Here is a 62,328-nt window from a genome sequence, read left to right as displayed (position 1 = left end):
CCCTCACAGAACTGCACTACCTATGTGGTGACGGACATCTGCTAAGCCTTCTTTACAGATAGTATAGTACTATATAAAGAATTTGGGTGAGGCCTTCTGGCTTCAATCCAACTTTTATTTCAACTTGTGGCATACCTTTCGCTCGGACTTATTTCTCCATTATAACCTGAGAAGGAATTCCTTTGTCAACACAACATCTTTTCTGGATGCCCTGATAACCTTCGGGGAGGGTAAAAGTCTTGGTGATGAGCCTCTCGAGAGATTTGAATCGACTCCTAACCTTTTCGTAGATTCCAGGGGCTCAGTGACCCAATGAACCACCGCCTGACAAGGGTCCCCGTTCTGGGTTACGAACAACATTTATTCTGTCTTTGTCTTTTTCTGTTGAGTCCATTAACTAGGACAGTATTTTAAAATTCATCTCCGAATGAGTTTCTTGAAGATTTGATTTTTTTTCTCGCTCCCTTTCCCTCACAGAACTGCACTACCTATGTGGTGATGGACATCTGCTAAGCTTTCTTTACAGATAGTATTTAATCCACTATATAAAAAATTTGGGTGAGGCCTTCTGGCTTCAATCCAACTTCTATTTCAACTTTTGGCACACCTTTCGCTTGGAATTGTTTCTCCATTATAACCTGAGAAGGAATTCCTTTGTCAACACAACATCTTTTCTGGATGCCCTGATACCCTTCGGGGAAGGGGAAAGAATTTGGGTGCGGCTTTCTGGCTTCAATCCAACTTTTATTTCAACTTGTGGCATACCTTTGGCTCGGAATTGATTCTCAAGTATAGCCAGAGAAAGAATTCCTTTGTGAACACAACATCTTTTCTGGATGCCCTGATACCCTTCGGCATTTCTGTTTGGCAAGATGGCGATGATTAGTGTCATAACTTCTTCCTGAATTGTGTGGGCATTTTCTTTTTTCATAATGCTCTGGAATTTTATTTTGTGTTCCTAGGTTTTCATATTACTTGTGATATTCTTCCCCGCATGATTATTTTGAATGATAGTAATGATGAGAGGGTCGAATAGAGAAAAAATGGGAGTAAGATTGTAATACCCTCATGTCTATTGTTATTTCTTTCATTTATAGTTTGATGTTAAACTGTTAGTGGAACACGAAATCCTTCATTCTATCTTGAAGGGTTCAAGAGGATTCCAGTCAACCCGCAGTATGCAGAAGGGATTAACCCTAGCTGGTGGAATAACCTTCTTATTGACTGTAGCGAGTGCTGACGCGTTGATAGCATACGATTGTGGGAACAAAGACAGCGAAATAACCGCGGTTTCTATACGTGATGTCGCGGAGTGTCCTAGCCTAGAGACCACTATAAAAGAGAATCGATCAAGGTGAAGGTGTTGCAAAAGGACGAAATAAAACTGAGACACGTGTGGACATGTTGCGTCGAAATAAACCGAATTATCATGCATTGTGAAATGCATAGTCGCATATACTAAAAAGTTAGACCAATAACATACGGACACCATACATAGACGATGTCTGGTGCAACTAAGAAATCGACTACTTTGGTACCCAATACCTTGAGCAAATTGGTAAAAGATAACGGAGGATATGTGGGACGTGTACTGGGAGAAGTATATAATGCGATGTGTACCCCTCATAGTGAAGGTACGGCTAACTGAGAAATGTTACAATGAACTACCCATTTCAGTCAACAACAAATCGAAATGTATGGCTCCAGTTACTAGAGTTATTCAGAACTATGCAGAAGAGGTAGACTGTAACGATCTTATGCCCCCACTTTATAAAGTAGAGGAACAATGGATGGAATTAAGTCCGTACCCCTTCCTAAAGAAAGCACCCAAAGAGCTTAAACCTGATTCCAACTCAATATTAGAATTCGCACCCATTCAGCCTATTGGCACATTGGGAATATATACACAAGAAGAGATCGACAAAGCTCAACGCATTTTGAATTTCGGGATAGAAAGAAAAGCTGTGGAAAATATCATCGTTAGAAGAGTATCAGGGTTGGACACATCGGATCAAGGATTTTCGACCATAAACATATTCAACACAGAAGAAATGAAAGAGCTGGCACATAACACGATCCGCCAAATATGGGGATGGTCCACGGACATCGGACTTTTCATGAGCGGACTTGGAATTTCATGCAATTTTCAGAATAATAAAGTACAGCATAGGAGTTATATTAAATGGACTACATCTATATGAAGTCTTCGACTGTGGACTGACCCTTTTGGCCAGCCTGTGGAATACCTTAACTATGTGGCTAATGAACCAACACAGGACCAAGCAAGAGAAGATGAGAAGAAATAACGAAACAACAACAGACACACCAGTGCCAGAGGAGACAAGACCGTATATGTTATATCCCTCTTTGACCGCGAATGCACCCCACTGGACAGTGCAGAGAGGTGCGGGAGGTGTGGTAGATCGGGATTATGTGCCGTAGAATATGAGGACAACTCGCGCGATACCAATTTACCAATGGACATTCGAAAGTTAACGTAAATATTGATATTGAACACCAAGTGCGTTACGCTGAAAATGATAGACTAGGTCGTCGCATCACCTTGAAGGTTATTCCCGAGGCGAAGGTCAGTTCCCGAAGAGTAAATAAAGAACATTATTGTGACCGCGAAAGTGAATTTGAAATCCGACAAGTGAACCTAAAAGACTCCATGCTGAAGAAGTGAAGTGACAGACGAAATTTAATTCTTCAAGAACTTGATCAATGAACATTGAATTTTGCTGTTTTGAATTTCCATGTTCTTAAATCTCAATGATACTGATGTTTGATTGACTTTGTTTAAGTTAGGTAGATAGGGTATTTCGATAGTTGTAAAGGAAATTTTATTTTTCTACAAGCGTGCGCGTTCAACCTTTTTCCCGCACGCATTTCAAGTTGCAAAGAGTCACTTTTCCAAAACGTGCGGGAAAAACGCCTGCTATTTCTTTCCCGCACGCATTTGCGTGCGGGAATGGATTAGCAGGGGCTTTTCCCGCACGCAAATCTTATAGAATAAATTAAATTCTATCATGTCTCTATGTACCGAACGTCAACGATGAGTAACCCATGGTAACGACATGCAGAATTACGTCTGTCATTTTATATGAATTAATCAAATGAGATATGATCTGTATCGTGCAATTGATATATTTATATATTTCAAGCGCTTGTAGAAAAAATATTGTTCCTAACTCTTGCGGAAAGTGTCTTGCCCGCACTCAACTGCTTACCCGAACTCTGCTTCGCATCGTTCGGGTAACGGCAGTTTCGTGCGGGCAAGTATCACTTTCCGCACTTGATAGTAAAATAACTATACTGTTATTTTTAAGAGGGATAGGTACTATAGATACAAATAATGCTGTTTCAGTTTTTTTTTGCTTGAGAATCATACTTTAATGCTTGGCACATTTAGTATAGGATGTTGGTCGTTGGAGCTTTTTGGTTGGGAGACGATGGACTAGTGGACCAGTGAAAGTCATGATAGGAATAGAAGGAAAAGTTATGGCATATTTAGTTGGGGAGCCGAAGAGGGAAATTCGGGATTTACTCGAGCGTGTCAGATTAATATGAGGGGACATACCTTGGACCCTGTAGAGTACCTCTACCAAAAATTAGACCTGTATATAGGGGGAATAGTCTACGACAGCCTGTCAGAATAGTAAAAATAAAACGATCATTGTACATACTCGAGCGTGTCAGATTAAGATATATGTGGTTAATTACATGTTCAAAAGTATATATTCTCTTAATCTGACAATTTAAGCGTGTCGAAAATGTGTGGGACGGCGGCAAAGTTGCAAAAAAAAACGTCACGTGTACATTCTCGAGCGCGGTGGCGTTTTTTCTCATTTTGAAGCTAATGATTCAAGAATAACAGAAAAAATATAATCTGACAGTTTTAGTAAGCCGAAACAATAAAAATTGGCCATAAAGGTCACAAAAATCAGTTTTATCGAATTGTCTCCTCCCCTGGGCTTCATGCCATGGGCATATTTTTCGTATTCATTATAAAAGTTGTGAAGCATAACATTTTCTAAAAATTTTGTCCCAAGCACTTTTTTCTACGTTCAAACGTTTTTGAGATATATGACGATTAATGCGAGGTGTTTAGCGATACATGCTGAAGCGAAAATTCACTGGTTGGAAAATAGTTATTCTAAGGTTCTGTCACAAACAACACTAAACTTTTCGTGACTAATTTCGAAATTATCCTCATAGAAATACCTTGTCATCTTGACCATTGGATGAATGTAGATTAGACTGGGATTCTACATTGACCTTGCCCTTTCGCATGTGTGGCTAAGCTCCTCGCCCTTATCGGCCTCTAGCGCGAGAACGGTTAAGAGTATGTTATATAAAATTACTTCAGACAAAAGTTGTGTAGAATTTTATTATCTACAACTTTCATAATGAATACAAAAACGATTAGAGGTACAGGCAGGAAAATATTCGAAAAAAAAGAATTTTTATCATCTCCAAAGTGTCAGATCAAGAAAACCCCCCTGATTAGTGTCAGATTAATGGGTCAACACGTTTACAACACCGAGATTAACCATCTGTATGAAAATCTGACAAGCTCGAGTATACTGCATTCAAATTTATTTTAGCAGTCGGTAGGCCATGAATTAATTTTCTCAAGTTTTTGTAACTAGAACGGAGTAAGGTTGGCACTCATGAAATGTCATCAATATCATAACGCCGTTGCCACAACTAATATCAACAAATACAGAAACCAAGTGAACAACTGAACTCTGAACAAATATTTTGTTTCTTTAAACAAAATATTTGTTCAGAGTTTCAGAGTTGTTTCAGATATTCTAAAGTCGACAAAATGCCGAAAATAGTGGAAAAGCCGCAAAGAAAGAGTATCAGGAAATGTTATGCAGAATTGAGGGCAGCTCATCTGCGAAGTAATCCTGATACTCTTTCATCTACCATTTTCCAGATGGTATCAAACATTTTCGATGTAAGTAAATTTTTAATACCTATGTTTCATATCAATCTGAACTACTTTTATTTTAGCTGAACGTTTCCACAATCCGAAACATTGTTAATGAAGAGGACGACAAAGAATTTCCTCCTATTGGGAGACCCAAAAAGGTGGAAGAAATTGAGAAGTTTATTTTTAGAAAAGACCTGCAACGGCGAATTTGGGATTATAATTTGAAAAATGAATACTTTAGTGTTGACACTCTACTTAATTATGCAAAAAATGATTTGGAATATACCGGGGGACGGACATCACTTTACAAAATTTTAAAATCGATGGGTTACAAATACAAAAGGGTGGATGAACGCAAAATTTTATGTGAACAAAAGCATGTCGTTGCAGCCAAAATTACTTTCCTGCGAAAATTTCTTCAATATAAATCTTCAGATGAAGATATCAGATTCGTGTTCCTCGACGAAACTTGGATTTACCAAAATGGTTCTTCTGTTCGTCGATGGACACACGAATCTGATATAAAGAGCAACCCATCCAAAATTAAACATGAAGGAAAACGTTTTACGGTTTTACACGCAGGAAGTAATTGTGGATTTTTAGAGGGGTGTAGTTTAATTTTAAATTCGGCAAACAATGACAGAGACTATCACAATACAATGACCAGTGAATTATTTCATAATTGGATCATTAATCAACTGATTCCTGCATTAGCTAAGATTCCTGGAAAATGTGTGGTTGTAATGGACAATGCCCCTTATCATTCGGTGCAATTGGACAAGCCACCCACATTTTCCAGTAAGAAAAGTGAAATGCAGGATTGGTTGATTAAAAACAAAATTAATTTCAGTCAAAATTCAAATAAAAAACAACTTTGGCAATTAATACTACCCTTTCGAAATAGAAGTCAACGAAAATATTTAGTGGATGACCTTTTGAAAGAGCATGGGCATGATGTTCTTAGATTACCCCCATACCATTGTCAGTATAATCCTATTGAAATGGCCTGGGCGTTCTCTAAGAACTTCTACAACAAGAACATAAATTCTCTTCCCTATTCCAAAGATAGGGTTTTGAATTTATGGACTTTGGCTCTTTCAAAATGTACATCGGAAATGTGGAAAAATTTTTGTATGCATTGTGATAGGCTCATAACTGACGACTGGGCTAAATTTATGGGTAATCTCCCAATAGCAGATATTCCTCCATTCATTATTTCATTGGGAGAATCAGATTCTTCTGATGATGAGTCTGATTCAATCGATGACCTAATGAATGTGGAATAATAATGTAGAGGAAATTTTGAGGTTGTCCATTCTGCTACAAAAGATGAAATGTTTGAGGTATGTAAATATTTTAATTTGAATCTCTTTTTTAAAACTCCATAAAGTGAGGTGAATTTACACACTGTTCAATGAAAATTATTATTCTCAGGTACCTACACCCTCAGTATACATCTGAAGCAAGTTTTGAAAAGTAATTGATCTCTCTGAATATCCATCGGCCAGACTACTAGGCAGTTGTAAACGAGAAATCCAAAAATTTCAATAGGATCATCATTCATTGAGAATGTTGGAACTGAACGGAATGAAATAAAATCTCGCAGTAAGGCAGAGGGAATGGCATTTTTACACTATATACATTCAAGAATGTTGGAACTGAATGGAATGAAATAAAATCTCGCAGTAAGGCAGAGGGAATGGCATTTTAACACTATATACATTCAAGAATGTTGGAACTGAACGGAATGAAATAAAATCTCGCAGTAAGGCAGAGGGAATGGCATTTTAGTACTATATATATTCAAGAATATTTAATATTTTTGTATAAACAAAAAGATCTCTCTTCTCATCTTCTTAATCTCAAAAAGAATTATTGTACATACAAGCAAAATGTCATTCAATTTGCCCAAAAACAATCTATAAACTACTCGGAGGTAAACACAAGCTTGAAATTTCCAAACAAACTGCTATGTATTCATTTATATATATATAAGATGGTTTTCTGTTAGAGGGCTTGAGTGGCCCAGATAAGTTGGGTTCAGGGTGTCTAGATTATTAAGGTTCAAATAGTCATTATTCAATACTTTAACATCTCCATATGAAATTTCTTGCTCAGGTGTATCAGGCCATAATATTGTGTGATCATCTGCCAACCACTGTTGAGTTGCTCAATAAAAACAAATAAAAAAAGAAACAATCAAATGTATCTTGTATAAAAAAGTTACTAGAGTGTTAAGGATTTTCAATAAATGTCATCGTTAAATAAGTTCTAGAAGGTCAATTTTACATTTGACTTGTCCTATACATTGTGAATGTCTTAAGGGATCAATAAATATTTTGTGTGAAATTTTTCTGAAGTTCTTCTTGCCTTATAACTCCCTTTCACTATTTTGATATCCATTGATACAATATGATTTTTGTTGAAGAATTTAACATTCTTGTGAGTATCCATTAATTACTTTGAGAGATATACCCATTCAATACCACTGGATCAGATGCATTTCATCTTTGGTATAGGCTTGTTTTGCTTCGCTTTTACGATGATTCCAGAACGGTTCAAAACAGTCGCACATTCATTTATTCTGCGTGAACTCGCGCATTTTTGAATTCAACAAGTGATGTAATGTCTTCAACGTTTATCCAAAGAAACCAATATTTACTCTTCTCAACCAACTGCATATTATTAATTTTCTTCCATAGCGAAAATAAATACATTTAAAAACTGATCTCTTGTATTTTCCATGCAAATAACTAGATTTGGTGCATGCCTTCAACCAGTTTGTATAAACGTTCGTTATGTAAATTACCATATTTCCGAATTAATTCAGCATTTTAAGTAAATACGTAATTACTGAGACTTTTACGTAGAACGGACAACATAGCGTTGATTTAAAAGCCAAAAATGGTTTGACAAGCGTCATAACCCCACATTTTTCTACTATACAGAGTGAAATGTGTCAAATTTCCATGGCCAACCGACTGCTAAAATAAAGTTGAATGCAGTATATGTACGAGTAACGATTTTTTTTATATTTTCAAAGGACTGCTGTGACCTTGCGTCACGTCCAAATTGTCAGTCCCTTGAAAGGTAGCTTCCTTTGGGTCTAATTAACATATCTTCCAAAAATCTGACACGCTGGAACTTTTTTACCATTTTCAACTCTTCCATACGGCCAGTCTCACCGCGCAAACTGTCAGATAAGCATGAATTCATTATCAGAGACACGTAGGGCATATACAGTATCTTAATCTGACACGCTCGAGTATGTACACCTGACGATTTTTTTTTACATCTTTGAGACCCTGCAGACGCTTTTCCCACCGCTGAAAGTGCATACATCATAGAACCTTTTTTTCTTTCTACCATCTAATCTTCAAAATCCAGTACCTAGGTCTCCACAACGCTCGAGTAAATCCCGATTTAGCATCGTCGGCTCCCCAAATAATTGTAACAAATAGGAATATTGACGAGATATATGTGCTTCTAGAATATTGGGTAAGGAAATTCCTTCTCGGGCTCTCAACGTCCAAGATAATTGAAAATAAAGGTTTTGATGACAGGCGTAGGAATGGTATTTCTCCACTGGGAAGATAAGTGGAGTTTCATGTCGGACATGAAGCCGATTTTAAGTTAAAAGGAAAACGGTTTAGTTTAGATAAAAACTTGCCCATAAGAGCTCATATATATCAAGTCAATATTCGAAAATTAACTGGCTAATTGAATTAATTCAAGGTTAGAGCATCGTGGAATGATTGGGGATCAACCCACGAGACGAGAGGTGGAGAAGAAATTTGGGTCTAAGAAGGAGAATGATAAAAGGAACCAAAAAAGGGAAGGGAGATAGTCAGTCGAAGAAAATAGATGGAGAGTCGTCGGGAAGACGGAAGTCGGGAGTAAAAAGTTTAAGATAGAATAAATTTGGAAGTCCGAGAGTAGATTCGGCGGTTCGAGAAATTAAGAATTTATTTATTTTTTGAGTTAGGTCTCAAAAGATGAGACGGGTATAAGCTATTCAGAGAATAGTGTAAGAGAATTCGTATCAAAGTTAAAGTCAGTTTTGGACGGAATAATTTTTTGTTATTTGTGATAAAGATCGGTTTATCGTTGACGACGGAAAAGTGCGGTAGAAAGTTCCAATTTTTGTTTGTCCAGAGTCCTGTAAGCTCCTCTGAAATTCATTTGATTATTGCTTATATTTTTATTGTTGTTGTGCGCTTGAGAAAATAGAATTTTAATCCAAGATTTTGTTGACGAAATATTAATGTTTATTGCTTTGCGCTCTTTGAATGTACTTTAACGATTTGAAGATTTAAGTTGGTCATCATCGACCAAGGACGTGTTTGTAGAGAAGTGCTAATTTCATTCCAATAGAGTATTTGTTAATTTTCACATGAGTTTGCTTTAAACTTTCTCCCTAGAAAAATTGTAGAAATAACATCAAAGACCTGTCCTTCGCGCGACGGGCAAAATTCACCTTCTTTTTGCCTTTAAGAAGGCCTTCAATTTTGTGTGTGTTAAACATCCAAAAAATAACCACCCCTTGTTCAGTGGAAAGCCGCTCTTCCATTGACTCCAGATAAGGGGTGCGTTATTACAGTTTTTCTGATAGAATAAAGAGGCCCTCGCAATCAATTTGCATTGATTTTAAACGTTGTGTCAATTTTGAATTTATCGAACCTTCTCAAAGTCAAAGTCTGACCTCAAGTGACTTTACTCTGGATTATCTCTGCTTTTAGTTTAATAATGTCTACTGAGTCTATAGATGTTGTTAATATTTGTTTTATTGCTTTATTAGCTTTATGCAGATGACTTATTCGTTTTATGATTGTGATAGTGATATACAATAAATGTTTTTACAATACCATCTCCAACTCAATTATCTGGTAAAACAGTTAACTATTCTTTTTTTGCAAAATCATAACACCCCCGATTTTGAACACCACCGCTTGAAATTTCTAAGTTGCAGAAATGAAAGCGATTAGCTGGCGATCCGAGCACTTTTACTCCTGGAGGACGGAACATAACATATTCAGTCAGGTTATTCGTTGAGGGGAGATAGTGGGAGAGGAGGAGAAAAATTTTTTATCTAGAAAATTTTTGGAGAATCCGTATATGATGGTACACGTGCACGCAATATTGAAAGCTTGTGAAAAAACAAGAATGAATAGCGAACTGGTTATTATGTCACTCTTGAGTTTACCGAGTATGGACAATTTTCGACAACTTTTATTTCACAAATAATAATATTGGGTGAATAGTTGTTATCCACTTATTTTTGGTTTGATCTCTTTTCGTTTGGAATAATCTGGAAATAAAAAAAAAAAATTATTCTGAATTCTTGATTGCAAAAATTTTCCATGTTCATATCGGAATGTTGATATTGTAACCAGTCCGGCCCTTGCGGTCGGACCTTTCGAGAACCAGAGCGGTCGAGAAATTCCAGAAAGGTTCGCGAAGGTACCTGAATGTTTCCGGCGCCTATATAAGCCCAGCGGAGGAGCAGGTAGGAAGTACAGTACACTACAGTATAGTGCACAGTGCAAGCGACGAACTAGTGGAAATAAATATGAGTGAAAATAAATAGTAGTGACATCGTTAGTTTGTTAGTTATAAGTGTTAGTATTGAGTGTAAATAAATAATCTTAATCAGTAGGACGTTCTAATAAAGCGTAGAAAACGTTACATTGGTGTCAAGTGTGCGGTTCAACATCGCTCGAATTAAATAAATATTTTCGGTTATTTGTTCATGCCAGTGACCACAAGATTACAGAACGCAATGGAGACTCAAGCTGTAATGGACCTTTTGAGTAAGATGAACGAAAGAATGGAAGAAAATTCTCGAAAATTAAATGAGAAAATGGACGAGAATTCTTGTAAGTTGAAAGAACAAATGGTCCAAAATGAAGAAAATTCTCGAAAATTAAATGAGAAAATGGACCAGATTAAGGAAAACTGTAATGATGTGGTGAGTCAACTTACAGATAAATTGGATAAGAAACTGGAATCCATAAATGAAAAATTTTATAAAGTGGACGAGAAGTTCGATATAGTGAACGGAAAATTTGACGAAGTTTATGAAAGAGTTGATGAAAAGTTTGACAAGGTTAACGACAAGTTTGAAGAAATGGCAGGAATAATTGAACATCATTCCAAGTTGATAGATTCCTTGAAAAGAATGTCAAACAGAACAGATATTCTGGCTTCAACACCCTACAGCACAGCGAAAGCGGAAAATGACGGCGAAGGTAGTAGAATGAAGATCAAGCCTCCAACGTTTGATGGAAAAATACCCTGGTCGACATATCAAAAACAGTTTGAAGCTGCTGCCCTGGTAAACAATTGGAACGACAACGAAAAAGCCACGGCATTAATTATAGCTCTACGAGGAGAGGCACTCAACATCCTCCAGACGATCCCGGAGAGTCAACAAGCTTGTTACGAAGTTCTTACATCGAAACTTCAGATGAGATATGGTGATGCTCATCTACAACAAGTATACCATGCACAAATAAAGAACCGAGTGCAGAAAACAGGGGAAAATCTCCAAGAGTTTGAAGCTGATGTGGCGAGATTAGTCAGGTTAGCTTATCCATCTGCCCCAGATAGCTTCCTGGAACAGCTATCAATCCAGACATTCGTGGATGGGATAAAGGATAGTGAAATACAACAAGCCCTGAGACTAGCACGCCCTAGAACCATTGATGATGCCTTAGCCCAGGCTTTAGAAATTGAGGCAGCAAAGCAAGCGTCACATAGAGGACACCTTCGTGTAAGACAAGTCCAAGAAACAGACCGATCTATTCAGGACATTGTCAGAGAAGAAATCCGCAGAATATCACAAGTTAGGAAAAAGGATGCTGTGTGCTGGAACTGCAACAAAAGTGGGCATTTTAAGCGAAACTGTCCAGAATTGGAAAAAGAGTCTCAGCAGGAAAACTAAAAGGGGTCGGTGATAAGGGGCATAAATCGACCCAAGACAAAAATGCCCCCGAAGTGATAATCCGAGGAATAATGTCTAAGGATTTATCAAGCATAGTTATCCCAGGAAAGATAAATGATAGAAGTGTGAAAATACTGGTAGACACTGGCTCGACTAAAACCATTGTGCGTCCAGAAATTGCTGAAGGATTCAAGATTCGCCCAGTTAGGATCAAACTTCGAACTGCATCTGGACAGGAAATACCGACTTATGGATCGATCGTCTCCACTATTGAATTGGGAAACACAACAGTTAGCCACGAAGTTCTGGTAGCTGGAATCACGGAAGAAGTTATTCTGGGATTGGACCTTGTTAAGAAGCTTGGATGCCAATTGGATATGAAGAGTGATGTACTTCGGCTAGGAAGTGAAGAGATTCCATTCAATGATGTGGACGACAAGATATATCGGATTCGACTGACCGAGGACATCACGTTGCCGGGCCGAACTGAAGGCATAGTGACTGGTAGATGTGAGGATGTAACGAGGAGTGGCTGCGTGAGAGTAATTGAGCCCTCTGACGATATAACCTTAGCTAAGGGACTATTACTTGTGAAGACCTTGGTAAGGGTAAGAGACAACATTCCCATCCGATTGCTCAATGTCAACATGTTTCCAGTCACCCTGAAGAAGGATACCTTGATTGGACGTGGTGTACCTGTGTACCATATTTCGGGTGGGATAAGTACTGCAGAAGTCTCAAAATCGCAAAGCAATTCTGAAGAACTGGTGTCCCTCCTCACTTCAAAATGTCAAGAGCTTGACCGATACCAACTACTCGAAGTGAGAAAATTGGTTCAAACGTTCTCCGACGTTTTTGCTACGGACGGAAAAGCAGGGAAGACTGATGTTGTGCAGCATAAAATCAATACTGGTGATGCACAACCTATCCGACAGCATCCTAGACGTCTTCCTCTGGCAAAAAGAGAAGAAGCTGAAAGGATTATTGAAGACATGGCGAGAGAAGGTGTAATCGAACCGTCAGATAGCCCCTGGACATCGCCCGTAGTATTAGTGAAGAAGAAGGATGGAACTACTAGATTCTGCGTAGACTATAGGCAGCTCAATCAGGCCACGAAAAAGGACAGCTATCCCTTACCGAGAATTGATGATACCCTGGATACACTCTCGGGATCACGTTGGTTTTCCACCTTGGATCTGAAGAGTGGATATTGGCAGGTTGGCTTGGATCCAAAAGACAAAGAAAAGACTGCCTTCAGTATTGGAACGGGTCTGTGGCAGTTTAAAGTTATGCCTTTCGGTCTATGCAATGCTCCTGCCACATTTGAACGTCTGATGGAGACAATATTGAGAGGGCTCTCCTGGAAAACTTGTCTGGTGTATCTGGATGATGTGATAGTAGCGGGAAAATCATTCCAAGATCACTTACGCAACCTATCCGAGGTTTTCCAGCGACTTCGTGATGCCAACCTAAAGCTAAGTCCTAAAAAATGTAATCTGTTTCGAACAGAAGTGAAATATTTAGGACACGTAGTTTCACGTAGAGGTGTCAAGGTTGATCCGGATAAGATCAAGGCAGTGCAGGAATGGCCTATACCGAAAGACAAGAGTAAGTTGCGGAGTTTCTTAGGCCTTTGCACTTATTATAGAAGATTTGTATCTGGTTTTGCCAACGTTGCCAAGCCGCTGACGAAATTGACGGAAGATGGACAGGAGTACATATGGTCCGATGATTGCACTGAAGCCTTCGAACGATTGAAAAAGGCTCTGGTCACAGCTCCAGTTCTGAGTTACGCAAGGGCTGAAGGTAAATTTGTGCTCGACACCGACGCCAGTAATACAGCCATTGGCGGCGTTCTATCGCAAGTCCAGGATGGACAGGAAAGAGTCATCGGGTACTTCAGCAAGGTGTTGTCCAAACCAGAACGAAATTATTGCGTGACCAGGAGAGAACTTTTAGCAGTCATCAAGTCCGCAGAACATTTCTACAAATATTTGTACGGAAGGAAATTCTTACTAAGAACGGACCATGCTGCTTTAAAATGGCTCCTGAGTTTCAAGAACCCGGAAGGACAAGTGGCTAGATGGATTGAGAGGCTGCAAGAGTATGACTTTGACACTGAACACAGAGCGGGGACTAGCCATCGCAATGCAGACGCGTTATCAAGAAGACCTTGTCCCGAGAATTGCAGCCATTGTTCGCGCCTGGAAGAAAAGATCGATTTAAGGCGGACCACCGTAATCGAAGACGACTGGCTACCTGAAGAAATTCAAAGAGCACAAGAGGAAGATAACGACTTGAAAGTAATCCTGAGTTGGAAGAAGAGCGGTAGACGACCTACTTGGGAAGAAGTATCCAGACTGAGCCAGAATGTAAAGTCGTATTGGGCACAATGGGAAACATTGAAGATTGATGGAGGTCTTCTGAAACGTTGTTGGGAAAATGAAGATGGAACTGAGCAGAGACTTCAGTTGATTGTGCCGAAGAGCCGTGTGACAGACATTCTGACCAGACTACATAATGGAACTTCAGGTGGACATTTCGGGATAACCAAGACGTTGGAAAAAGTCAGGCAGCGATTTTATTGGCTAAATTGTAAGAGGGACGTTAAAGATTGGTGTAGAAGATGCAAGGTTTGCGCTGCTGCTAACGGACCTTATGGTAGAGGAAAAGCACCAATGAAGCAATATAACGTCGGATCTCCCATGGAACGAGTAGCTATCGACATCGCTGGCCCCTTTCCCGAAACAGACCATGGAAGCAAGTACATTTTGGTAGCGATGGACTATTTCACGAAATGGGTGGAAGCCTACGGTATTCCTAATCAAGAGGCAAGTACGGTAGCTGATAAATTGGTCAGAGAATTCTTCTGCAGATTTGGAATACCTCTGGAGCTGCATTGTGATCAAGGCCGAAATTTTGAGTCGAAGTTATTCCAAGAAGTATGCAGCAAATTGGGGATTCATAAAACAAGGACTACACCTCTTCATCCACAATCAGACGGCATGGTCGAACGAATGAATCGGACCATGGGAAAACATCTGACCAAAGTAGTTTCTGATCACCAGCGGGATTGGGATGAATATTTACATCTATTCACCATGGCATATAGATCTTCGGTTCAAGAATCTACCAAGGAAACTCCAGCCAGTATAATGTTCGGCCGAGAAATAAGGCTGCCTTGCGACTTAGAGTTTGGATGTAAGCCTGGAGAAGACGTAGCTGGGGAGGACTACGTTAGTAAATTAAGGAACAAGCTGGATTACATTCATGACAAGGTACGCAATCAAATGCAGCAAGCAAGTGACCGAATGAAAATGCGCTACGACATCAAGGCTATTGAAGGTGGATTCACCACTGGAGATCTGGTATGGCTACATAATCCACAAAGGAGGAAAGGTTTTTCACCAAAGCTGCAGAGACAGTGGGAGGGACCGTATGAAATAATCAAGAGGATAAATGATGTAGTTTACCGGATAAGGAAGCTCCCCAGAGGAAAACCAAAGGTTGTCCATTTCAACCGATTAGCCCCGTACGCGCAGGACAAAGAAGAGGTACGTCTTGTGGAAGCCCCGATGCAAGGTAGCAGCGATTACCAGAAGTTTATGGATCGTTATGGTGAGACACGCGTTGCACGGTTCGGCGCTACACAGGAAGTACATCAAGATCTCTTTACCGTGTCTGAGGATTACTCTCTCGCTCATTGCGTAGCGGAGGACCTTCGTATGAGCAAAGGAATAGCCAGAGTATTCAGAAATAAATTTGGACGTCAGGAACAACTATTGCGACAGCAGCCAAGAATCGGAAAAGTTTTGAAATTGAAGGCTGAAGGTCGGTTTATTTATTACCTAGTCACCAAGCGACATTCCTATCAGAAGCCAACCTATCAGAATCTATGGACGGCACTGCATAGCTTGAAAGAAGACCTTCAACGCTTTGGAGTTAGGAAATTAGCTGTTCCCAAGCTCGGTTGTGGATTGGACCAGCTGAATTGGCGAGTTGTGCGAAGCATGCTGGAGGTGGTATTTCAGGGGACTGGTATACGGATCCTGGTGTGCAGTTTCAACCCAAAGCAGGCCAGGGAGTCTGGAAAAACTGTGGAGTGCTACTTCCATCAGAATGGCTACTGTAGGAATGGTGATGGGTGCAAGTTTCGCCACGGTCCTCGGAGAAATTCACTAAATCTGTTCTGGGACAGAACAGGCTTAAGGAGGGGACAGTGTAACCAGTCCGGCCCTTGCGGTCGGACCTTTCGAGAACCAGAGCGGTCGAGAAATTCCAGAATAACCGCGAATCTACCTGAATGTTTCCGGCGCCTATATAAGCCCAGCGGAGGAGCAGGTAGGAAGTACAGTACACTACAGTATAGTGCACAGTGCAAGCGACGAACTAGTGGAAATAAATATGAGTGAAAATAAATAGTAGTGACATCGTTAGTTTGTTAGTTATAAGTGTTAGTATTGAGTGTAAATAAATAATCTTAATCAGTAGGACGTTCTAATAAAGCGTAGAAAACGTTACAATATTTATGCGGCTGATCGAACAATTTGAAAAGTCCATGGAGGGCATATTCGAGTTGTGACATTTTGAGAAAATCACATTTATATCATTCCCTATAATATCTGTTAAAGAATGTGTGGAGCTGGTGGAAGCTGGAGTTGTAGTACCTACATAGATATATTGACTACTCCCTAACGATTCATAAGTTTTCTGCAACCTTCACAATTCATATCTTCTCAATTCACCCGTAGGTACTACGAAAATCAATGCGACATACAAATGAAATAATTATTTGCTGAATACTTCTATGCTCAATTGCCCATGACAATAATGAATTAATAGGAAATTAACCATTAAAAGGGTTCATTAACGCCTAATTTCTTGTAGGTTAAACAGTGCTATTATTAAGAGGTCGGCGGAAAAATACATTACAGCATCATTGATGACCCTTAGATGTAATGTGAAGTATTGTGTAATTAATTCACGTCGCTTTTCATTCCACCTCCATATATTCACTGGGATTCGTTCTGGGAATACATTCCGGAAGATAAATACATGTTTTTCATCCCCGGAAACTTCGATAAAAATAATCTTTGCTGCTATCGAATTTAATATCACAAATCGAGTCCTCTCCACGTTCGAGGGGTGAAAAAAGGAATATTTAATTCACGGTTATCTTTCACTAACAAACGACCCAAACGGACTCATTTGTATCATCTTTTATGATTATAAATTAGCAGTCGCAGTGAAGCGGCCTAGCGGATGCTACTCTGCATACTTCCGGATAAAATCTGGGCTGTGGGGAAACTGTGTGAACTTCTAAACCGGAATGGAGCTGCTACGTTTTGTTTTGTTTATTACCACCTTTTTCCAAGGCACCATTTATGTTCAGAATCCATGTTTGCATTTAAGCCACGATTTAACGATTAGGTAATGAATTAATTGGGCATTATAATGAAATGCGTCATGAAGAAATAATTTCTAAAACCAATTCAGCCGGCTACACACTTTCTGGAAGCTGAACCATTGGCGCACCATTCGGTATTAACCGAAAGTGCCCACAAACTGAAGTGACAATAAATCGAATTATGTATAGTCCATTCAAGAATGATTGGCATCCCAGTAGATCTTGAAAATCCACACTCAGCTTAATATCTGATAACAAAATATCTTCAATAATTTCTGTAGTTTCACTCACAGAACAGGAATATGCATAGACATAGACAAGTATCTGAAAAAAAGAAATATTTGAATTCAGAGCATATTAATCAGAATTCAAAATTGACACACTTATGCTTCCAATTTGTACGATTAAATTAAGAACATTAATAGCAGTACAAAATTCAAATTATCGTCGGTCAGTGCATAGATTCACAGGACTACAGATCGCTGTTTATTCACAATACCAACCTGAATTCCGTAAAACAAAATCTTAACTTATGAGCTATTACCAACTTAAATTCGATTTTCCATAGCCACCCGAGATGTCCATCATTCTTGAATGGACTTTATACTGCATTCACATTTATTTTAGCAGTCGGTTGGCCACGAAATAATTTTCTCAAGTTTTTGTAACTAGAACGCCGTTGCCACAACTTATATCAATTAATATTACGAAAATGCAGAAAGTGATTGCAAAAAGAGACAGGGTTTCAGTAAGTGCTATTTAGAATTCAGGTCCGCTCATTCAAATAGTTATACCCTGATATTCTAAAATGCACAATACGTCAGATGGTAGCGAACATATTCAATGTAGGAGAATTTATATAATGTTTCATCTGAATCTAAACGACTTACAGTTCCGTACAAACTGTTGGTGAGTACACATGTGCTACCTCCGATAAGTACACATATTTATTTTTCCTTATCTACGGTGAGCGAAGATATAATATTTACCTAATAAATTATACTGAAATAACCCCATCTTAAAAATCACTTGAACAATCTGATTATTGCTGAATAAACGGATTATTTTCATCTTATTGAGCTCTGGCTCGACGGGGTTGATCCGTCCGAACGAACTGGCGTATATTTCTCACGAGAAAATATGCCCATGATTATTTCCTATCTTGAATATGATAGATAAGACAACAACAATGAATAAAGGAATCATAAATGAACCATCCACCTCACAAGCAAATAATAATTCAGCCGTACAAACCAAAACATCATACGCAAACGCAACAAAATCCTCACTGACCATGAATTTTCCAAAAAAAGAGCAGGCAATCATACTAAACGCAATTGGAGAGCTCCGAAATTCCGACTATATAAAAGCTATTGGCAGTTTAATAGGACCGAAGTGTATAAGATTCATCTCACGTCTTTCCAACCAACGGGTCTGCATCTTCTTAGATGAAGTGAAAACCGTAGACAAATTGCTAGAAAATCGATCTAGTATCAACATAGGTGGCAATGATATACATATTCGTAGATTCATAACCCCAGCAAAGCGAATCATTATTTCGAACGCATGTCCTTCTATTCCCCACGCAACTATTGAAGCAAAGCTAAAAGACCTCGGACTTAAACTCGTCTCCAGCATAAATTTCCTAAGAGCTGGAATAAAAGGCGATGAATTTGCACACATATTGAGTTTCAAAAGGCAAGTTTTCATTAGCCCCCCAGAAGATGAAGGAGAAGGCTTTCCATCATCTTTCCTTCTTACACACGAACAAACGAATTACCGAATATTCCTCGCTTCTGACACATTGGTTTGCTATAATTGCAAGGAACAAGGCCACATCGCCAGCACATGTCCTAATATATCGGAAACCGTAATGCCCTGTAGTGCTGAGTCTTCTGAATCTACTGATACTACCCAGAGGAATACTGAGGTAGAAAAAGAAATTGAACTAATGGAAGAACAAAATCCTATAACTGAAGTACCTGAGAATCCAAAAAAACGTCGAGCTTCTTTCAGTTCACCAAATTCACCAAATACAGAAGAGATCATCAACCCTCTCACACAACCAACGACTGAACCAGGCACAGGAAATCCCGAACAAATTTTCGCGACACCTGACCCCAATACATTGAAAACCAGTAGAAACAAAAAGTATAAAACTTCACAACATTCCAAGCCTAACATTAACTTAGACGGTATCGAAAAGGTATTTCAGGCTGACCCAACACAATTTCCGTTCAATTTCCTAGAATTCAAGAAGTTTCTAGACCTCACCATGGAAAATAAAAATCCACTCAATAATGCATACAGCATAACCAAAAACGTCGAATTAATCATTCACACAATGGAAAATATTTACACACACTTACCTAGTAAAACCACAAAAACAAAGTTTACAAAAATACTGAATAAACTTAAGGCTCAATTAAAACTTGAAGAACAGGATATGTCCAGTAGTTTAAGCATTAGCTCACAAGATGAAGTTGATGAACATGAAATCAGAGAGGATAGAGAACTTCACTCACAAAATTCACTATAATTCAATGGAACTGCCAGGGCTTTTATAGCCATCTAGAACGAATACAGCAAATCTTAAACGATCATGATCCCGACATGCTGTGTCTACAGGAAACATATATAAAGGAGGGCCACAAACCATTTCTAAAAAACTACGAATCTTATTTATATAACCGGACAAGCGCAAGAAAAGCCAGTGGTGGAGCTGCTATATTTGTAAAGAAAATATATCACTCCGAGCAATTAAACATTCAATCCTACCTAGAAACTACTGCAATATCTATAAATTTACCTAATAAAATCACAGTATGTAACACTTACATCCCACCTAAACGCGATCTTCAGCAGTCTGAAATTGAAGGACTCATAAGTCAGCTTCCTAAACACATGATTTTTCTAGGCGATTTCAACGCTCATAACCCCATATGGGGATCCAAAGATAAAAACAAGAAGGGAAAAATCATTGAAAATATTATAATTGGGACCGATCTCATACTTCATAATAACTCAGATCCCACATATTTCAATAAGGCTAATGGAACCTTCTCCACCTTAGACCTTACGTTATCACACGCCAGTATCAGCACCAACATAGATTGGCAGGTTTTAGATTGTCTTCATGATAGCGACCATTTTCCTATAAAAATCACATACCTAACAGGAACTAACCATGATGAAGAAGTAACCGAAAGCTGGAAGATAAATAACACAGACTGGACCTCTTTCACTAACTATCTACATACATGATAAATTTCAAACTTTCGTACTAGATAATGACGTAAACATACTTGCAGAAAACTTTTCGAGTATGATTAACGAAGCTGCCGAGATATTTGTGGGAAAAAGGAAGAATACGCACAGGAAAAATTACAATACGTGGTGGAATTCCGATTGTCATAATGCCGTTAAACAAAGTAAACAATGTCTATATAAACTAAAAAAGAAAAATACACCTGATAACCTCGAAAATTTCAAGAAACAAAGAGCAATCACACGACGAATTTTAAAACAAGCAAAAAAACAATCATGGCAGGATTATGTATCTCAACTCAACACTAATTCAAACATCAAAGAAGTCTGGCAAAAAATAAACGCAATTAAAGGCAAACGAAGAGGTCCCGAAATTATAGCACTGAAAGATGGAAACCAAAAACATATCATTGATAAAAAAGAAATTGTTGAACTGCTGGCACAACATTTTCAAGAAAATTCTTCAGAAAATAACTATACCTCAGATTTCCTAAGACACAAAAAACATATTGAACTCACAGAACCCTTAAACATAAATGAAGACGATATGAGCCCAATAAATCTTCCAATAACTCAAGAAGAATTGAAGTACGCCATAGATAATAGCAGGAATGGCTCACCAGGCCCCGATCAAATACCAGTAGTATTTCTCAAACATCTTCCCGAATCTGGATTGGAAATCTTACTGAAACTTTTCAACAAAATTTTCTTAGAGAAAACTTTCGTAAAGAAATGGAGAGAAGCGACTGTTATACCCATACTCAAACCAAAATGTCCCAAAATGGAAGCAAGAAGTTATCGTCCCATATCGCTGACTAATACTATGTGCAAGATCATGGAGAAAATCATAAATAAAAGGCTATGTTATATCTTAGAGAAAGAAAAGTTACTAACAAAGTATCAAACGGCTTTCGTAAAAATAGGTCAACAATGGACAACCTAGTTCAATTACATACAGAAATTCTAGACGCTTATGCTAATGAGCAAGAATTAATTGCAGTGTTTTTCGACATTTCTAAAGCATATGACACAACATGGAGGCACCGCTTACTGCAAAAACTAAAGGAGAAAAACATAGACGGAAATATCTTACACTATATACAAAACTTCATAAGCGAAAGATCCTTTAGAGTCAAACTGGGCAACTACAAATCTGGATCGTATATTTTACAAAATGGACTTCCTCAAGGTTCGGTGATCAGCACTACTCTATTCCTTGTAGCCATAAATGATGTTGTCTCCGCAATAACACCACCTATAATACCGTCACTTTATGCCGACGACATTGTTATAATGTGCCGTGGTAGAAACTCTGAAACAACTGAAAATATACTACAGGCCTGTATTAAAAGAATCGAAGAATGGTCAAATACATCCGGTTTCAGCTTTTCAAAGACAAAAACTAAAGTGATGAAATTCACAAGAAAGCGTTTCAAACCATGTCTTTTGAAACTCTCGAACACCCCTCTAGAAAATGTCAAATCTCACACATTCCTCGGAATCACTTTTGATACAAAACTCAATTGGCAAGAACACCTTAAAGAGCTCAAAGCTAGTTGTATCCGAAGGCTGCATATAATGAAAGTTTTATCTAACAACCACTGGGGAGCAGATGAGAAAACTCTTCTAACAATTTATAGAACGTTAATTCGGTCTAAGCTGGATTATGGATCGATCTTATATTCAACGGCTAGTAAAACCTCCTTGAAAAAGCTAGACGTCATACAGAACACCGCACTTCGGCTAGCATTAGGTGCACATATTACCAGCCCTGCAGATAGCCTATGTAAAGAAACCAACGAGATACCCTTATCATTACGCCGACAAATGTTGCAGTTAACATACTCTGCAAGAATTTCTAGTAATACCCAGAATCCAAGCCAAAATCAAATTATCACCCAGAAATATAAGCAATTATACCAAAACAATGAGCACTTCAAGCCCCCTTTATATTACCTGGTGAACAACTCATTGACCTCAGATTTCCCCCCGACAATTATAGATGAAGAACCAACTCATCCACCTTGGATCAGTAAGAAACTCAGCATCAACCTTCATCTCACTAAGTACAGAAAAACTGAAACCCAACGAGAAATTCTTCAACAACACTTCAGAGAAATAGTTTCATATTATAAAAACAGCCAAATAATTTACACGGATGCAGCTAAGTCGACGGAAGGAGTTGGATGCGCTTATCTCTTCAATACAACATTCCAAATGTATAAACTCCCAGAAGATTGTTCCATCTTCACGGCCGAACTTATTGCAATACAGAAAGCCATTGAATATGCGGTCTCTCAAAGCTTTCGAAACCTACTTGTTTGCTCCGATTCTTTGAGTTCAATTCAGGCTATTATGAATATGTACTCCAAAAACCCAATCGTCAAAAACATCTCAGACTGAATGAATCAAAACCAGTCACCATCAAAAATAACTCTGATGTGGATACCCTCTCATACAGGAATTAAAGGTAACGAAAAGGTCGACAGATATGCAAAAGAAGCCATATACGAGGGACAACCTATAGAAGTCATGACTACCTACGACCTTAGCACAAAATATAAAGACCAAATAAAACTGAAATGGGCTACTATATTTCACCAACGAAAATCGAAATTATCTTTCATTGAACGCTCTACTGTCAAACACTGTCCCATCGTGACTAGAAGAAATGAACTGGTAACGCTGAGAAGACTTCGAATTGGTCATACATATTTCTCTCACTCATACTTACTGAAGAAAGAACCACCACCACAGTGCAGTTCATGTAACGTCCAACTTACGGTCAAGCATATTTTAACAGATTGTCATTTTTATGAAAACCAAAGGAAATCTTGTGTAGTTAGCTCAAAAATGGAAGATGCCCTTGACATCAATAGACCAGAAGCTTTCAACACAATTCTATTTTTCAAATCAATTTGTATCAAAATTTAGTTATAAAATGTACTTATTATGTTTTTCCTATTCCTCACTGTAATCTTATAAGTGACTTGTAAACCTTATTGTGCAAAAACCGCCAATGACCTAGGTGTCGAAGCGGAAATAAATAAATAAATAAATAAAAAAATAAACGACTTACATTTCAGCTGAATGTTTCCACAATCAGAAAGATTGTGAATGAAGAGGATGACAAAGAATTTCCTTCTATTGGGAGACCCAAAAATGTGGTGGCATTTGAGAATTTTATGTTTGAGTGAATTAATGCGAAAAGTTCACTACAGGATTTTCGATGAATGTCATCGTAGAATAAGTAAGTTGCCGAGAATTAATTTTTCTATTTTTCATTTGACTTGTCCTATACATTGTAAATGTCTTAAGGTACCAATAAATACCGAATTATTATCATTATATCAATGCATTAAGATGAACAGCCACAAATACGCGCCATTTGTCCTGCTAATTGTTTATTCATGTGAAATTTTTGTTCAAAGGTGAAGTTCATCTTGATTGAAACTTCCTTTAATTCCTTCTACTTATATTGATGCAAGATGATTTTTGTTGAAGAATTTAACATTCTTGTAATTACCTGTTAATTCCTTCGGGAGATACCCATTCCCAACCACTGCAACACATGCATTTCATCTTCGCGTTAATATTTTTGAAATCTACTACTGATGTAACGTACCTGTTCAAACTTTAGCCAAAGAAGATAACGAACATTAACTCTCCTCAAGCTAGTGCATATCATGATATATTATACTGATCTCTTGTATTTTCCATTCAAATAACTGGATTTGGTATGCCTTAAATCAGTTTGTATAAACATTAATTATGTTCGTCACACATTTTCCGAAGAGATTCGACATTGTGATAAAATACGTAATAACAGAAACTTTCACGTAAAACGGGCAACATAGCGTTGATTTAAAACCCAAAAATGTTTTGACAAGCTTCATAACCCCACATTTTCGTACTATAGTAGAGTTCCAGAATTACATCTCGGAGGAAAGAGAGCGAGCAGACTTCGCTCTGATTCGTAGATAGACGTAGATCTACGCTCTGATTGGACGGTATTGACGTAACAGATTGAAAGGATGCGGAACGAGCCATATACAGAATGAAATGTGTCAAATTTCCATGGCCAACCGAGTGCTAAAATAAAAGTGAATGGAGTATAGGTAGCGATGTCATACAGTCGCGCTCGTGAAGTGACAGGTCTCGTTGGTCGCCAGTCGCAGCCGCAACCTGTTGTTTCAGTATATTCCACATGTGAATGGTGACAAACAGAAGAGCCAAGTTTTGAATAACTTGTCTGCTTTGTTCCTATTTGAAATTGTTTCTATCATTTTTCCATTATTTTTATTCGAAATCACGTAAGAATCAACTACTTTCCTATCCAGCATACATTCAGAAACACGTAGAGGCCAACGTCGACTTTTTCGAACTACTGTTTTTGTATGACCCAAGAAATGAATAGTACTCATTTCAACTTAAATGAGCAGAACGGTTAACCCTCATAAATATGATAGAACAATCCACATTATCAAACGAAAAGAATGAACACAACATTGTGACCTGCATTCAAATATATCAATTCATACAGAATATCATTTCAATATTTCACTTCGAAAAGCTGAATGAAAAAATGCAACTGAATAATTGATTACAGCATTGTACCATAATTTCAATAGATCCTCGATTTTAATTAGTTATGTGAACTCATTAAAACCTTATGTGAATTATTCAGAATTATTCAGTCAACGAATATTTCAGAACAAATTGTAATAATTATTTTGTGCGGTTTTCAATTCCACCAAACTCTATTCAGTAGCAAATAGAATGTTAGGTTCGATGAATGAATACCATATTTGACAGGATGCTTTTATTCGACATAAATAGGAATATTTATTATTCGTTTTATGTAGCCTGTCGTTGAAAATAATGAATTTTATATTCAAGTTTCGAATATGTTATAATATTTTTGACCAACGAATAGGAATATTTCCTTTTTCGGTAGTGAAAATTCATTTCAATCGTCATTCATTCGTTCGTTCATTTCTATGCTTTTCTAATTCGTAGAAAAGTGTATGAAAAGTAACTAAAAGGAAAAAGATCTCCTCCAAATGTTTTTCCAAAATAGGGTAAATAAGTGAGTAGCTGCGATCGCTGAAACTAAATTGTGGTAACCAAGATCCTTGGTGGGAATTTTAACGTCGATTAGAAATGACCTGCTATCATTTTATTGTAGGCCAATATTATAGATCTACTCCCACATGCAAAAAAACGCAACAAAGTATTATAGAGCAAGAGCCCGCAACAGCCAGGTGCACATCATTTCAGAAAACTTGAAAGTTTGCGCTCGTCACCAACACGGGTAATAACAATGAGCGACCTATGCAGTTTGGGTAGTGGTTTCTTTGACAGGTATCAAAAACAACACCTCAAATACTTTAAAGTGTAAAACTCAGTTTTTTTGATATTTCCTTTTGAATAATATATGAAATGTCGTCATCTATTGTCGGACACTTAGTAGGGGGAGTCCGGGAGACTTGCCCAGGTAGGAGACTTGAACCACCTCAAATATTTCAATTCGAATTTCGCGCTACCGGTATCGTGAATAGCTTGCGACGTAACAAGGCACAACTAGTGGCTGCTCCATTTTGGCCGACATCAGAACAGTTCGGGAGGGAGAGGGTTGAACGTGATTTTGTTGTTATAGAAAGTAAGAAATTGAATAATTTTTGATTGTTACACTGTCTCAAAAGTTTTATAGGTGCGTGCTTTCATTCATTGATTAATATTGTTTTACAAACGATGAGCCTTTTTAATAATACTTAGTTGTAAAAGTTTCAAGAAAACATCTGTTTAGTAGACTAAAAGGTGGTGCGGGAAACTTGACTCATGCTATGGTCGGGAGACATAATCGGTGGTTCAAGCTTCCCGCACTGAGCTCTTTTTTCGATTCTGAAAACAGAATCGGCCCATCATTTTTAGACTTCGAATTATAAACAAAAATTTAGATTTTGACGATTCCGAAAAGTTCTCATAACTTTTTTGTCTTTGAAGTTACAGATCTGAAACTTAAACCTGCTCAGGCACTTTTATGGTAGAATCTACTGACAAAAGATTTTTTCCCAATTTAAAAATAACAAATTCAATAAAAGTTTGCATTTAAAAGAATGAAAGTTCACCTAATGATTCGAAATGAAAAAATATTTTGAGCTAATCAGTGGATTCTACGTAAAAAAGTGCCTTTAAAAGGTTTAAGTTTCAAATTTGTAACTTCAAAGACAAAAAAGTTATAAGAACTTTACGAAATGGTTAAACTCAAAAAGGAAGTATCGTAGGTGGCTGCGGTTTTCACCTTTCTTTGTTTCTCCGAAAATGAGTTCCGTTTTCTTCTAGGTGCTAAGTTCTCGAGATCCTCTCAGTAGACAACGAATTTTGCCGACCCTTTACAGGGTGACGTAAGGGACAACGGCTAAGTGGAGATAAAGGACCTCAAACTGAATGAGAATTTGGGTTTCAAATATCCCATAAGGGTATTTGTTTCGGAGATATTGGGTGATTTATGAAAAAATGCTTAATCTATAAACTCCCATATCTTCTTAAATATGGTAAAATTTTGGCTGATATTTCACAAAATTGTTCCTATAGGCATTGTCCGTCAGCACAAGAAAAAAATAGCAGGCCCGTATTCAAAAATTTCAATTTACTTGTCAGGTGGGAAATATCACAAGGTATATGAGTTAAAATAAATTCAAATAGAAATTTGGGAAGAGCAAAAAAACTGATGAAAGAGCTGTTTTTGGTTTGTATGGCACAAATTTTCTATTGTTTTTATGATATGTTGAAGTCAGAATATTACAATATTTTTATATTCCAATCATGAAAAATAATATTCCTGATGAAACAGAAACACTAAATTAGAGTCAAAGATAGTCGATAGTTGATAGTTGATAGTTTGGAAGGGGTTACATCTCACGCCCTCAAGGTCTAGCCCTAACAGAGCTGTTCTCTCCACCCCGTTACATCTCGCCTAAGATAAGTTTGACTTACTTCAATTACTCCCAGAACTCCTGTTCATTCTACCTAACTAAAAAATGTGGAACAATAACCCACCTGGTATGTTTTCAACAAAATTTACTCTTCATCAAAATAATGTAAACTTTATAAGGACAAATTTTCTTCTAACAGTTTCTGAGGGGGTTAGAGTTAAAAAACATTGTTTTATCCAATTTATGAATTTTTTATAATATCAAACGATTAACTGATAAAAATGGATTTCGAGATTTGAAGGAATATTTGAAGCCAGGCTCATTCCAGCGCCTCGAATTCAGTGTTTTTTTATGAGGAATATTATTTTTCATGATGTGAATATAAAAATGTTGTACTACTCTGAATTCAACATATAAAAACAATGGAAAATTGTGGCAGTCAAACAAAAAACAGATCTTTTCTCAGTTTTTCCCGCTCTTCTCTTTCTATTTGAATTTATTTTATCTCATATACCGTGTAATATTTCTCACCTGACAAGTAAATTGAAATTTTTTAATACGGGCCTGCCATTTTTTTTCTTGTACTGATGGTGAATGCTTATAGAAACAAGCTTGTGAAATATCAGCCAAAATTTTAGCATACCTATTGACGAAGTTCAGGAGTTTATAGATTTAACATTTTTTCATAAATCACCCTATATCTCCGAAACTTCCCAAGAAAGTTACAGGGTGATTTTCCAACTTCATGGAAATACTTGCGCCCCTGGGGTGGCCACCCAGTATATCAAGAAATTATTATAGTCTTCTTCACCTTCACTGACTTTTTTAATAATATTTTTTATTTATTTTCGACCTGCACAAGATGACTAAGTCCTGTTCAGATAAATAAATTGCGATTTTCGAACTTTATCCAAATTAAGAAATTCATAAAAAAATAATTGTTGATGTGACAACTTTGAGCAATACCAAAAATTGAAGCATAATTTAGCTTCTTTCTAAAAAGCGAATAAATTATTTGTAATTCGAAATACAAAGTGTTTTTTTTACCCTGAACACTTTAAATGAAGATTAATGAGTCCGGCCCTGGAATAATGGAATAATTGATATCTTTCTAACTCAACCTTAGAATGTGTCAATAACCTCCTAAGTTTAAATAATATCCGTCAATAAGTTTGTATTTTATGATGGTCTAAGTATTTCCATGAAGTTGGAAAATCACCCTGTAGCTTTCTAGGGAAATCCAGAAATTAATTTTTTATTAGGAAAGAAGAATATATTGGGAGTGTTGGACACTGTTTATTATCTATTGTTCACTGTGTAACAACGCCGACGTTTCGAAACAAATCGTTTCTTTTTCAAGGCTAGTTACGAGAACAATATTGTACGCTTGTACGCCTTGAAAAAGAAACGATTTGTTTCGAAACGTCGGCGTTGTTACACAGTGAACAATAGATAATAAACAGTGTCCAACACTCCCAATATATTCTTCTTTCCTAATTCTAATACAATGGATGATAACCAAGTTACTATTAATTTTTTATAGTTAATTCGTAATCAGCTAGTCCAACTCTATCTCTGGTATGAGTATGTACAGTTACTCCCCGGACACCCTGTATACACAATCTGCATTCTCAAGTGGAACCAATGTCAAAGTCAATTCTTGAAACAGAACGAATCGCCATGATTTCAGATTCGCAAAATTTTCTTTAGTAAATAGTGTAAAAAAGTGGACCTTTCAATGTTTCACAGAATACTGGGATTATTCAAGGATTCCTTGAATTATTGAATTATATGCATAGATTGTAGTGATATTCATCAAACTATTCTTACGTGATATTTACTTTTTTCTAATAACCCATTTCTCCAGCGTTTACGATGAAGACTTTGAGTTGCGAAACTAAATCAGTTCCTAAGAATTCAATTACATCATAACAATAACTACTGAAAAACATTTGGATATCAAATCACTGTAACGCTTCAAATTAGCTTGCGTGCACTTTTCATTAATTCGTAAGAATAAATAGGTGTTTTTGAACTGTGGCAGCAGAATGATGTTCTTTCGAGTGAAAATTGTGTATTTAATGTTATTTCAGGGTGAGGAATTTTTTTATTTTCATTAATCGTATCAGGAATACCCTCTTTCCGACTTTTCTCAGAGAACCTCAGTTGCGGATAATTTTCTGATGATAGGAATCACGACTGCAAAAATAGCTTCTCTAATTTTAACACATAAAGTAACACTTGAACGCCGTCGACGTTTTGAAAAGTTTTACTTTTCGCAACCAGTTACGAAAAGTAAAGAAATTTCGAAACTGGTGATGAAACGATACTTATTTCCATAGCAACGAAGTAAAAAATGAATATTTCCTTCACTAGACGATTCAGAAGGATTTTGCAGGGGACGCTTGTATAGACTTTTAATTTGAATTCAAATAGTCACATCCTATTCAAAATTAGAATATTAGAAAAATTATTGTGTGAAACATCCTGAGAAACATTATTTTTCGTAATTTTCGGGTTCATTTACGCAACTCGCTTTGCTCGTTGCGCAGAAATACACTCATTACGAAAAATAATGCTTTTCCAAACTGGTTGCACAAATAACTACTCTTGTCGACTTTTCAGCAAATATCGGGTCCATTCTAAGATCGTAGGTACTTAAAAAGGAAGGATGGCTGAAAAGGGGCTCCCGATATTCTTATTCTGTTGAACTTTACTATGTTATTTTTTGTATACAGGGTGAATCATTGGAAAATTCACGACTTCAAAAGAATCAGAAAATTATCATGCTCTTGCTAAAACAAAATTAGACGTGCGGATTAAAAAAAATAGTTTTTTGTTTTTCTTCCAACGTTATTTTCGTTTGAAATAAAGCTATATTTTCTACGGAATGAACATTAACTCATGATCCATTTTTTCTTCGATGTAGTGCAATGAACAATATTATTGTTATGATAATTTTCTTACCGATACGGAGTGTTTGGAACTCAGTTATTGATAACGATAATTTGTACCTATAACGGACATGTTCCTTAGTTTTTCAATAAGATTGTGATATACCTAATAATTCGGAGAAAAAGGTGGATGTTTCTATGGAATAACTCTAGAAAAGTACCATTTGGGGGAAGACAATTTGATTGTTTTTCAATCTTCGGCCATATCACATTAACCAAATATCTAGATTTGACTCAAGTTGAAGACTGAACTTATTACGAAATTTAAAAGGAATCTCTGAGGGACGTTTGTATGTGTTTCGATAAACACTATTATTTCGAAATTTCTTGAAACGAAAAAATGCATTAGGCAGAATAATTGACACAGATTATAATTGAAATAATTGTGAATATTCATGTTTATATTGAAATATTTCTAAAAATAACGATTTTATCGCTATGGAAGAAGGGAACTCACGTAGAAAGAATTGGAGAATTGAAAAATTGTCGTAAGATTAAAATTCTTATTTCAAAAGATTTAGGGCCGACCATCTCAGTACTCGGTTTGAAAGAAATTTAATTTTAAAACAAAAATGTTCGTGAAATTGTACCAAATATGAAGAAAATATACCAGGTGGTTCGTCTGATATGGCCTCAGGGAGAAATGAGCAAAATTTATAAAACATCTTGTATCTCGGCAACGAAGACAGTAAGAGCCAATAAATGTGGTATCTCCAGAACCACCTCAGTGTCACCTGTCCGCCTATTACGTATTTCCGTTTCCCAATGAAACACACAGTATATGTCAACAACTTGGTGCGTTGCTTCAGATTTGCTAAGTTTCTCATGCATGCTGACTACCTGAAGACCTGAAGATTTTTTGTTCCATATCTCAATTCCTTCAATGCCAGTCTATCCGAGCCTATGTGCAAAGCTTTCTAGCCTTTGGATCAGTTATTTGAAACCCATACGTCTTATCTTTTGAGATACAGGGTGCGGTAAAGTTTTCAAAAATGAATCATTTATTATCAATATCTACAATACCACTTCAAATATTTCAATGAAATTTGTCATACATATATTATGAATCAAGAGGCATTTTTTAATGTATCACTTTTTTCTTAATTTCCACCAGTGGCGTTCGTACGTAATTTGACCTACCTATTTTGGCAGACATTGATGGTACGCCACAGATTTTTAATGAAATAAAAATTATTTTTGAAATTCCCAATCATTTATTACCAAAATTGATTTCTTGACTTTTTTTAATCCGGTTCACGGGTTCCGCTTGAAAAAAATAAAAACCATTTCTCTGCATGATCATAACAATATCCTTAATACATATAAATGACAATATTACCATGCAGAGACATACGTAAATTTTATTTTTTAGGTGAAATCCGTGAGTCTGACGAAAAAAAATTCAAGAGATCAAATTTGCTCATGTCAGTGGCGTGCCACTGACTGCCTAAATAATACCACCCTGTATCTCAAAAGTAAGACGTTTAGGACATATGTTCATATAAATTTTTCTTCTTAAAATGGGTCCAAAAATCACCCCCATAAATATTGACATTCAATTAGGAAACACCCTGTATAGCGTGGAATGTGTCAAATTTCCATGGCCAACCGACTGCTTTTATCAAAGTGAATGTGTATGGAGATGTTTCTTTTCTGATTTGGTCAATGATTAATTCATTCCCTTTCAAGAATAAGCAGTGTCCGGATTAGGAGCAGACATTGCCAAATTTACTTTTTTGTTTCGTTTTTCGAAATCTGTGGAAATTCTCTTACAATTAACCCTAGAACATTAGCAAATTCTCACAAATTTTATAAAAACTCTTTCAAACGCTTTGCTCTCGAGAAGTATTATTATATTATTGGGATTATCAATATTCCTTGGCTATTTCTAAAGAAAATAGTGTGGTATGCAAAATGAGTTTGGGTTTTATTCTATCTTTTTTTTTATCCACATTTTCCAGATTGAGAAAATTATTTCATTGAGATTAATTATACAGCGATATTTTGATTCTTATATTCACTTGAACAAAACCATATCTGAATTAGTTGTTGAGATGTGTGAAATTTACATTTTGTAATCTTATTTTAACTTTTTTCAGGATTCTGCTATGTGAACTGCAGTATTATTGGATCTGCAAAACAAAATGTCAACAGCATAATCAGCAGAGATGAGAAATGGAAAAATTCAACCGCCCAAGGACATATCACAGTAAACACAGATGGTTCATCAAATACAATAGATAACAAGATACATACAAGAAAACCGAATCAATCTATAATTCCTGTTCGTCCAATTCATGATGAGAAACTATCAACTCCAATTGTACATCATATTCTTCCTAACATTACACAACAGCTGGCAACAAATTTGAATGCGAATCAGCAACCTCCAAAATTGACGAAGAAAGTGCACCATCATTTGACTGTTGAGGAATTACGACAGCGAAGAAAGGAGCTCAGGGAGAAATGGCAAGCAAGGCACAACATTCTATCACATCCGCCACCACATGGGTTGCTCATCCAAAGTCAAGACCCCATAAAGGCTGGACCAAAACGCTTCGAGATCCCACATGTCATGAAAAAAACCATATCGAAATCACATTCAACTGAAGAACATATAAAAAAAAATTTACTTGTGGAAAATACACATCCGAAAAAAATTGCAAGTTTGTATGAGCCAATAACTCCACGTACAAGGAGAATACTGGAACACAAAGACGAGGCAGGAGTTCTCGATTCTTCAAAACCTAAATATCTGCTTTCTGCGAGGACAAATTCTAGAACAACTCTGTTGAATAAAAATATTCGAACTGAAAATCCGCCAGAAGTACCTTCTGGAAAAAATAAAGTTGATGAAGGTTCTCTGATATCAACTCAAGATATTAAGTACTCAACAGAAAGCCCGTTCAAATCTAATTATGTAAATTATCCCTTCATGCCTGATCCTATGATAGCCCCTATGTACTATTGGCCTACGGGCGCGAGTACCCCATCTTCCACAACTTCTTTGAATCCGTCTACAACTAATCAGGATGAAAAACCCTCGACAGAAAGTGATTTCAAACCTAATTACGTGAATTATCCCTTTATGCCTGACCCTCAGATAGCCCCGATGTACTATTGGCCTATGGGCGCGAGTACCCCATCTTCCACAACTTCTTTGAATCCGTCGACAACTAATCGGGATGAAAAACACTCGACAGAAAGTAATTTCAAACCTAATTACGTGAATTATCCCTTTATGCCTGACCCTCAGATAGCCCCGATGTACTATTGGCCTATGAGTGCAACTACATCATTATCATCAACTTCTGTGAACCGAAAAGATACAAGTTCCGACAGTACAACTCCTAGTTCTGGAGTAACGAAAAATGAAGTTATGGACAAATTTTCAGCGATTACAAAATCACCAATATCGTCTTCCCCAAGTTCTGAACGACCAGAGAACAGTAAATTGCTTGAGGAACAGATTAGTCGTGCTAGCAATAAAAGACAAGGTGACATAAGACCCTTCGGGCATGGACCTTTTGTCGAAACAGTTGTCTCGCCTATAATCCCAAATTTCGCCTTTCAGGCAACAACTGCCTCTTCTTTGAATATTTTCGATTTTAAACTCGGGGCACTCGCTGAAAAAATTACAACTAACGTTCCAGGACCTATAATTGACGATGTGGTAAGCGTGAAAATAGAACCTTCGATATTTGATGCAGAAGGGTATACAACAGGGAAAACAGATACTGCTTCTTTCCACAAAAACTTAACTCATCATGAAAAACTCCCATACCAAAAACCAGGTTTCGGATATGGTAAATCATCAGAGCAAGTTGGCTCAACCAATCCACATCCTGCCATTTCAAACGAACAAGCAGCTATTAAAACAGATACCCAATCATTCTATACAAATTTGCGTGATAAGAAAAAGATTGCCCTACAGAATCCACTTGGGGATCGTGAAAAATCAGAAGGTCAGATTGTGGTGACAGAAAAAAGTTTAGAAGTTGATAATTCTCTTACCGATATAAAGTTAACCCATGAAATAAATTCAGAAAAAAGATCAGAAGAGAAATTAGAATCCGAAGAGCATTCTGTTGGTAACGAAACAGATTCACATTCGCCTGTTCGTCATGGAAAAAGAAGTTCTGAACACACAACAAGTTCACCAGGAGGTAGTGCAATGAAAATAGCAGAAGAAACACATGTTCATCAAGATTGGAGAGAAAACCTGAGGAGGGCGATCAAAGAGAGATTGCTCAAGTTGAGCAGTGATAATGAAACATATAATTGTTTTTAAGATGAATCAATAAATAATACGAATCTAAATCTTTTCCATTCTTAGTTTCCTTAAGCAGATATTGGTATAATTCAAATTAGACAGACCTTTGCTACATTTTTTTTTCTATCTAGCATTATTTGGTGCTTCCTTTGGCAATTACATTTTGCTTACATGTATATGATTATTATCATTCACTATTTCTGAACGTTCTTCTCCCTTGCAGCGGCTTAAGATTTTAATAAAATAATGATTTCTTTGGAAGGAACATAATTTTCATTTTCTTACGCATACGGGGTATTAGGGAAACAGTTGCTGATAATAATAATTCGTCCTAATAATGGACTTATATTTCAATGAAATTCGGATCTAATAATTTAGAAAATAAAAATTTTCGATGATTCAAGGGAATGAATCAGGAAAAGTGATATTTGGGGAAGGTGATTTAGATTTCACTCAAGTCAAAAACTGAATAACTTGTATGGGGAAGAACTAGATACACTGTTGCAATAATTTTCTCCGGTCTTCCCAAATTTGTAGATATAATTTCAAATCATTGACATATAGGGTGTTGTTTCGACCAAAGAACTATCAATAAATTTTTTCGAGGCTAAACCTGAAAATAGCCTTTCTTTATTATTGTTATCGACTCATCTGAGGACGATTTATTAAATTAATAGGGAAAATCACCAAATCACCCTGTATCCTAGTTATAAAGAAAGATAAACCCATTAAATATGGGTTACATATTTAGAGGCCCCTTGGTTCCCCCTATCCACCCTTACTGTATGTGCGTTTCCCAATGAATCGCCCTGTATATTCGAAATCGGAAGAAAGTGCTGCGATTAGAACAATAAAATACAGGGTGCTCCATTTGGAAATACCAGTCTACCTAAAACTTTCAGATCTGTTTTTCATCCTGTTCATGTACTTTTCTGTTGCTGTCTTTTATTTTATTACTGTTTTCGTACATCTTTGTATTTGTCTGCAGATTCCTGAAGATGGCCCTAATTTTGTAAGGGCCGAAACATATGTAGCAATTTTAAATAAAGAATTTGGAGCAGACACGAAAATTTCTTCTTTTTCATTAAAACTTTCAGGTTTACGATGCTTTTTTGCATTTTCTGTTACTGAATTCTGAATGCCCATACAGAATACTTGATATTTGCCCATTTAAACTATTTTGTAAAACCAATATTGAGTGAGATAGCTATTGAGTAGAATATAAACAATCAGCCTTCACATTGAATTTATATCCACAAATTCTTTGTTTTCCTTTTGTATATGAAAGTTTCAGATGATTGAACAATCATAGAAAAAAAGTTTTAGTAACTATAGCAACCATAACCAGCTTACGATATTCATGAAAAAATGTTTCAATATTGAATTATAATAGTTATTTGTGCAACTAGTTGGAAAAAGCAAAATTTTTTCTCTGCGCGAAAGAACACGAAACACGAAGATTGGTGTTTCCCAACGTGTTTCACACAATATTTTTGCTAATTTTGAATGGAATGTTGCTATGAATTGATGAATTCAAATTTAAAGTACCAAAAACGTCTAAAGAAGCTTTGCTTTAAAATCGTAAAGAAAAGTATTTTTACTCCGTTGCTATGGAAGCAAGTATCGTTTCATCATCAGTTGCGAAATATTCTACTTTTCTATTTACGAAAAGTAAAACGTTTCAAAATGTTAATGAGTTTTAGAAAGTGTCGCTTATTTATATGTCAAAAATAGAAAAATATTTTTGTCAGAAACTCAAAAACGGTGCTTTTCTTCGATGTTGAACCTACATACATACCTTTTCTTTTTGCAGAATTATTCATAAAATTCATAACTGGAGAAATTTCGCCGATATCTTCAAACTAAAAAACGGTTTCTGACCATTGTGCTAGGGCCAGTACGTTCCTGTCGGTCCTGAAGACTTATGAAGAAGGTGTTGGAAACAAATCATTGCTGACGTTTGTATTGACTCAAAGTTGACGAGATTTCAGGGAAAAAGATAACAAAAAAATCAAAATAACGTCGATAAAAAATATTCTAGTGTTGATATGGGTTACTTGAACAATTTAAAATGTCATTCCAATCATGAAATAGGTTTGTGGCGAAAAGAATAAGTAGATCTATCATTAATAATTCTCCTCGTAAAAGTTTTATAATTTTCCTTGTTGATATATTTGAAATCAGAATTGAAGCTCAAAGTAGACGGTCCTAAGATTTTTATAAAAAAAAATTTCAAGCTTCCTTGAAGGTAAGTGGGTCACTTGCAAAACCAGTCCAGTATCAATAACAAAGAATTCAGTAGAATCATAACAACAGATACATAGTATGTCTATATCTATTATTGCGAATAGAAATTGTCGTTAGCTTGCAGATTTTCCGGTATCATTCAATTCATTAGAAGTATGGTTTTATTGGTGTGAACATATTACTCAAAATGATTATAGTTCAGATATTTTTATATGTGATCCTTCAAGGTGAGAATATTTTCTTGTTTTTCTGACTATTCGCTTCCAGAAAGTTTGACCATGAGCTTCCATACATTGTTAGAAAAATAACGCGAAAAGGAAGAATGACAATTGTGTTTTTTTGTTTTTTTTTAATGGAACATTGCATATTATTGCTTATTTCGTTTGTCGACTCAATTCTAAACATTTTTCATCAACCATATATAATACCTAAATTTATTGGTTTTCTAGATATTACATCATTTCGATGAGTTACTAACACAAAATAAATTTCAAGAAACAATTTGAGTGAACTCCAAACAAACACGTTTGGGAAATCATGGCAGAATGGCTCTATTTTTCAATAATTGTTGAAAATGGGACAAACATCATTGGATGATACGTATCGTAGGCGTAGACAAGACATTTCATATTGAAGGAATCTGAAATTTCGAAAATAGGACACTTAGATCTTGAAGACGAGTTTCGTGTAGAATTACTTGGTTTGTAATATTACAAACCAAGTAGCTATCGATACAAAAATGATTTTTTCAAATCTCGCACCCTTCTTCTTATCTAACATTTTCAGAGAAAATCAAAATACGCATCTTATGATGTATCATACTGCCTTTTAAATTTCGCGAGATTCTAAAATCATAAATGAAGGTTTTTTTCTGATTCATTCAAGGAATTGCGTTTTCAGACCAAACTAGCAAGGCATTCTGAAACCCTCACTTTCATAAAAATTTAACATTATTTCCGAAACCATGAGATTTGTGTATGGGATTATGATACATCATTAAATGCGTATCTTGATAACAGAAAAAAGGGGGTGTTCCATTTAAAAAAAAAAACAACTAATTGGTGTTTTTGTATCGAGTGACAAGACTCAGCATTTTGGAACAGCCTGTATATCCAAAACAAGGTTTTTTCATACACGAAACTTATCCTCAGGATTTCAGTGACCTGTTTTCGAAATTTCAGATTCCTTTAATATGAAATTTCTTTTCTATATCAAGCAAAGGGATAGGGCAGGCAGAACAAAAATACTCAGATGGGGATAGAGAAGTGAAAAAAGTTAGTAAATAGGGTGTCCCATTTAAATTTACGAAGCTTATAGAATTTTTTCGTATAAGCGTTACGTCGAAACATTGAAAATATTTTAGTCAGATAGATCAGAAGCGTAAACTCTAGTACCAAAATTTTCAGAACTATTTTATGATTCGTCTAATAGGTCACCCACCGTAGGACACCCTATTCTATTTCGAAAAATAAGACGAAAACTTCATATGACCCTGATTCATAACTATTGGGACATAGACTAATGGCAGATTGTTTGGACCAAAATATGGCGATAGGACCAAATATGCCTCAAAATATTTCAACTTTAACGCCCACTATCTCTTTCCACAGCAATATTTTATTGAGGTATATTTGTTCCTATCGCCATTTTTTGGTCCAAACAATCTGCCCTTAGCCTATGTCCCAGTAGTTATGAATCACCCTGTATAAGCCGTTGAAGTGAATTCTCCGAACATAGTTATTTTTAAATGCTGCCTGAAATAATAGAAAAACGTGGTTGAAAATTTGTAGTCCTGATATTTTTTTAATGCAATAAATGGCCAAGGTCGAGCCCCATATTTTTCTTCTTGGAACATTTTTGGCATTTTGATTATATAATCTTGTGGAAGGTACATTTCTCCACAAAAAGGTATAACAACCTGATATCCGTAGGATGCACCGTTTTTGGGAAAAATCCATTCTAAGAATACATTAAATTGAAAGAGCTCCTAGGATGGGATGGGCTACAAATGGAATGGAAACAATCCATTCTCCATTTTGAGGGCGACTCGGTCAATAAAAAAGCGATCTCAAAATTTTATCGAGAAAGATTTTATTCGTTTATAAGTTTATTCGAGCAATATTTATTCCAATATAATTATTCAATTTTCGTTTTAATTCACTTTTTCAATTATTTTTATTCGATTATTATATACTTTTTCAATTTTTCTAATTCGATTGTAATTGGTTAAAAGATTTCAGTTTTATTTTCAATTATTCGTTTATGTTATTCATGTTTTATCGTCAGAAATAATTTTTATTTTGCACATTCAAAAATCAAGTATATTCTAACAATGGATTTTGTTCTAAAACGGTCCATCCGACGGAAATGAAACTAACCTACCTTTTTGTGTAACCTAACCTAACCTAACCTACCTTTTTGTGTCGAAATGTAACTTCTACAAGATGCTTTATTTAAAATACCGAAAACGTTCCAAGAAAAAAGAAGTATGGGACATCTTGCCTACGTCTCCCACTGGTATAACACATCACTGTCATGACCCTGGTAATTTATTTCATTACTATAGTTCATTCTGTAGAGACTGAAAAATTTCAGGACTGCACAAATTTCCACCAACTTTCCTCTTTTGATTTGGCAAAATTTAAAAATAACTGTCTTCTGATAATCCACTTCAACAACCCATATCTTAAAAACGGATTTAGGTTAATATAAAAATTTGTTCCTACTTTCTGACGTAGTCGGAATTTTGTTAAATTCTGAAAATTGTTCAAAGTCGGAATTTAACCAAATTCCGAATTCAAAGTCGGAATTTAACTAAATTCCGCTACTGTGTACCACTTTCCAACCACAAAATCGTGATAGGAAGCGGGCATTGTTTGAACCGACAGCAAGTTGTGCTACGATGCGTTTATCTCATTGAACTCTAAAAGAAGTTCAATGGTTTACCTACTAATTCTCTATTTACAACAGACGTAAGGCAGTTTTGTAGTTGCGTTGTCGTTAGAAAGTGATACGTGTGAGTTAAGCCTTCAAAGATCGTCTTCTACACTTCTTTTGAATCTGGAAGATTTATTATGACACTAAAATAACATTATTGTTGAACGCTACTAATGGTCGTCAAAACATATGTTGATAAAAAATAATAATTTCGATACAGGACAATTCGACTCTAGTACCAAATATTAGTTCTCGGAACATGTTATTGATACTGATTATGTCATTGACAAACCTGTCTGTAAATTTTTGGCAATAAATTAACAAAATTTTAAGTTCTCATAATGGAATTATTAGTGATATAGAACTCACAATCATAAATCATAATGAAAAACGGAAATGCTCAAAAGGCGAGTGGAGAATACCGATGTGGTTCTAGATATGTCAAATTTTTTGTCTCTATCTGTTTTTGTAACCAAGATACCAGGTGTTTTATGAATTTTGTTGATTTCTTTCTGAGATCAACAACCGAACCACACTGTGCATTTTCTTCATATTTGGCACACAGGTTTCTCACCCCCTCGCAATATCACCCTCCAACCCTATCACCCCCTCACCCCTCGCCCTTTCACCCCCAACCCAATCACCCCCTTACAATCTCACTCTTTCTAACAGTTCTGTGTTGCGATGATATGTTATTTTAGTTTAAATACTTATTCGTTTTTTCCTCCAGAGGAAAAGAATAGTGTATTATACACAGGAGACGCCAATTAAATGGCGACCCATATATTTTTTCATTTTCGGTTCGTACATAAAAAAATAGAACATACATACTTCATGAAAATATTTGCTGCAAAAATAACGTCCATTTTCGAGATTTTCAGCATGACATTCCTTCCTTATTTCAACTGGAATTATCCTGTATTTTTTTAATACAAAAGAAGTGCCAGAAGCTTCACAAATTCATTCAATATTTTGGAAACAGCTCAAATAGTGATGGATATTTCTTCCTAATACTTAACGACATTTTCAAAAAGCATCATTCTTATACCCAAACGATGTTCATGGGACATGAACTGTGCGCATTTGTAAGCGGTGGAAACGGACACAAAATGCTTATACGAGCACTGCATAAAATGTTCGTGAAAATTGTGAAAATTCGGTTTTTGGTGGAATCGTACCTTTATAAAGTCAGAATATACCATCAAAATCGGCACAGAGGTATAATTTTGAGAAAGTAATCTTATTGTATGACCTCCAATTTTGTTATAGCGGCCGCCACATGAATGACTTCTGATGATGAAATAAATTTGTAGCTACTTTTGATGAATTTTTCTAGTGATTAGATTAGAAGGATGTGAAAATCATTAGCTCAGAATATTGGTGATAATGTATGAACCCTTTTATTTTAGAAGTTTTCGAAAAAAACGCAATTAAAGATTTCATTATGACAGAGGGAAATTTCAATTTTGTTTACTCATAAAATGTCAGGAAAATGTTGTGTGATGTGTGACTAGATGTTATTTTTTTCAGATGAATTATTTTTGCTGTGACATTTTAATCTACTGTAGTTCGATTTTAACACTATGCATGTTTATTGCAGTAGAATGAAGAATTTCTGTTGTCGGTCATGGTGTAAAAATTTTCAATGAAAACTACTTATTTTTTTCGTGCTTTTGCACCTATGAGAATAGGAAAGAGCAAAACTCCTTTGATGCATTGCCGGATTAAGACCACTTGGCGCCCGAGACACAAGATATTTTTTCGCCCCCCATATTACGAAAATGATCATTTAATAAAAAAGGAACAGAGATATTTCGATAATGAAGTTTTTTCATCCAAAAGTAACTGCCAAAAAAATTATGAAGAAATACGGACATATGATACAGGTATTCGAAAAAAAAGGCGAATTCTAAACAACTTATATATGAACTATAACTATCGCTGAGCCAAAAATTAAGAGTAAACCAATCTTAGGAATGCATTAGCCAGTTCAATATTACTAAAAAAATCCTACAAAATTAAAAATTTTTACTTACAGCCGTTTTTTTAGTATTTCACGAACTGAATTTTCGAAAACAATCTCGATTTTATTTTTTATTCGCTATAAGATCGGAAAAATTAAATTTTTCCTCTACTTTTCAGCATTTGAGATTACGGAATGAAAATACCTGTTCTCAAAATTTTTGCAGCTTTTCCTATTTCATCCCAAGCATCAAATTTAAATTGTTTTTTATTAAATCTTCGTTTGTGGTATACTATGTATATGACTCATTGTTCCCAAAATAATTCTATCAAACTCCCTGCATATTCCTACTGGATCCAAAATACTCGTTCACAGACCAGTGATATTTCCTTTGAGCCTGCGTTTAAAACTGACAACTAGCAGATCGCTACGAACGACGCAGGTGTTCAGTTCGTAGTTTTGTGTAAATTTGAAATAATTAATTATTGTACGACTTCAGAGTCAACACACCACGAACACATGCGTGTTCAGCTGTAGCGTCATTGCTAATTGAAAATGTCAATACCTAATTGTAAAATGCGCAAGTAATATACGTTCCCGACTATAATGATACTAAAACTAATTCAATAAAGTTATATCTTTCATTTTCAGAACTATGCGGAGTGACTTGTGCCATAATCGACCCACCTACGAAGCATCCTATCAACAACGTAATCAACAAAGACAAAAAAAATACGAGCATTATAGAAATTCCTATAGACGACAGAGCCGAAATAGTTGCATTTCAAGGGGGACAAGATGAAAGCACCGTAAAATATATGGGACAACAAGAATCATCGAAAATTACTAAACTACCCGAAAAAATGACCATCTCAGCGCCGTATCGTAAAAAAATGTTAACCTCCATCATTCATCCTCTTCCACGAACTATGCATGACATCATGCCACGGGAATCTGCTCATCCTCCACATTTGGATCATAAAAAAGTACATGATGATTTTTTGAAACACGAAGGTCCTAAGCTTCGAAAAAAGCTCCACCACCATTATACGGTCGAAGAAATTCGACAAAGAAGGAGAGAACTCAAGGAAGAATGGCGAGCGAGGCACAATAAACTCTCGCAAGCTACCCCACACGGACTGCATAACAAACATGGTTACGACTTGAAAGTTGAATCCAAACATCTTTTGCCGAATGCACAACAAGTTGCCAGGACGAAAGAAACAATAAATAGAAACGAAAGCTCAGAAGATTCGAACCCCAATAAAAAAAACTTTGCTCATATGTACGACCAAGGTACTCCTCGTACAAGGAGAATCCTCGAGCATAGAGAACCGCAAACACTTTCTGCTGAGAATGGAGATGAGACATTCCAATCCTCGCAAAATAATAAATTAAAGGCTTTCCGAATGAATAACGGTAGAAATTCAGAAATTAAATCAGATGTTCCTGTTCACAGTGAAGACAACTTGGATATTTCAGCCGGAGCAAAAGTTTTGATGACAAGATCTTCATCAGGTGATGATGAGAAGCGTAGAAATGTGTACAATAAGTTGGACCTTTCATCTGCAAACATTGACATTGTGAAAAAAGAAAGTGGAGGAATTTCTCCAGAACCTGAAAATAGCAACCCCCCAACTGAAAATGTTTTAGAGTCACCTAACGAAATGGTTTCTTTTTCTGGGATAACTATAGGAAGAAAAAGGAGTAAAGTTTATAGATCTGTTGCTCGAAAAACCACAACAGAATCTCCATCGCCAGTTGTCGATGATGTAGTAAGTGTTAAAATAGACACTTCTAAAACAAACGAACAAGAAGTATATACAATAAGAATCGACACGCCTCCTTTCTATAGAAACCTCACTCCCGAAGAAAAGTTTCTTTACCAAAAACCTATTTTCACTTATGGTAAATCCGCTGAACAAGTGGGTTCTATAGATATACATCCTGGATTGGAAAATGAACAAGTAACTATTAAAATTGACGAACCACCGTACTACAGAAATCTAACGCATGAGGAAAAAATCCTCATACAGAGACCACTTTTCGGTCTTGGAAAATCAGCAGAACAAGTAGGTTCTATAGATATTCATCCTGGATTAGAAAACGAACAAGTAACTATTAAAATTGACACTCCACCGTACTACAGAAATCTAACGCATGAGGAAAAAATCCTCATACAGAGACCACTTTGGGGTCTTGGAAAATCAGCAGAACAAGTAGGTTCTATAGATATACACCCTGGATTGGAAAACGAACAAGTAACTATTAAAATTGACGAACCACCGTACTACAGAAATCTAACGCATGAGGAAAAAATCCTCATACAGAGACCACTTTGGGGTCTTGGCAAATCAGCAGAACAAGTAGGTTCTATAGATATACATCCTGGATTAGAAAACGAACAAGTAACTATTAAAATTGACACTCCACCGTACTACAGGAATCTAACGCATGAAGAAAAAATCCTCATACAGAGACCACTTTTCGGTCTTGGAAAATCAGCAGAACAAGTAGGTTCTATAGACATACATCCTGGATTAGAAAACGAACAAGTAACTATTAAAATTGACACTCCACCGTACTACAGAAATCTAACGCATGAGGAAAAAATCCTCTTACAGAGACCACTTTTCGGTCTTGGAAAATCAGCAGAACAAGTAGGTTCTATTGATATACATCCTGGATTAGAAAACGAACAAGTAACTATAAAAATTGATACTCCACCGTACTACAGGAATCTAACGCATGAAGAAAAAATCCTCATACAGAGACCACTTTTCGGTCTTGGAAAATCAGCAGAACAAGTAGGTTCTATAGACATACATCCTGGATTAGAAAACGAACAAGTAACTATAAAAATTGATACTCCACCATACTACAGAAATCTAACGCATGAGGAAAAAATCCTCATACAGAGACCACTTTTCGGTCTTGGAAAATCAGCAGAACAAGTAGGTTCTATAGATATACATCCTGGATTAGAAAACGAACAAGTAACTATTAAAATTGACACTCCACCATACTATAGGAATTTAACGTATGAGGAGAAGATACTCATACAAAGACCACTTTGGGGCCTTGGTAAATCAGCAGAACAAGTAGGTTCTATTGATATACATCCTGGACTGGAAAACGAGCAAGTCACCATCAAAATTGACACTCCACCCTTCTACAGAAACTTAACTTATGAGGAAAAAATACTCATACAAAGGCCACTTTTTGGCCTTGGTAAATCAGCAGAACAAGTAGATTCCTTAGAATCATATCAAGATATTGGGAATGAACAAGTCACCATGAGAATAAATATTCCAGCAAAAAAAACAATTCCAAATCAGAGAGAAATCTTCACAGATAAATCACAAGGTGGTCTTGGCAAGCCGGATGGAAAACAGGTTTTCAAAAATGAAAAATTACTAGAAGATCCGGTACAACTTGAGGAAGAATCACAGTGGAAGGAGAATCTAAAAAGAGCGGTAAAAAGTAGATTGCGGAAACTGAGAAGGGATTCGGGCGAACTAATGGAGTGACTTATGTAATTTTTATACTTTTATTTCTCCAATAACACAACGGTGTAGTTTGTCCAGATCGAAAAGAATCAATGTTTTTATACTTTCTTAAGAAAAGTTATGCTTCGAATTGAAATAAATCTTGAAAATAATGGGGACTTTTTTCCGCTAGTACTGTTATTATTCAAGAAAAAATGAATATGAAAAACATTTGTACCAAAAAAAGCAATAAATTTTGTTTGTTCGCATAATAGTAATGAGGTAGGTAATCAGTTTAGTAGGTATAAATGAAAATAACATTCTTCTGATACTATTGGAATTATTCATTAAATGGTTAAGTAAATGACTGAGTTAGTATAAATCGACATAGATAAATTTTATATCGTATAAATTTTTAATGTACCTAAGCGTTTTGTAATTGATTGTTTTCTATATTCACTAGAATTTTAGAATTGCACTTATTTACTCAAAAGTGTCTAACAACAGGAATTAATAATAATAATAAATAATAATATTTATTCGGTAGTGTAGTATAAAAAAAATTATACATATTTTATTTTGAGACCCTGTGTAGCCTAAGCTTGGAGCCTGTATGCCTCACAGCATCTCTCAGTTACCGAATAATTCCAACTGCATACAAATACCTATTCAATTATATCCAGAATTGCAAGATACGCTCATGCAAGAGCCAAGGAAGAAGAGAGTAAGTAATTGAACATCAAAATATGTTGCAGTTAAGTAATGTGCATTGAAAAATTGGTCGTCAAGTAGGTTATGGAATTTTAAAGATTACTATTCCACAATTGAACGTTTTTCTTTACTTGAATCAATTCAACTGAAACAAAAAATTTTAACCGAAGTTCATAATTTTTATACGTCAGAGAATGAATCCAGAGGTATTTCTACTCATGGAAGATTCAATGATGTAAAGAGGTTTTTATCTATTTCAGTTATATGATATGAATAAATCAGAGTAAGTAACGATATTTTTAATTCCTTATAAATATTGAACTGATATGGCCAATATTTGATGAAAATCCGAATAAACAAAAGAAATTGAATAACATTATTTATTTCTTTAATAAACTTTTTAGGGTTTTCACTCCCAATCTCTGAAACAAAAGCCACAATTCAGAAGATTTTCGAAAATATATTCTTCGTCTGATGAAGGAGTCTGATATAGACTCCGAAACGTTACCACTTAAAATTATAATTTCAACTTTATTTATTTTCAGTTCATCGTCAGGCAACAATTTTTTCTAGTTAATTTGCTCCTGACAAATTAGTGCAAGAATTTACGCAGGAGCAAATCGTCGATTTCATTTTTAATTGATTTTGTTTCAGAGATTGGGAGTGAAAACCCTAAAAAGTTTATTAAGAAATGCAGAATCCTCCCAGAATAAATTTCAATCGATATTATTTATTTTGTCAGTATGCATTTCAGTTTTCAGAGTTCTATATAATAATTGACGTATAGTTGCTGAAAATGACCTCCTCTTTGCTCCTAACATTTCCTACATCTCCAGACATATTCCCAGTCATCCAGTAACAGTCACAGGGAAGTTGTTGGAAATACGACTTCACAATGTTGATTCAAAAAAGGCCAACAGTACCTACTCATTGGCGAGTGCTTAATGTCCTCAACAACGCATATCGCGGGTAATTATACAGTACATTACATAGTAGGTGTAAAAAAAGCACCATCGCCAGCAACATTGCGACTAATGGTCGCCAATTTGTTGAAAATTTCAAGATCTTGTGTTGATATTGTCTTGATTTCCAGACAAGAAGTAATTTCAGAATTTCAAGACAAGCCAAGATATTTTATGTCAATACAATACCAAGATTTCTTGTCAAGAAAACAAGAAATCTTGAAATATCTTGGCGAACCATGAATACGCTAAAACATTTTTATTTGTGAAAAAGATATAGTATATAACATTACTAGAAAGGTAAGAGGGTTTTTACTGGCGAATGGAGGATATTACCTCCTTGAGCCAGTAAAACCCGTAAACTTGCGTGTATTGTTTTATATTTTATTTGTTTCTCATTTGTAAAGAGGTTAGATAAATTCCAAAAAAATCTCAATAATTTGTCGCAAATGTCGTCTTTTGCATGCTCCTGATGACCAGTGGTTGCTGGAGAAAATTGTAACAATATTTAGGATTTTTGGATGTTGTCGATGTGACGAAATTCTCTCCTTAAACATGAATGATGTAGAAGAGATATGGGAAAATACGTTATTGTGACATTGCGGCAAACAAAAAATTTAACAACAAGAAGATTCACCATAACCGATGATGGCTGCAGCTTCAAGCCCTGCATGTAATACAGAAAATATGCAAATCTTCGGCCTCCTGGAACAGAAAGCCTAAGATTTTTTTTGACATACAGACATGGAAAGTGCATTTCCCTTAATGCTGGCCAGCACACTATTGGTGGTTTCCCAAAGCAAATAGCGAAATATTTAGGTTTAAAAGACCCAGAGTTATACACCGGCCACTCTTTTCGCAGAACTGGAGCCACTATGGTTGCGGATTCGGGTGGAGATATTTTAGCACTAAAGCGTGCAGGAGGGTGGAAGAGCACCGAAATTGCGATGAGTTATGTCGATGATTCGGTCAACAAAAAAATCGAAATGTCTAGCAAATTATATGGTAGTAAGGAGAGTACAAATGTTCTGCAGTCCTCGAGTCCAGCAGTTTCTGAGTCAACAGATGTTTCATCATCATCAGTATCAACTCTTTCATCATCAAAAATCTGTGTTACTGGAAATAACAATTGTACCATGATTTTCAACATATATGACGATAAAACAAAATTTTCTAATGTAAATATTACTACTAACTTGTAAAAATTTTGCAAGTTAACTGTCAGTTTTACAAGTTAGTGACTTGATAAAATAAACTTTCTTGATTAATATTGTGTTTTTGGAAACTGACGTTTACAAATGAGAAACAAATAAACATATTTTTTCATGAAATACCTATTTCTATTTATTGCACACAATTTTCACTAGAAAAATGTAAATTGAAAATAATTAGGTAATGATAATGTTGTTTAAGTTCCAATTGCAATCTAGATTGGCATTTTTTTTATTTTTTTTCATTTTTATGAAAACATGGTATAATTTTAGCTCATTTATTACTTTCGCCGTTGATCCTACTTGTGTCCAACTGAATTTCGAAAGAATAACAGGATTTATTTCACATTCAGTATTCCCACTAATACCTACCTAACTAGCACTATATTGCATTCGTGAATGCTGCTGCTCTTTCTTTTTACTGCCGCTCCCGCAGCTACGGTTTCAGATTCAGATTCGTCATTTTCACTGGCATTAGTCAGATTCACTTTAGTTTCACCGATCATTTTATATTTTTACTTAAACTCTCTATTGCTTGTTAGTGAATATTCTGACTCACAATCGGAGCCAAATGGCTCAGCAGTCGTTCTGTTTACTGAAGAGTCAATGTCACTTATGGTAAAATAAGATTACCTACCACTTCGTGATAATCAAGAGTAGGTATAGAAAGAAGTTGCAATTCAGCTCAAAATTGATTCTGGAAGTGTGTTGAGGTAGAGTCGTAGAAGATCAAGTTCAATTGACAGAACTAGGTTCTGTTAGAAATGGCTTATAGATGGATAATAGTAATAGGTAAAGTTAAAAAGAAAATAATTTGAAATGACTTCAACCTTTATGCCAAAACGTTGTTATTATCTGAATTGCACTGCCTGGTTATATGATAGTTACGTCAATGCGCGCTGGTGTGAAGTGGCAAAGGGAGCCTCTAGTATTTTCGATCTCCTGTTGAGCTTTCTTTCTATATTTTCTTGATATGTAATAAAAACTTCACTTTACTAAACGGGGTGAAGAGTGCAACTGCGCTTCGTCATTTTGAGTTCGTAATAAAACAAATAAAAATATCGGGGAACCACCAGATTGTCGTGTTAGCACGTATCACCATGTACGGTGTCACTGGTTAATCAAGAAATTTCAAGATCTTGACAAGAAGTATGTCATCAAGACAAGAATTCTTGTCTTGTCGACCCTTAATTGCAACTTCTCATGTTGGAAGTTTTGGGAAGGATTATTTGACTGAATATAAACTGCCAAAATGTATCCTCTATTGAAGTTTTTTCCATGTTCGATTTGATAACTACCATCGAGGCAATTTATTCATTTATTTAGCGTATGGGTGCTTTACAATACGATATTTGAGGCGTTTAGAGCAAAAGTGGTCAAAGCTACAATTGTTTGAAACTCAATTGCAGAAAAATTGCAGTCTAGGCCATTTTTGCTCTAACCGCCCTATTTGTAGGGTACATTCGCCTTATTATGACACGATTTCTTTCTTTACAAAATTGAAGTTCATTATTGTTGAAAACTATACCATTTAGAGCAGAGACAACTCTGATCTCTGATTTAGAGACTTCATTTTAAGTATCACTAAAATACGTTCAAAAATCGCCTGGACGAATATTTGCACATGAGTGGGGGAGGTATTTGATTTCTGTTTGGGTCTTAATTTACTTTAGTTTTGATTTGCTGTAAATTTTCTGCTTTTTTTATGCTGGATATTTATGTAGTTTTTCTCTCTTTATTCTATTCATGTATCACACATTTTCATTGTTTGAGAGTTTATAGGCTTAATGCCTCTTTTCTAATAATTTTTCAATAATAATAATAATATTTGTCTGTTGACAGTAAAAAAATTATATTGTAGAAATTTCCTATATTCTTTGCCTTTTATTTGACAATGCTAACGGGTATAAGGTTGTATGTCTATTATTTGAAGGATTCACATGAAAGATATGTCGATCGCTCAAAGGATTTATTGGTCGAAAATTCCTTGTGAGAGGTTTCCCCTTCGAATCATTCAATTCTCGAAAAGATTCCATCTGTAATATCAATGCATAAGTCACTCATTTTTAGGATGTATCGAATTGCATACCTGTTCTAAGCTTGCTCCTATGGGATACCGACAAATGAACCATAAAACGAAATGATGACATCCTGATGCTGTTACCGAGCCCCAGTAGGTAAGGTAATCCCTATCGAACTCCAAGATGATGTCGCTGAGAGGCCATGGCTCTAATTTGAAGGAGGTATTGGCATCCTTTATTTCGGGCAGAGCATCCAGAAGTCGTTGAAGAATCGGATTCTCAGAATTCTGCAACTATACAGGGGAGAAAATATTGAAAAATTGTTTTTTTTTAGTTTTTGAGGCCTTCAGCATGCATACGCAGTTATTCATTCAACTAAAAAATTAAAGTACATGATTTTCATCAACGATGGACTTTTTATCACTACACGCTCGTGTTTCTACCGATACACGTGTTATGATACCTCACAATAACTTCTTTAGATGGCATGTAAAGGTTGATTCTCACTATACATCCCGTATCCTTTTCATATCCATACCATATACGTTCCGTCAAATTCTTGCGTGTTCGCTCTTTACTTTCCGTCTACCTTCCCTCTCCTTTCTACAGGGTGTTACATGAGTCGTTGGCCATAGCCTAATGGTGAATGCAGGTCATCGAGGCCTTTCAGAAAACTTGCTTGTTTTGTACCCTGAGATTTGTTTTAGAGATACGGGGTGATTCATGAACATTGGCCTAAATTTTCGATAGCCATAACTCTGGACTGCAAGGTCCGATTTCGATCAAATTTTATGGATACATTTTTCACATCCCTTGCAGAAATTTCGTTATTACCATGAAAAACTACATCACCCCATTCTAAGTAATTCAGTTTTCACTTTGCATGGCACACTTGTCACAAGGGAATATTTATTTATAAATTTGCCGCTTCGACATCGAGGTCATTAGCGGTAATGGTACAGTTTAGTAAGATTCACTGTATTTAGATACAATTCTCAGAAGTACTGTTCAATTACATAATTTCGGTATTAATCAAATTTTGACATTGACGTTCTTTATGAAATCCAAGGTGTTTAGGGATAATGGAGAATTTATTCTCAGGGCCTCCTTCATTGATTCGCTGACATTGAAATGGTTCCTTTGGGGTAGGTATAATTGGCAATCGATTAGGATATGTTGTACAGTGATATCAGCATCACATGTAGCACATCTTGGGACATAAAACCACGGGAGTTCCATTGGATTATGGTGAACATGGAAAATTTAATTACATTGTTCCTCAGTTATTACCGTGTTTGATTCCTGGAGAAGGTCTTGAGAACTTGTACTGAAATTGCTTGAAAGTTCGGTTTCTTCAAGTTGAAGTTGGTTCTTCAGACTTTTCAGTATTTTCGTGCATTTCATCTTGACAGTTCTGGTTGGCAAATGGGGATGAATTTCTTCTATGGTGTGAATTAACGCGTCTATGTCTTTAGTTATTTTCCTAGCATTGTCTAGGGGATTTTTATTTTCTATGCAAAGTTCCAAGAATTGTCTGATATCTTCGAAATTCAACGCAAATTGTGTCGGGTCTCTCAGGAATATAGATTCAATTTCTCCAAGGTTTAACGGTTTTTGTGGTGTAGTTGTTTTCTTAGGTTTCTTATTTTTATTGGGTTTGATTGTACTCGAGTTTGGTTCTATGAAAATTTCGGTTTGATTTCCAGGGTTGAGTAGCTGTACTGTGAATTTATCATCTGTTTTGCTTGTAAATTCCATTGGGTCTATGGCATCCTCTTGATTGGGTGAACTTGGAGAGCTGGTGGAGGCGCGGCGTTTTTTGTGGTTTGTTTGGTTGGTATTTTCTGCGTTTGGTATGATTTGTGCTGCAACATCATCTGTTTGTGTAATATTTTTGGGGCTCTCATTGGATGTGGTTGGTTCCATTTGCGGATCGGATGTTGTTTTTCTTGGGCAGACAGTGGCGATATGTCCGGTTTCTTTACAGTTGAAACAAACTGGGGCGTCTGAAGCTATGAATAGTCTGTAAGTGGTCTCTTCATGCGTTAACAGAAAAGATGAAGGCAGTTCGTGTTCATTTTCTGGGAGACAGATGTAGATTTGCCTTTTGAAACTTAGAATATGTGCAAATTCTTCTCTCTCCAAACCTGCTCTCAGAAAATTTAGATTGGATACCGGTTTCAAACCCATCTCCTTAAGCTTATCTTCAATAACCTTATGAGGTATGGATGGGCAGGCGTTTGATATTATTAATCTTTTGGCTGGAGTAACTAATCGACGAATATTTGTTTGAAAGCCGCAAACTGTGATTGAATGGTGATTTGCTAGTAGGTGGTCTACAGTTTTGATATCATCCAGGAAAATACAAACCCTTTGGTTTGATAGGCGCGAAACATATCTGATGTTTTTTGCTCCGATTATGTTTCCAATGGTTTTTACGTAATCTGAATTTCGTAGATCTCCAATGGCATTGATGAGGATAGCTTGGTCTTTTCTTGGGAAACTTGTTATTGGTGTTGTCTTGATTGCGTTGACATAAGAAGCCCTAGGTTCTATTGTTGTGGATTGTGATTGTATAGAAGTAATATCGTGTATGGTAGCTTTAGTCGTGGATATATTCATGTTGATGTTATTCATTTTGTTGACAGAAACATAAGGAGGAAACACACATTCTCTCCAGAGAACCAGATGTTCGGAAGACAAGAATGTCTCCGATATTGTTTGTTGTTTCGGAAGTGATATCGATACTTGAAAAATTTTTAAAATTTGTGAAATTCAGGGAAATTCCGGGGATAGACATACGTTCGACAAAATTCAGTAAAATCTTTCTTGGAAAAACTGGATTCAAATTCAAACGCTCACCAGGCTTCACATCGATAAGGTACATGTGTAACACTCGACTCAACGATGACGACGACAAGGGAATAGGAACCGGACGAATTCATATTTTATGACATTTTTTCGAAATGCGGTCCTGTTTTTATTCCTCCGGAGATAATATTCTTAATCCTTTGCCGAGATTCTCAACTATTTTAAATTCTGTTCAATTATTTTTCTTTTTAGGCCTTCTGCACATACTGAGTGTTCGTGAAAAAGTGATTAAAATTATGCAAAGTCGAGGTGTGAATTCTTTTGAAATTTCAATTAATTACATATTGAATTTAGATTAATACACAAGTATTAAAATTTATTCTTCTGAAAAACCTTAACCACTTTATTTCCTTCCATAAAACAACAATGAAAATGTTAAGAAAGAGATGTTCGAAATGGAGTTCTTCCATCCCAGGTGACCATATCTCATAACAGTTATGAAGCAGAAATGTATCCCACGCTCCTTGTTTTATAACAGATATATCACACTAAGAGTACAAATACAGAGCGCTTATGTAGCAGCTATGCTCCTATGTCCGCCTCAAACAAGGAACACATCTCCTTTCTGAAAGGAGCATAAATAGTTCAAACATGGATCATGCAAATATTTGTTTCATGGGAGATCTATATATATGTATTACGTTTATGTGCTATGTTTATTATGTTTCATTTGTTATTGAAAATGCTTCCAAAAAAAGTATTAAAAATTATGGAAATTAATATAAACTATTGCAATATTGAACTCGTATTTTGATTTTTCAAATAGTGTGTATTTATCGATCATTTTTGAAAATAAAATTGATTATTGTTCTCCAAGAAAAATTAGGGCATGTCTTTCTGGTCTTTGCACTTTCCTGCATTCCATAAAAAGAATAATCAACAGTTCATTAATGCAGGAAAGTGCAAAGACCAGAAAGACATGCCCTAATTTTTCTTGGAGAACAATAATCAATTTTATTTTCAAAAATGATCGATAAATACACACTATTTGAAAAATCAAAATACGAGTTCAATATCGCAATAGTTTATATTAATTTCCATAATTTTTCATGCTTGAAAAGAATACTATATGCATATTTCATATCTTCCTGAAGAAAATTTTCAATATAAGTTTATGATTTATTCATTTATTTCTACGTATGAGGTACATGCAACACGTGAGGAAATAACTTATATCGAAATTTACACCAAACAGGACATTATTTATTCAAATATAATTTTTATATGCTGGATATAATAAAAACATAGCCTATTATGTGTTATAGGACTGCTATGAAAATACGAGAAATGATTTATTGACCTACAGTTCGATATCCATATCACTTTAATTCTTTTCAGTAATTCACCATTTCACTGAAAAATCACTATGATACACAAATAACTTATCAAACGTTCAATATCTGCACTTATTAACTTTGAGTAATCCACTATTCAACTGACAAAACGTCTAAATGATAATAAATAAAGTCGTTTCTATATGTATATCTATCAATAGCATTTCTCACAATCCTCCATATTTGTTTACGTTTTACAGCGCCCTCGACGGTAGTTAAAACGCTTATGGTGTCATGCTATGTTCATGATCTCAAAATGATACATGGCAAATAAAGAACAATATTACAAATATGTTACGTGGATATCAGGGAGCGGGAACATGAAATTTACAAAATGTGGATATAATTTCGATACAGCACAGGTACATCTCAAATATCGCATCAGACACGTAATGGTTACAGAAAAATAACACATAACAAAGTTCCCCATTCGATCTCCCAAGAAAACATAACAGATATGTTACTGGTCACTTGGGATCTCTATACATTTCCTAGCTCCTAAAATCAGATTGTTTATTGCCCTTCTTATCATTAGGAATTGTTTAACTTCTGGTCAGGCTTCTTCTATCCTCTATGGCAAATGCTCCCGGGAAGTGTCTCACTTTTTCACGCACACTCAGTGGGAACTGAGAGTTTAAAAATAAAAAGAATTGGCAATAACGAAATGTCTGTAAGGGATGTGAAAAATATAGATTCTGGAGCTTGAAAGAAAAATCATGATATTCTGAGTACTGCCCTGAAAATATTAATATTTCATGCGCCGTCTGGAAGAGCTTTCTGAAGCGAACAAACCCATAAAATTTGATCGAAATCGGGCCTTGCATTCCAGAGTTATGGCTATCGCAAATTTAGGACAATATTCATGAATCACCCCGTGTCTCCGAAACTAATAGCCTTAGGATACAAAACAAGCAAGTTTTCTGAAAGGCCTGGATGACCTGCATTCAGCATTGGGCTATGAAAAACGACTCATGAAACACCCTGTATATCTACACCATATTCTAGCCAACATATTTTCGACGGAAAGGTCGAAGAGTATATAGGATCAGTAAGGTAAGGATAGTAGGATCAGTCTTCCTGCTAGCATATTAAATCTCCGTGTGCATAGCTTCATAGTTTAGTAAAAATTACCAGAACAGGAGGTATAAAAAGAGTTCAAACCGAGTTCAAATTCGAACCCAGTTTAACTTTGACAATTCCGTACAGTTTTGACAGGTTGAACTAAGTTCAATGTTGAACTCAGCTCAAATTTGGACTGTACAACCGGGCATAAATGTGCAGTGTTTTTCCCCAACATTTAACAATTGGATTAATGGAAAAAAATTCAACGAAATACAAACGATAGTTTCTAATGTTTTTCTTATAGATGTTTCATTCATTTGTTACTCATTTATATGTTAGTGAATCTTAAGCAGTCAAATACTTTCTGGAAAAACATCCAGACGTCAACATTGGTCCTTCGGGCCGGACCATAAGAAAGTGTGAAAAGTTCAGCCAACCAAATGAGTGTCATTGTTTATACAAAAAGGAGGCCAGTTGAAATCGTTTCCCGTCGAAGCAGGAGAATTCCTGCAAAGACATGTGATCTACCAAAACAACGACCAGCAAATGCTCATGTGAGGAACATCATACCTTACACTAAATCACCCTGTATCCTAGTAATGAAGAAAGATAGAACCATTAAATATAGGTTATTTAGAGGCACCTTGGTCTCCTCGACCTAGCCTTACGGTATGTGCGTTTCCCAATGAATCACGCTGTATATAGGAATAAGTGTTGCACGAAAACCTTATCTGATGAATTCTCTAAATGAAAGTGAAATTCCCACCACAATCGGACATCTGGTTTCGGAGTTATGGAAAGACATACATACGAACAAACTAACTAACAAACACACGGACATGTATGATAACAATAAGGATGAGGATATAAGTCAATTCAATGATTCTCAATTGATACTTCTTCAATATATTCAGAAATGAAAGGGTTTCAGTGATTTCAATTTGGAAATCTAGTGAATGTCAAATCGTTGATCGGGCAATCAAATATTTGTGAAACCCGCTGTTAAAACGCTCGTATTTTGAAGGAGAACAAGAGTTAGGGATATCGTATTCAATCGTTCTTAAAAGTATGTAATCTTCGAGAAAATCGCTATATAATCATTCAAAACTCAATAACAACTTGAATCGATCCAATAAAAATCAGTATGAGACATTTCGTCAATCTGGTCGCCTTTTTTCTTTGCATATGCTTCATGAATGTTCTTATTTTAAAATGAAGTCATTTTATCAACGGCTTCGATTTGAAACGAGTTTTCTGAACCTACTAATTCAAGTAGGCTATGCCTAGCTCCAAGTCAGCCAAAGTGTGATATCTCGACTTTGGAATAGGTTCAGGGAGACAGGTTCCGTGTTGGAAATACCAAGGCTCGGTTGGGGGCCACGAAAAACAACACCTGCTCAGGATCGTTTCATCACCGTTTCGGCGAGAAGAAACCCTACATCTACGTGTAGAATGCTTCGGAATACTCTTCAAAATGCATATGGGGTCCAAGTTTCGATCGAAACCATCAGACGATGTTTGAGAGAGGTGAATCTAGCAGGCATGGGCAAACTTTTTGAGGGGAGGGCCAGATAAAATGAAAAATTACCTAGGCGGGCCAAAAAAAAATACACATTTTTACAAGTGATTAACTTTTTTTCCATTTTTACATCAAACATGACTAACATCCTAGAAAAGTAAAAAAAAATGACAAAAATTAATTATTGTTTGGTAGGATACGAAAGAGTATGTGAAAAATGAAACTGTGATTGAGCTTCTAAGAATTGTCCATACTCTGGTAGAAATTGGCCGTGATGATGGTCACTAAAGGTGCCAACAGATTACTCTGACTCGACGTGGGCCCAAGTCATAATGCGCATTATTCGAAAATCTAATATAGGATTTTCTGCGGAAGCGTTAAATTAGTTAGACGTGACGTTGACACGTGTATTCCCACGTTCCCACATTGAACGCTTCCGCGCAAAATCCGATGTTAGATTTTTGAATCATGCATCCATCATGCAGTTGTTCCCGAGATATTTGGTGCTCCTCCCTCCAGTAGTAATGTTGTAAATATTAGTCAAAAGTACTTTGAAGGACGTGATTGTTTGTTTCATGAAATTTTTGAAAAATATGTGATATTTTTGTTGCTCTCAACAATGAAAATCAAAAGGTCAAAAATACTTCGAATTAAACAGACGTTGACAACGAACCAAACAAAAATTTTAATGCTTGATTCGTTACTAACCACCACGAGCATAATATCATCATCTCAGTAACCGTTGACTGCTATAACTCGAGGTCCCAAGACTCCCAAGCAAATCCAAAAGAATTTAGTTTAGAATTGAGAGAACTAGAACACTACACCTATGCTGAGTTGCGCGCAAACTTTGCTAAACTGAAATTAATGTTAGATCCAATAATTAATACCGTTCTTAAAGCTCAAAAATTTTCATTTAGAAGGAAACCGAAAGCCTAGTTGCACACACCGATTTTGGACGGCCCGGAATAAAATCGGCCGATATTTTATCGGTAGCAGTTGCTAGCACACTAACCGGATTTTTACCGTCCAAACGATCAGCCAACTAAAGTCGACTGAAATAGTCGGTAAAAAACATTGAGTTCAATGGTAAACAATCGGTGCTTGTACAAACATGTACTTAGTCAGGCACGCCACTACATCCCGGTATTGCCGGTATTGGACGGTTTCTCACCGGCATTTTACCGTCACCGATCAGTGGTCAGCGTATGTGCAAGGTCCCGTTCCCACACGTGTGGTTTACTATTGGAATTTGGACGACCGATATATAATCGGCCGTCCAAAATCGGTGTGTGTGCAACTAGGCTTAGCCGGTGAGAAACCGTCCAATACCGGCAATACCGGGATGTAGTGGCGTGCGTGACTAAGTACACGTTTGTACAAGCACCGATTGTTTACCATTGAACTCAAGAAGGAGTTCTTTCTTGAGTTCAATGTTTTTTACCGACCATTTCAGTCGACTGTAGTTGGCTGATCGTTTGGACGGTAAAAATCCGTTGAGTGTGCTAGCAACTGCTACCGATAAAATATTGGCCGATTTTATTCCGGGCCGTCCAAAATCGGTGTGTGTGCAACTAGGCTTACTGTTTCATCGATTCAAACTACGCAGAATCGAATAATCGAATAAATTTTCATGTATTAATCACACTTGAATACTGCCTTCATGTTTGGAGCTCAGCAACAAGCCGTTCGTTGCAAGTTTTGGATTCCATGCATCACTATTTGTGTTCTGTGATGCAGTCGTTGGAACATCGAAGGAGATTTGGCGACTTTTGCTTTTCTGGGGATTACAAGAAATAATGCCAGCCGCTGCCAGATGCACACGCAGTACTAAGGCTGAGCCTCGAGCACAACTCTATGCAATTTGAATAACAAATTGGTGGACTTTTATTTGAGGGATTCAGGGCTGAAGTGAACCATTCTAGCCTAAGTCATGTATCCCAAAACTAGGCTGCATGGACTTGGTTCACTTCAGTAGCTATGAAGCCCCCATTTATCAGTCCTTCTTCCACCTAATATGTTTCCAGCTAATTTGTCGTCTTCGATGTATAATCTTCAACATTTTGAGATGATAATAAACAGTACGCAACTTACGCTTTGAGACAACTCGGTATTAGGTGACATTGCTTTTCCTTATCAGGCGGTCAAACTTAGAAAACAAAAATACTGGTGATTGTTTCAAAATCTTGACGCGGGCCGGATTAGACTTTCACGTGGGCCGGACCTGGCCCGCGGGCCGTAGTTTGCCCATGCTTAATCTAGGTTCTAGACGTCCATTAAGAGGAGTTCCATTAACACGTGACCATAAGCGTCAAAGACTGAAATTGGCAAGGCAACATATCAATTGGAACGATGAATGGCGTAGTGTCCTTTTCACTGATGAATCCAGATATGGACGATTTTCAGATTCTCGAAAAATAAGGGTATGGACAATCCCACGTATACCCTGTAATCGTCGCTATATATGTCCAAGAAGTCCATCCATTCCGAGGGGGTAGTGTTATGGTATGGGCCGGGATATGTTTCAACACAGATCTACACATTTGTCCTGGGAATATGACCGCCTCACACTATAGGGAGCATGTCATTGACAATGTTGTGCCAAATTTTCACGCTGCTATCGGTGAAACTTTTCATATTCTAGACGATAACGCTAGACCGCACCGTGTAGCCATAGTTGAGAATGCGCGCGAGGAGCTTGATATTCCACATTTACCAATACCTCCGCACTCACCAGATTTGAATTGCATAGAACATGCATGGGATATGCTCCAAAGAAGATTTGATAATCATCAACCTACCCCAGATTCCTTAAATTATCTGAGAGAGCTTCTGCTCCGTTTATGGAACCAAATTCCTCAAGAAATGTTCCACAACCTCGTGTGTAGTAAGCAAAGAAGATGTCAAGCTGTTATTGATGCCCGTGTAGGGCATACATTGTATTGATAGTCTCAAAATGCTTAAATTCTCTGGGAATAAAATTTCGTTATTTTACTCGATTTTTCTTAACCACCCTGTATACGCTGCAGACCGACAGGCTAAAATTAATTTGCCACTTGAAATCATATTAATATGAATTTTCATCACAAAAATCCTATTTTAACTATATTTTTTTTGCAGTTTAAGTCAATATCCCTAACTCATGTGGAGCAGTTTATCTTCGAACCTCGATTGTTTGTATCAATATGGGTGGCACAGTAAATTTAATAACATGCGTCAATCTACGAATATTAATTAAAAAAAAAAATCGTTAAGGAGTGTCTTCTCTCAAAAACACTAGAGACACAAACAAACAAGTCATGCGGGTCAAAAACACATTGCCTAAAGGTAAGCGCACATACAACGGCATCGGACGGACGGTACGGATCATTCCATTCAATGGAACTGAATGGAGCAACGCACATATGTGCGGACGGCAGGCATCGCATCGCATCCGACGGAATTGAGGAACGAGAATTAAATTCCGACCGATGCGTGCTGTGTCGGCCGATCCCGACATATGTGCGATACCAATCGGAGATTGCCGCGGCATCTGCGTCATTTTACAAGTCTCTACATGCAGCGGCTTGTACTGGTAGTCATACGAAATACGAATTCACGGCAGAAGCATGAGTTTTCAGGAGAACTTAATACTGCGCGTACAAATTTATAATGAATTGTACAATTTAAGTGACAGAAATTATAGAAACCATTTTTTTCGTCCTTCATCAAGTCCGGAAATAAATGAACATATTCTCCAAAATCCTTCCTTTTTTACATATGTCATGTATCCACATTCGTATACGATTCCTTCGCTTTTGAAACTCTTCTTCCTCCAGAACAAACGCTAGTTCCTCACCGCTTGAAGACATATTCGCAACTAATCTATTCCTCCGGAGTCCGGCGATTCCGATGTTATATGTGCGATACCTTCATAAAAATTCCGCCGCTGCCGTGCCGTTCCTTCCATGCCGTCCGTCCGACGCCGATGTATGTGCGCTTACCTTAATTAAGCCTTTCGACTTTCCCCAATACCTAATTGAACTTTGTGCAATAATGGAAGATGTAGAAAAGTGAAAAAACTCACCTTGAAAAAATATGAAATAACTGCAACACCATCTTTCTCTTTCAGAGCCGATTCTTGGGTTAAATAACAACTCTTAAACGTCACCACGTGCATTTCTCCGGGCAGTGCTGATCCATCTATGGTGTGCTCACTTCCTTCCATATTATTGCAGCCCCAATGAAAATGCAACTGTGAAAATACATATTTTCCGATAAGCGGACCATTGGCTATATAAGGTCGCTCTTCGCAGTACTTGGCACTCAGGATCACTTCAAAATTGGGGACCGTTAATTTGAAAGAATGAGATTCTTTAAATATTCACTTACAAGTGTGGCCAGTATTGGTGATTTTCATTTTTTTAGGAACTTTATCGAAGTGATACCAACATAGATGGGGCAGTATTAGGTCCTTGCAGAAACCCAGAGAAATATTTATTGGTGACTCGAACTTTGCTTCTCGGTCAGCCAACGAGAGAAGATAGTATTGCGGTGCATCTTTAAAAGAATAAGTTGCATTATTTTTTTTATTTTTTCTTTATTTTGTACTAACCTCCAAAATCTTCATCTGTTATCTCCTCGCCAATATCATCTTCCACATCTTCTGCCATGATTGTATCTACTTGAATTTAAAGAATTTTTGTAATGAATATTTTCGATCTTGGTAAATGTCAGCATTAAAAATATGATAGATTAGGAATGAGTATGAGAATATTCTATGAAAATCATAATGATGTTTCACTTTTTATTAATAATAAAAGATTCGATTTATGATTCTGTTATCTGTGATTCGATTTTCGTGACAAGTCGAACCGAGTTGCTCAAAGTTTTCGATTTGAATTATTGGCATCGCTAGAAACAGAATTTCGCTGTAGCGCTAGATAGCACGGATAGTATGCAAAAAGGGTCTACTAGAACTAAGCTGTATTTTGGTCCTTATTCGTTTTTTTTTCAAAGTTTGAAATTTTGAACAATTTCGCTTCATGCTTGAAATTCTTCGAAGACAAACGCTTCACGTAGTGAGCAATGACGCAGCCCCAAATGTTCGGAGAACGAAACAAAATCTTGGCTGCGCCACTGGTTGTGAGAGTTTCAATTTATAAAAGTGCATTACGCATCATTACGATGAGCTACAATAGCTCATAATAAGTGGTTATCGGTAACAAAAAAAAACCTGCAAAGCAACAACAGTTAAAATATCGCTCTATTCTTTCTCCATCTTCCATAGTTGGTGAAC

At 36.3% G+C, this 62,328-nt stretch overlaps 4 protein-coding genes across 6 annotated transcripts; 3 read left to right on the top strand and 1 right to left on the bottom strand.

Annotated features, from left to right (window-relative positions):
* Nucleotides 1-4,611: 4,611 nt before the first annotated feature.
* Nucleotides 4,612-7,291, top strand: LOC123319394. 2 transcript variants are annotated; one of them, XM_044906329.1, is made up of 3 exons: nucleotides 4,612-4,966; nucleotides 5,023-5,077; nucleotides 7,190-7,291. In XM_044906329.1, the coding sequence occupies exons 1-3, from the start codon at nucleotides 4,832-4,834 to the stop codon at nucleotides 7,204-7,206; spliced, it is 207 nt and encodes a 68-aa protein (XP_044762264.1). In that variant the 5' UTR covers nucleotides 4,612-4,831; the 3' UTR covers nucleotides 7,207-7,291. The 2 variants fall into 2 exon arrangements, 1 of the variants encoding a protein (XP_044762264.1); XR_006538468.1 differs by having other exon boundaries at nucleotides 4,623-4,966; nucleotides 5,023-6,285; nucleotides 6,377-7,291.
* A 22,144-nt stretch (nucleotides 7,292-29,435) lies between these two features.
* LOC123319117 lies at nucleotides 29,436-34,771 on the top strand. Its single transcript, XM_044905969.1, has 2 exons — nucleotides 29,436-29,591; nucleotides 32,551-34,771. Exons 1-2 carry the CDS (start codon nucleotides 29,546-29,548, stop codon nucleotides 34,740-34,742), a joined length of 2,238 nt encoding a protein of 745 aa, XP_044761904.1. The 5' UTR covers nucleotides 29,436-29,545; the 3' UTR covers nucleotides 34,743-34,771.
* Nucleotides 34,772-37,040: 2,269 nt separating this feature from the next.
* On the top strand, nucleotides 37,041-45,532 carry LOC123319050. Of its 2 annotated transcripts, XM_044905893.1 has the most exons (3): nucleotides 37,041-37,198; nucleotides 42,523-44,976; nucleotides 45,124-45,532. In XM_044905893.1, the coding sequence occupies exons 1-3, from the start codon at nucleotides 37,159-37,161 to the stop codon at nucleotides 45,399-45,401; spliced, it is 2,772 nt and encodes a 923-aa protein (XP_044761828.1). In that variant the 5' UTR covers nucleotides 37,041-37,158; the 3' UTR covers nucleotides 45,402-45,532. The 2 variants fall into 2 exon arrangements, with proteins under 2 accessions (XP_044761828.1, XP_044761827.1); XM_044905892.1 differs by having other exon boundaries at nucleotides 42,523-45,532.
* Nucleotides 45,533-50,096: 4,564 nt separating this feature from the next.
* LOC123318801 (carbonic anhydrase 2-like) lies at nucleotides 50,097-61,782 on the bottom strand. The gene is made up of 5 exons (XM_044905545.1): nucleotides 61,645-61,782; nucleotides 61,422-61,589; nucleotides 61,117-61,364; nucleotides 50,333-50,557; nucleotides 50,097-50,279 (listed from the first exon to the last, which is right to left on the bottom strand). The coding sequence occupies exons 1-5, from the start codon at nucleotides 61,700-61,702 to the stop codon at nucleotides 50,112-50,114; spliced, it is 867 nt and encodes a 288-aa protein (XP_044761480.1). The 5' UTR covers nucleotides 61,703-61,782; the 3' UTR covers nucleotides 50,097-50,111.
* Nucleotides 61,783-62,328: the final 546 nt, after the last annotated feature.

This window comes from Coccinella septempunctata, chromosome 8, assembly GCF_907165205.1.
Source record: "Coccinella septempunctata chromosome 8, icCocSept1.1, whole genome shotgun sequence".
In the NCBI taxonomy this organism is placed as follows: domain Eukaryota; kingdom Metazoa; phylum Arthropoda; class Insecta; order Coleoptera; family Coccinellidae; genus Coccinella; species Coccinella septempunctata.
This window is presented reverse-complemented; position numbering and strand designations above follow the sequence as displayed.

What these genes read in the sequence shown, in the direction of transcription:
- LOC123319394 (XM_044906329.1), top strand. Translation starts at nt 4,832, where the DNA reads ATGCCGAAAATAGTGGAAAAGCCGCAAAGAAAGAGTATCAGGAAATGT. An exon ending in TGGTATCAAACATTTTCGAT is followed by an intron (nt 4,967 to 5,022) that starts GTAAGTAAATTT and finishes CTTTTATTTTAG; the next exon opens with CTGAACGTTTCCACAATCCG.
- LOC123319117 (XM_044905969.1), top strand. Translation starts at nt 29,546, where the DNA reads ATGATGTTCTTTCGAGTGAAAATTGTGTATTTAATGTTATTTCAGG. An exon ending in GTATTTAATGTTATTTCAGG is followed by an intron (nt 29,592 to 32,550) that starts GTGAGGAATTTT and finishes AACTTTTTTCAG; the next exon opens with GATTCTGCTATGTGAACTGC.
- LOC123319050 (XM_044905892.1), top strand. Translation starts at nt 37,159, where the DNA reads ATGATTATAGTTCAGATATTTTTATATGTGATCCTTCAAG. An exon ending in TTTATATGTGATCCTTCAAG is followed by an intron (nt 37,199 to 42,522) that starts GTGAGAATATTT and finishes TTTCATTTTCAG; the next exon opens with AACTATGCGGAGTGACTTGT.
- LOC123318801 (XM_044905545.1), bottom strand. Translation starts at nt 61,702, where the DNA reads ATGGCAGAAGATGTGGAAGATGATATTGGCGAGGAGATAACAGATGAA. An exon ending in AACAGATGAAGATTTTGGAG is followed by an intron (nt 61,590 to 61,644) that starts GTTAGTACAAAA and finishes ATTCTTTTAAAG; the next exon opens with ATGCACCGCAATACTATCTT. An exon ending in TTATTTCATATTTTTTCAAG is followed by an intron (nt 50,558 to 61,116) that starts GTGAGTTTTTTC and finishes TCCCCTGTATAG; the next exon opens with TTGCAGAATTCTGAGAATCC.